At 52.3% G+C, this 59,100-nt stretch overlaps 1 protein-coding gene and 1 long non-coding RNA gene across 10 annotated transcripts; both read right to left on the reverse strand.

Annotated features, from left to right (window-relative positions):
- Window positions 1–3,827: 3,827 nt before the first annotated feature.
- LOC140848257 (uncharacterized) lies at window positions 3,828–4,529 on the reverse strand. Its single transcript, XR_012128828.1, has 2 exons — window positions 4,399–4,529; window positions 3,828–4,237 (listed from the first exon to the last, which is right to left on the reverse strand). It is a non-coding gene; the product is annotated as an uncharacterized lncRNA (long non-coding RNA).
- Window positions 4,530–26,630: 22,101 nt separating this feature from the next.
- Window positions 26,631–57,600, reverse strand: FAM167A (family with sequence similarity 167 member A). Of its 9 annotated transcripts, none has more exons than XM_036998977.2 (7): window positions 56,891–57,598; window positions 51,332–51,424; window positions 38,912–39,532; window positions 38,751–38,827; window positions 29,498–29,745; window positions 29,204–29,312; window positions 26,631–29,040 (listed from the first exon to the last, which is right to left on the reverse strand). In XM_036998977.2, the coding sequence occupies exons 3-7, from the start codon at window positions 39,108–39,110 to the stop codon at window positions 28,810–28,812; spliced, it is 864 nt and encodes a 287-aa protein (XP_036854872.2). In that variant the 5' UTR covers window positions 39,111–39,532; window positions 51,332–51,424; window positions 56,891–57,598; the 3' UTR covers window positions 26,631–28,809. The 9 variants fall into 9 exon arrangements, with proteins under 9 accessions (XP_036854872.2, XP_073088883.1, XP_073088882.1 ...); XM_073232782.1 differs by having other exon boundaries at window positions 26,631–26,892; window positions 28,828–29,040; window positions 38,751–39,532; window positions 56,891–57,597; XM_073232781.1 differs by adding an exon at window positions 54,024–56,084 and having other exon boundaries at window positions 38,751–39,532; window positions 56,891–57,594.
- Between the last annotated feature and the right edge of the window lie 1,500 nt (window positions 57,601–59,100).

Genomic DNA, 59,100 nt, shown 5'->3' on the forward strand with positions numbered 1-59,100 from the left:
GTAAAAAGGCAATTATAATACACTGTGTTAGACGCTAAAAAAAAAGTTAACATGATTTATTGGAAGGAACACATGGTGCTGTGGTGAGGCAGGGTCCAGGGGGATTCAGTCAGAAGCATTTCCCTAAGGAGGTGAAACCTAAGCCCGGATTCTCTCTCCTCCAGGCTTGTACATCCAGCTGGGTTTTTAACATCTCTAATTGGATGAACTAATGGCATCTCAAACTTGGCTTGTTCACCATAGGTCTCTTGCTACTGTCAGGAAAATTTGTGAAAGAACTTAAATAAGCAAAAAGATTATTAACACTCTTCTGTGTTCTCTGTGCCTTTCATTATTTTTTAATTATTAAATTAACTCTGTACATTATCTGCAAGTAATGCCAACAACTTGTCCATAGCAATGCAAATGGATTTTAGTTATTGTAGGTACAATTGATCCCCTTCACCAAGAAGCCAGTTTTGCATCTATTAACAAATTCATTTTGGCACTCTTCATTGCATATGTTTGTGTGAGCATGTGCGTGTGTATGTGTGTGTGATGAATCCTTCTTTGAGTCAACTGTAACATCTTACTGGTTCCCTCATTCATTAATGAGTTAAATACAATATTTGTTTATTTTATATTTTTATGAGAGTGTGATTTAATCTTTCCCATGAGTTGGAGCTCACCTTCTGAGATGTCCAATGGATCACCTGACAGAGTAAGGTAAGCTGTGTCGCCAGGGAAGGGCACCTTTCTTCCAATATAATTCTAGGCATACTTTTTCTAGGTTTCCAGGGGAAATTCAAGCAGCAATAGAAATTTAACTTTACTGGTTCTATGTTTCTCTAGTTTTATTTTTCCCTCTTTACTGATCCCATGTTGTGTTTTTATTTCTGGTTCCCACATGGCCTCTAAGCAATTTCCCCAGGGTAGCAACAATGAAGGAGTTTTGGTTTTATGGGTTTTAAAATGTATTCTCTGTGGAGTGAAAGATAATAAAGAATCTGGGTTGTTCATCTTTTGTTTGTTTTTTGATTTGTCTCTTTTTAGCTGAAATCAATTAATCCTGTGACCATTAGGACAAATAGATCTGTAATACCTTGTACAAGGTTAACTCACGGCTCCTGTGTTTCTGCAGTTGTTCTTGACCTATAGCAGAAATTGTGGAAAACAAACAGAAAAATTAGAGCTTTCTATATGTCTGTTGTTGCATTAGTGTGAAATGTTTGTTTATCTTTGAAGGTATTAATACACTAAATTATAGTGTTCCTTAATAGAGCTCTCTTCTTATTGGCTTTAGAGATAAATTAATGCTTATATAAACTGAATATTTCTACAACCCCAGAAAAGAAGTAAATTGAACATCTAATACCAATTCAGAAACATTTTAGAATTCAAATTTGTATAATTAAAATTAATCTTTGGCAAATGAGACTAGTTTAATCATGTTTTAAAAAATACCATGTCACTTCTCTTATCTATCAGTATATAGCACAAACGTATATTTTATTTTACTTGCTTTATGTTTCCAAAATGTACACAGGCTTACTGATGAAATAAACTAATAGTGTTTTATAACCCTCAGGATTATTAAATAGATAAATTTGTGTTCGACTAAATTCAATCATTATTCTGAAACACTTTTTCTTTCAACTGCAGTTATGTTTTTGTAGCTGGAAGATGACTTCCCAAATTTTAAGATAATCTAAAACCTTGGACTGAAACTGTTAGATTAGTTAATGGATAATCACTGGCTACCTAGATGATGTCTAAACACTATAGAATACCCCAACAATGATTACCATAATTTTAGCTTTATATGTAATTGTTTCTTATTTTTATGCTGTAGAGAGGCTGTATCTTGGGGTCATTTTAATAAGTAGGATGATTTTTGCCACTTTAAGAAGATACAAAAGGGGTGTGTGTGGCTATAAAATGTTGTTATGTGTGGTCATGAGCTTTGCTATTCTCTTAAAATGTCTGTGTAAAAAACAGTTCCCTCTCATCTGCTAACCCCCCTTTTCTCTGTGAAGTGGAAGTTAGTTTGATTAAAGTTATAAAATTAATACGATTGTTGGGGCTATCCCAAGGGGAAATAGTGACAGAGAAATACCACTATGTTTGGGCTTCCATTTTTTCAAGGAAAGAACGTTCTTTCCCCTAAAGTAGTGATTCTCAGAGTTCTTGGAGGGTCTTCAGACCGCAAAGCAGAAGCGTCAGTCTTCCTCAAAGGCACTTTCCCCAATTGCGTCTCTTACACACCTAATCCCATCCCGGCATGAGATGCTCAGAGGGCACAGACCCGCATGGGCCCTGCTTCCCAAGAGCGCTGTGTCGCCCTTGCCCTCACATCTGCCTCCCATCTCCTCCTGTCCCACATCTGTCCCCACATCACAGGGAATTGTGAGCTTTCTGATGGCCGAGTGAGCTCAGCCCCGCCCAAAACACGTTTATCCATAACTGAACGGGGTGCCAGGAAAACTATGAAAATTGTGTAGAAAGGGTTTGTTTCAGAGGCTTGCTGTGAGGAAGAATTGAAGCAGGGCTGTGGAAGCACAGCGCCCGGAACAGAGCGGACGCACATGAGTTCTTCTGAAGCTTGGATGCTCACCAGCCTCCCAGTGAAGCCAGTAAAATTCTGGCAGCAGGTCCAGAAGTGGCATTTCATTTTTGCCTCTCAAAGAAACCGATTCAGCTGGGATGCAAAGGACACGTTCAGAGCTGGGGAGGGCCAGCCCCGCCCAGGCCAGATGCCCTCGGGATGCATTTCTCTCTGCACGACTTGGCGACAAGTTGCCAGCTCCTTCCCTCCTGTGCAGCTCTCTACCCCCTGAGAAATAGCTGATCCAGTTACCAGCTCACCGAGGGCTCTCCTCCTGCCCTGTGCTAATACTCTGTCCTCCTCCACTGCTTGGGAACGGCTGACTTGTACTTAATGCTGCAGGAATCAAGGTCCCAGGATCCCTTTAAAAGGGTGGGCAAACCCACTCCCGCCCCGGAGCATTCAGCATGGCGCAGAGCCTGGGCTGCAGATGCTGCCAGGGGAACCACTTAGGAAGGGGGTCTGAGGAGTGTCTACGCCTCAGTCTAGGAAGTCTGCACTGGAGACAGCCCCGGGGCAGGTGGTGGGGCAGGAGATGAAGGGCTGGAGCCTGGAGCACTGGGAAGGGAGGAGGACCCCCCTCCATGCAGGCCTACAGGTCTGTCCCCAGATCTGGAACCTGTGCAAAGGTTCCAGCGTCGGGGGAGGGCTTCAAGCAATAGCCTGATACATGGCGTAAGGCGAGCAACGCGGAGGAGCTGGGGGCCACGCAGGAGGAGGGAAGCCTGAGCGCACGGGCGAGTCCGAGGAGCCGGGGAGGGGGAGGCAGCCCTGGAGCTCAACCCCAACAACCTGCCAGGGTCCCTAACACTCGTCAGGGACGGGGGCCCCCAGGGACTGAGCCCTAGGAGACCAGATGCCCTGGGTGGGGCAGGGATAGCGAGGAATGTCTGCCTGCAAGAAACAACCCTCCAACAGGGGAGAACATTGTTTCCTCTGCTCTCAACACGTCGGACACCGGCGGAGCGGGTTTTCCCTGCGGAGCGGGTTTTCCCTCCGGAGCGCTGCTGTGCTCCTCCGCGGACACCAGCTGGCCGTGCGGCGACTCAGTCCGGTTCTGACGCTGACTCCCCAGAGCGAGCACAGAGCCCTTGCGTTAAGCTCACACTCCCGCAGCGCCGACCCCAATGCAGACCCCAGGGGCAGGTCCAGACCTCCTGTCCTGACCGACGGGCTTTGTAAGTTAGGGCTTCTCACGACCCTGCCCCTGGCTTTGGTAATTTACTAGAACTTCTTGCAAAACTCAGGAGAATGCTTTACTTATTATCATTGGTTTATGACAATGGATACAAGGGGAAGGGATGCACAGGGCACGGGATGCGGTGGAGAAGGGGCACGGAGCTTCCATGCGGTCTCCGGGCCAGCCGTCCTCCCGGCGCCCCCACGTGCGCACCGACTAGACGCTCTCGGAGCCCTTCCGTTAGGGTTTTTGTAGAGGTTTCATTATACAGGCACGATTGATTAAATCATTGGCCATCGGTGATTAGTTCAACCTCTAATGACAGCGTTGGTTTCCTTAGCAACCGGCCCCCATCCCGCGGGGCTTCTGAAAGCCATCTCTTGAACGTGAACTCAAATTGGGCTGAAAGGGGCTAGCTATGAATAACAGAAGATGCTCCTTTTATCTTCATCAGCTTGCAGTTGTCTCAGGAGCTGGGAACAAAGATCAAATATTATTAGCAACAACAGCAAAAAATGTTTCTATCACTCTTATCACTTAGGAATTATAAGGGCCTTAGGAGCTCTAGGCAGGAGCTGGGGATAAAGACCAAAACACATTTTTCTCATTATATTACAATACCACATTGCCTTACCCTGGGCCCAAGAAATACCCTCTGTAATGCCTGGCACAGGGTCCTAGTTCTTCTTTATGCAGACGGCTCCTGCATAAACCAGGTCAGTCACAGGGTGTAGGCAAAAATGGAAGTTCCGTGGTATCCTCACCTGATACCACTGTGTAGGTGCGACGAGGTAATTAGCCTGCTGTGCATGTGCGCGCTCGCATACCTGTTGGCTGTGAGCCGTTACTGCAGGTATTGCTATAGTAAGAGTTCCCCTGATGCTAAGAATAGAGCCTAGAGAAGGGAGAGAGGGTGGAGCCCAGGCGGAGCCTGAGACAGGCTGGCTGCATGCAGAGGCAGACGTGATCCTAGCGCTTGGCCTGCCACAGGGAGAATGAAGCTTGGTATGAGCCCCTTTTTACCCACAATGTTCCATTGTCATTATCCGGTCTCACCAAATCCGCAGTGAACTTGCCCAGGGCTCAGACCCTCAGGTGAGACGCAGGGCCTTGCTTTCAGGAACCATTCATGGAAGACTTGCTTGATGTTGATCGACAGGGCTTGGAGGCATCCAAGGATGGGGTCTCCCATCCCCACATGCAGCTCTAAAGGCCGGACAGGCTGTGTTCAGGGACATGAGCTTCCACTTGCCATCTTCAGAGCCTCTCAGAAGCTTGAAATTCAGACTTAAGAGGCTCATTAAGTGGTCTGTCCAGCCCAGCATTTGTCTCTGAAGCTCTGATGGTAGGTGATCGATGATTGTATATTGGAGTGAATTGAACAGGAGTAAGAAGGGATATTCTTTGAAAGCCTAAAGATTTAATTTGCAAGTTCCCTGAAGTAAAGGGGTTAGAGATATTCCTAAAATATCACATTACGGCCTAAACGTTCAGCAGCCAGAAGACTGGATTCCAGCACATGACTGAGCAAGCCCTTTAAGCAGCCTGGGCCACCACTTTCCACCCTCTGTCAACACTCCTGGTCCCTGGCATCATGGTTGGCACTTAATAAATGCTAATTGAAGCATTTATTATATAAAATAATATATCATCATTTACTATGTGAAATATATATCCAGTATTACACAAATGTCAGCATTGTGTAAGAATTAATAAGACATGCAGCAGAAGTAGAAATCTGCAGACCAGAGAAAGATTTGCTAATCAGAAATCAGGTTGACACAAGTAACCCAAAGTCACAGAGAAGCTCTCCAAATGACTGCGGTTACTCAACTCAGACAGCATTGCAGTGTCTGGACGGGTTTTTCCAGCCCTGCTTTTGCAACCATCAGCAATCATGGCATATCCATTAGCTCTATCTTGGATTCTTTGGAGGATGAAGTCAGTCGGAGTGCCCTGAAGTGTAGATGGTGGCTCACAGTAACAGTTTCCGGGGATCAAGTTTAGATACAGAATGAATTCACAAAATAAAAGGAATTCCTCTTCCAGCACAGTGTGCAGGACTTGGCTTTGAACTCAGAGCAAACACAGTGACCCTGAGACACAGTGGTGAGGCCATCCACCCATGTCCTGGAAACTCTCTGCTTTTGTCTCCCGGTGTGGACACTCCTAACCACAACAGAAAGTCATTTAGGCACTTTCTCAGTCCATGGCCCTATTAGTTATCTACTGCTATGTAATCAACTGAGTGGCTTAAAACAATGCACATTAATTATCTCACAGCTTCAAGTAGAGATCCTAAGGGCATCATGCTGGGTTCTCACCTGGAAGCTTGACTGGAGGAAAATATGCTTCTAAATTCACTCAGGTCACTGGCAGAAATAATTTCCTTGTGGTTATATCACTGAGGGCCCTGGAGGTTGCACTCACCTCCTAGCAGCCACTCCCAGATCCTAAAGGTTTCTGGGGCTTTCTTGCCACATGGGCTTTCCCAACATGGCCACTTATTTCATTCAGCCAGCAAGGAGAGTGTCTAGGGCGAGTCTGTTAGCAAGAGGGAGCTCTCTGTAACACGACCTAAGAAGTGTAGTGACGCTCCATTACCCTTTGCCATATTCTGTTGGTTAGAGGCGAGGTCTTGCTTATACCCAAGGGAAGGACTGAGTTCAAAGCAAAGAAATGCACAGCTGGAGGCAGGAATTGTGGGGGCCACCTTAGAGTCTCGGTCACAGTGGTGAAGTCTGATAGTTGTCCAGCACCCTGAAGGCCTCATGCAGAATTCATCATGAGGTGTTAAAATGCTTAAGACCCAAAAAGGGAAGGAGATGAGGAGATACTTAATTGTTACTCCCAAGGCCTTTCATGGATTATGTACTTGGTCTCCTGCAGGATTCTTCCCCGGCCAGGTAATCAGACCAGGGCCATCTGAAAATGCCGAGCTAACTCCTAACCCCACCATTTGGGGATCTGGCAGCCTGTCCTTACTCCACAGCCATCTCTGAGAGGTAGAGCTTCCCATTGTTAAAAACAAACAACAGGCCCCAAACGAGACTTAATACCTAACTGAGCAGCAGCTTCCGTTGCTCTCAGGAGTGGAGCTTAGAACCAGTCTGGAATTTCCCACTCGGCCCTAGTGACGTCGTCTGCATGGTAAGACCGCAGTCCCCTCCTCCTAACGGAAGGTGACCTTGCCTGAAGCAATCCGTTTTTTCTTTTGATAATAATTTCCTTCTCCCATTCTGTTTCTGCCTATGAAAGCCTCCTAGCTTAGACAGCTTTTTGGAGCCCGCTTGGATTTGTTAGAAGGGATGCTGCCCCATTTACCAGTCAGTGAAGACAGCCAATTCGATCTCTAAATATACTCGGCTGGACTTTTGGTCTTTAACAGCGACTTCCCCTTCACCTCAGCAAACACTGTTTGCTTCTCTCCTTGCAGGGCCCAGAGGCCTTTTGCCCACCTCTGGCTTTCCTCCTGTGGTCCTGTCTGTGCACCAGCCAGGGCTCAGAGGATCTGAAGCCAGGCTCTCAGTGGCAACTTGGTGCCACCTGCTCAGGGCCGAGATGCTGCATGTCAGCAGAGTCCCAAAACGTTGCCCTCTACTCCGGAAGTTAAAGAGCCCCAGTGTTAGGGGCCCCGCCCCTGCATGTTTGGAAGAAAACGTGGACGGCTCTCCGTGGGGGCATGGGCTGGCCATCTTCTTCCGTCTTCTGCCAGGCCCAGGCCTGAGCTCGGCAATCCTCCGTAGCCCCAGCTGCCATGGGCCAGAGAAAAGCAGGCAGGTTGTCTGTACCTGGAGCAGTTTCCAGGCCCCACTTAGCTTATCAGCTGCTCTGCCCTTACCTTGACACTGAGGCCTTGTGAGCTGATAGCATCTTCCCCTCCTGCCAGAGTCAACACTTCGAGGGTGTGGGGGCTGCTGTGAAGCTGGGGCAGCTCCTGTGCGGGCAGGGCGCCACGTCGTTCCCAAGGCTACAGGTGCTCAGCCTTCACCATGACAGCTCGAGGCCTACGGTGCCCATTGGGGGACAGTGGGTCCCAGAGGGAAGCCATCTCTTCCCTGCCTGCGGCTCTCTGGGCTCTGTTTCAGTAAAGTCCACCGTTCTTCAAATCTTGGCCCCACGGACATGTGCTCTTACAGGCAGGAGCCCTGTGCTTCTAGAAACCGGAGCCCCTGTAGGAATACAATGTCAGCACGCGGCAGGAGCTTTGAACCTCTGCCGGCAAACCCCGGAGCTGCCAGGGTGGCCTCCGAGGTGGCGAGGCCATCGGCTGAGCACCTGCGGGCTCAAGAATTCTGTGTGGTGGCAGGGCACAGAGCCACACGCCAAGGATCCCACGCCAGGTTTCCTAGCAGGAGCCACCAGAAGAAACAAGCAAGTTCTGGCTAGAAAGGCATCTGACAAGAAGCGCAGACTCGGCACTCTGGGAAGCATTCAGGCCCCAGGGGCCCGTCATCCCCAGAGTGATTTATGGCAAATTAGAGCGACTTAGGTCCCCAGAGGACCCCGGCTTCTCATTCCCTGTGAGACTCATTTCATGAGGAGAGAAGGAGGCCCTGCTGGCTGTGCTGGGAGGTGACACCGCAGAACCAGTCTGAGTGGCCTGGGCAGGTGCGCGGGTGGGGCTCGGCCACGGCATGCAAGGTCCCCAGTGGTGTCAGCAGGCCCTCCCTCCGGTCAGGCACCAGTCTGCGGGCTTTTGATGGTGGCTGTGCCGGCAAACGTGCCGTGGGCAGAATGACCAAGCGGGGACCAAGCCCCTAGGGCGGGCGGGCCCTGGTCCGGTGGGCAGCAGGGTGGCGGCTCTCCGGGGCTGCGAGGCAGGAACCTCTGCGCATGCCGTGTGGCATCACCGCAGGCTGCATTGCTGCAGAGAACGCTCTCCTGGGCCCCAGGTCGGGGTGCGAGAAGGGGCCGGGCGAGGAACGATTCTGGCCGGGGCAGAGAGAGCGAGACAGAGAGAGCTCACCATTCCCGACAGAGGCCGCAGCCCTGGGCGGGGACAAGTGCGGGCGCGGCACCCCTCAGTGACACCGGGTGGGCTTGTGTCTGCAGACCGACTCAGAACTCAGGCCGACCCCCGGGTCACCTTGAATCCGCTCCAGGGACACTTGACTGTAGTGCCCAGGCCGTTCTGACGTGTGACCTCGCCACAAGGACAGACAGCATCGGTATGATGTTTCCTGGAGGGGAGGGTGAGAGTCTCCATCCAGGGCCTTGCACCTGGGGTGCTCTGAATGCAACACAAGTGTGCAGAGACACCGATGCCCTTGGAGGCCCTCGGGGACCCTGGGGCCAGCCTGTTGTCTTAGTCGCAGCAGCTCTCTCCTGTGCTCCAGCCTGTGGCTCGGGCATCATCTTCTCTGTGTGCCACAGGTGAGAGAGGAGAGGAGACACTGATGCCAGGCTGGGCCGGGGGGCCGCTCCCCAAAAGGAGCTTCACAGAAGCGCCCCATTGGAACCCTTAGGAGAAGGACCATTAGCTGGAGAAAGCCTGGGTGTGACAAGTAAATACTGCGTTTGCTCTAGTTCTCTGGCCTCTAGGGAGAGAATCCGCATTAAAAACCACAAACACCTTCGCAAAGGGCTGCCGGTATTCTTCTCAGAGGAAGAGGTAATATGAGGAAGAACAGTTTATTCCCCAGGAAGCCAAAGGTCAGGGACTTGGCCGTCCTTCAGGTACCACGCATCTGGGGTGTGGCCTTCTGGGAAGGCAGAGAGCTGGGAGGAGAGGTGGCAGGGTGGCGTCAGCCAGGTGGCCCGAGATGAGAGCTCCCCCCTGGCCCCCTGTTAGCTCCTTGGCTCTGCGGAGAAGTTTCCAAGGTCTCCAGTCCTCATGTGAAGTGGGCAGAGAGCTGGGCTTTATGTCTCACTGACACCGGCCAACTGAGGCGGCTTGTGAGAGGCCCTCCGGGCTGAGGCCCACCTGCTAAGGGGCGTCATCTGCTTTCCTTGTCCTTATGTCTTAGCCTGCTCCGGCTGCGGTCACAGAGCACCACGCACTGGGGGGCTTCAGCAGCAGCCATTCAGTCCTCACAGTTCTGGAGGCTGGGAGTCCACGATCTGGTGTCTGGTGAGAGCTGGGTTCCTGGTGCATAGAGGGCTGCTGGCTCACATATCCTCACCTGGCAGAGGGGCGAGGGGGCTCTCTGGGGCCCCTTTATAAGGGCACTAATCCTGTTCATGAGGCCTCCACCCTCAGGACCTAATCACCTCCCAGAGGCACCACCTCCTAATCCCACCACATTGTGGGGTAAATTTTCAGCCTGTAAATTTGGGGGGCGACATCAGTCTATAGCACTGGTAATTAAACCAGCACTTATTCAGCACCCCGTGTTTCCTTCTAGAGATGTGTTCTTTGCTTTTTTTGGTTTGAATCTGTAACACAGCATACACTTGGAAAAGTGCATAAAACCAAAATGTAGTTTAACAAAGAATGATAACGCCTAGTCCTGTGGAGCCACCCACTAGCTCAGGAAACGTGGCAGCACCCAGAAGCAAGTGTGGGGGCGAGGACCCCCTTGCAGCAGAATGGTCCACACACGTGTCACTTTGTGTCCCCATTTTACATAGGAGGAAGCAAGACTGGGGCAGAGTACCCCCCTTCCCCAGGGCACGCAGCCCAGCAGCAGCCGGGCCAGAACTCAGGCCCATGTGTGCAGGCTGGTGGGGACTGCAGGGCTGCTGACAGCAGGACTAGAGGGCTGGGGCCCAGAGGAGGCGGGCAGGCGGCCATGGGCTCGGGGGGCTGCAGATTCACTGTCCCGAGCAGGGAAGGGTGGGAGGGGAGGTAAAGGGCCGTTACTTTCGGGTGAAGAGGGAGCGTTCCCCCAAGGCGTCGGCTCCCCAGCATTTCTCCCGGTTCCTCCCTGACAGCTCCGGGGCAGCCCACCCTCCTCCGCCTTGAGAGAGGGCACTCGGGAATCTTCCTGTCGGGCACAGGGCAGCAGGTCTGGGAACTGAGCACAGTAGGGCCTCCAGATGAAGGAATGTCGTGGACACCAGAGGAAGCCGTGCAGGAAGATGGAGCCCAGGGAGGAAGGCTCCCCGCTGAGCCAGCTCAGCACCCCTGGGCCCATTGTTCCCCAGGGGGACGGACTGCCCGCAGAGGAGAATGCTCTGCCAGGCTGGCCCGAGGGCTCCACTGGGTTTCATGTCAGTTAAGGCAGAAAGCACAGGCCGGTGGCAGGTCAAGGTAACCCTGCCAGAAAGTGTTATCATTTTGTGGCCTTTCACAGGGCCATTATGCAACGTTTCTGCTTTTCCATAAGCAGCTGGGGATTTCTGAGACCTGTTTATATAGAATTAGACCTTCTTTAAAAAGGCACTCTGACAAGAATCATGTCCACCTTGCCCTCCACCTGCCCCATTCCCACACCCCACTAGGTAAGCTTTATTTTTTTGTTTCTTATGCATTTCTCCAGAGCTTTAAAAATGCAGAGCCAAGCAAATCAAATCTAGATTCTTATTCCTCCAACCCCACCCTCCTTTTTAAAAAGAAAAGTGACCTATGGTACATAGTAGGTTTATACCTTGCTTTTTTCCCCCAATGATAAAAAATTTTGGTAAAATACATATAAGACAAAGTTTATCATCTTAACTGTGTCAACTTTAAAAATAAAATAGCCAGTTATTTTACCAGCAGAAGAATAGCTTTGGGAAAACCAAGCTGTGGTGAACCATAGGCGAGTCCACAGAGACAAAAAGGAGGTCAACTTTGATTAGGTTTCAGGAGGAAACCGGGAAGGGTTGTTTTAAACAGAAGTTCATGGAGAAGAACAAGAGTTTAAGGTTGCGGCAGTTTCTCTTTGGCTGCAAGTACATTGCTACTGGGGCAGGGGGGAATCTTCCCTACATTTTTTTTAAACCAGGAGATGAAATCCCCCTGTGAAAAATGTCCTCATTTGTCAAGCTAATCCTTATCTTCCTTCCTCCTGCAGGTCCTGCAGGCTGCAAGGAGCCATAGGTGTGTAAGCGCCCCCCCTGCAGGGCTTCCCCACTCCATTTCAAATGAGGGTTCCATTATTGTCACAGCTGTTTTTTGAAGGGTGCATTTCAGGCGTCCTAGGTACATTCATACTGTTGTGCGTCCATCACCGGCATCCATTTCCTGGCTCTTTTCATCTCAAAAAACTGAAGCTCTCTCCACTACATACTAACCCCATTCCTCCTTCCCCCAGCCCCTGGGAACCCCCATTCTACTTTCTGTCTCTCTGAGCCTGACGGCTCCAGGAACCTCATAGAAGTGAAATCCTATGGCATTTGTCCTTTTGTGACTGGCTTTTGTCACTTAGCATGAAGTCCTCTAGGCTCATCCACGTTGCAGAAGGTGTCAGAATGTCTTTCCTTTTAAGTCTGAAGATACTCATTGGTGTGGATGCGCCACGAGGTGGTTATCCCTGCATCTGTCAGTGGACCTTGGGTTGCTTCCACCTTCTGGCTCTTGTGACTAAAGCTGCCAAGAATGTAGGTGGACAAAGATCTGTTTTGAATCACTGCTTTCAATTCTTTCGGGTTTAAACATAGAAGTGGAGTAGCTGAATTTTTATTTTTAACGTTTTTCTATTTTTAATTTTTTGAGGAACTGCCATACTGTTTTCCACAGCAGTTGCACCATGTTCCATTCTCACCAGCAGTGCATGAGTTCCAGTTTCTCCACATCCTCTCCAACACTTGTTATTCTCTGTTTGTTTGTTTTTTTAGTAATTTTCATCCTAATGGGTGTGAAGTGGTATCTCCTTGGGGTTTTGATTTGCATTTCCCTAATGATTAGCGATGTTGAGCATTTTTTTATTGGCCATTTCTATATATTCTATGGAGAAAAGTCTATTCAAGTCCTTTGGTTATTTTTTTAATTGGGTTGCTGTTGTTGAGTTTTAGGAGCTCTTTATATATTTTGGATATTAACCCCTTATCAGATATGTAATTTGCAAATATTTTCTCCCATTCTGCTTGCCTTTTTAATCTGTTAACGGTGCCCTTGGATGCACAAAAGTTTTTAATTTTCACAAACCCTTGTTCATATATTTTGCTTTTGTTGTATGTGCTTTTGGTGTCATAGCCACGAAATAATGGCCAGATGCAAAATCATAAACCTTCTTAAAAATTCAAAATGAATCCTAAAAAAAATCCACGTGAACAAACCATCAAGATCTAACTGAGACAGGTCTGATGTGCACGTGTGTGACTCACCTTGCTCACTTCACAGCCCTACCCAATCCTGTCTTTACTTAAAATGTTGGTATTTCATTCATCTTAGGTTTTGAGGGGCATTCATTTTGATCTTTTAAAATATTGCATTAAAATGCTGGCCATCTTGGTTACAGGGTTTTTTTGAAGCCCCTAAGGTTTTGCATCTGAGGCAGGTTCCTTGTCTCACCCTGGTACCCACCCCACTCCACAGAGAGCAGTTTGCCAAGGCTCCTCGGATGGACAGTTATCATCACACTGGGCCAATTGTCCTTTAGGACCAGGTGGGGTAAGCGGGAAACCTACCTACGTAGAGAAGTCCTTTCCTTTCTTCTACAGTGGTTAAATGGACAGTGTCCACCGCGTGTCTCATCAAGGTCTTTCCTGGGGCTGTGCTGGCAAATGCTCAATGACTGGCTCTTGGTGGAAGCTGTGGGGGGTGATGTGGGTAGGACAGGCCTGGTTCGCAGTGTTTGCAGATTTCCATGGGTAAATGCTCCCTCCACTGGCGATTCCAAACCACAAATATGATGTTGCTGAAGGCAGAGTTGGAAAGAGCTGGCAAAGGGCAGACCTGAGCTGTAGGGGGCATTGCAGGGAGAACCCGAGGCCAGTGGGGGAGGGGGGCAGAGCCAACTCTTGGGATGTTATTATTTGCCTTTGAAATTGCAGCCCATCGGCCAGAGATTAACCAGGACAACATAGAGTAAAGGAGGTTTAATGCAGGGAATTGGGCATCCAGGTGGTGGGAGCTCAGAACCCAATAGAAAGAGCAGGATGGGGAGCAGCAGAAAGGCCTCCCTCCCTAGGCTGAGAGACAGGTAGGAGGCGGTAGCGGTTACCAGAGCCAGGCGCTGGGGTCCCCTGGCAGCACCTGAGCCACAGCAGGACTGAAACCACCGATGAGATGCAAACCCTGCTGGAGCTGCTGCGGGAGGCAGAGAGGGAGGGAAAGAAATGCTCTGGATTTTCTTCTCCTCCAGCTATCGCCCTCGGTGGCTCCCACTGGGACGAACTCAGCTGACAGCTGAGAAGGGGTCTTGCAGGCTGCAGGCTGCCCCCTTAATATGCAGCAGATCACGGAAAGGGTGGGGAACAGATCTAGGACTGGACTGACGCGGGCCCAGCACCGACACATCTCGGCACCAGGTACCAGCCCTGGTGCTCTGTCATGGTGTCTATAGCAAGGGCAATGGGCACAAGCAGCCTGGCACCATGTGTCTGAGTATTGCTTGATGACTAGGTCATGTACAGAGAAAAAGTGCTTTCAGGCTCAAGTGGTTGAGGACTTTAGATCTAAATGTGGAATTTATGCAATTCCTATAGAGCAGAAAACATTTCCCTTGCAGGGACCTACAGATAATATGCTCAGATTTCCTAACAATATAAGTAGAGGGGATAAATGTTTAATAACCTTAAATGATAACCTGAATTGCCAGTGTTGCAAAGAAGGTTGCCAGTCACATCAAGACTTACATGTAGTCACCTATATAAAAACTATGAAATAGGAATGGTTAGATGTTTGGAAATTTTTTTTAAGTTAGAGATTTGGCTTAAGTAAAATATTCTAGCAGACTTCAAAAACTGTGTTAGCTTCACAAGGAAGATGTATTATTTCAGTTATTAAAGCTGATAGAACATTTTGATGAATGATAAAATCATTAACTTATAAATCTCAACACAGAAAATAAGAAAGAGAAGCAGAAGCTACTAAGAAATGAGAAAATGATGAAGAAAGATAATTTTAAAATAAAATATCAATTATAAGAGAAAGCTGTTGATTTTTAAAATAATGATATATAAATGCATTTGTTTGATGAAGAAAGTAAAGATATACTGGATTTTAAGTTCTTTCAATGTGGCTGGTTGATGCTCACAAAGCTCCATGGATTGCAGATGAACAGAAGTTGATAAATGTAAACTAATTCTTTAATGCGACATTTCAATAACCATTTTTATGTCTTAGTTGATAATAGAAATACTGAATAGGTAGGAATATCAAACAATATTATAAAGGCTAAGAAATTCTTCAGTGAAACATACTAGCTCAGTTGAAGCCAAGTGAAGATTCAGCACCAAAAATGCCCTGTTGATGCCAAGAGAAATGTACTTATTCAGACAAAAAGTCACCTACCAAATATCACCCTAATGGGGCAACTGTTGAAAGAGTTTGATTTGATCTCAAACTATAACTTAGGTGAGGGTAATCTTAAGCAGGTGAGCTAGTATACAAGAAAAAAAAACCTGTAAAAACTTCTAAAACTCAATACAGGATTTGGACACTATATGGGATTTGATTATTTATTTTCATAACAACTTGTATGTCTTGATAAACCACTGTACTGTCTGCATAATTCAGCTTATTTATATATGAAATAAAATATACATTTTCTGATTTTATTTGCGTATGATTTATATTACCATTCCTGCTGTTAAATATTTTGAGGTGACAATTATACAGGGAGCTCATGTCCCAGAGGAGAGACTGGGGCTCACGGAGGAGAGTTTCAATTGAAAAGTTAGGAGAGGAGCTTCAGCTACACATTGCACCTGAACATGAGCAAAGAGGCTGTAACTCTGGGGGGAAATCTGTCTCCCAGCCTGGGGCAAACAACCTTTGAAACCAAAATCAGTGAAAGGGAGAGATAAAGTGGGAGAAATCCGTTTATTGCTTACAAGCAGTCGTCCACCTCTGCTCACCCATGTCTCTTGCAACCTGGCTGCAAAAAGGGACCCCACCCAACCTCTCTGGTTCAGATATGCCCCCTCTCGCCCTTGTAATCACCTATTAATTTGGAGATCAGCTACTTCTCTCCACCCCTTGGAAACACCTACTGATATGGAGATGCACTAAGACCAGGCTCTAGGGATTCTGGAAATACTGCAGTTTTACCATGCAGCCGGGTCATTCGACAGCCAGCTGTGGGCAGGGAGAGCTACTCCTTGTTCTAGTCATTCAGTCAAGAAATATTTATAGGACATCTACTGTTCACCAGGTACTATTTTAACTGCTAGGGAGAGTACCAGGAGCTAAAAAGATAAAGATCCAATCTTTCATGGACCTTACATTGTGGGGAACAGCATAACCAGGTAGAGAATGATTTTTAAAAATTCAACAATTTTGATTTTGATAGTTATACAAACCTCTGCCACCAGGGGGCACCCAGTACTGACCAGGTAATCAAGGAAAGAAAGCATCATGTGGGTTGGTGTTTGCCGAACTTGGTTGTAAGGCAGCAGGCAAAGGGTATCCTGTGTGCCATTTCTGCTTACTTGACTTGCCAGATTTGGCAGTTATATAAGGCAACCCAAACCTCTAAAGTAGCATCACCAATTTCCAAGTAGCTTGGAGGTGTCAAGCTTGAGGCTTACAGCCTTGTACAGAACAGTACTGGGTTCGGAATCCTGTGAGCTAGGTCTGGTTTAAATTACTCTTTCTTATTGCAGCCACCAGTCCCCTTGAACTTGTCCCATCCCACCTCCATTTGGCTCTGGAAAACAACACTGAAATTCTTAGAAAATGGAAAATGCAGATATGGTGCCCCTGCCTTGTTCCCATCCTGTGGGTCCCTGAGAGCCCTCCGATAGGATTTCTGCAGGAAGTCACGGCTGGTGTCAGCACTACTCAGAGGGGAAAGCAGTCCTGAATGGAAACGAGGGTTAGACTCGCTTTTGAGTCCCTAGAAGGCAAGGATGCTGCCTTATTCACTCTGAATGCCCAGCTCCTGACAACGCCTCACCCCAGAGTACTTGTTGAGTTGAAATACTAAGCATGTAAAGCGCAAACACAACAAGCAGAGTTACAGTCACTCTTATCATTTGAGCAACACGTGGCATGGCTGATCAAGAAAACGAATGTGGCATCGTGTTCCTTCTTAGATCTGCTACCCTTGTGTGACTGACTGCTCACGGTGGTTCTAATTAATTACATAATTACTGAGTCGCTTTTCCTGGGCACAAGAGGATAAAGGAGGTGAGATTGTCTGGAGAATTCCTTGGAACTTGGACTTGAATCCCAGGTCTGTCATTTGCTGGGAAATCTTGGAAAAAATCACTAATTTCTCTGAGCCTCAATCTTCTTTTCCTTAGGAAGGGAGACAACAGTAGTATCTAAATCAAGAGCAGATGTAAGATTGAATAAGGAACGTATGTGAAGATGTCTGGCCACCGACCATAAACTCTAAAGCCAACAGGAAAGACTCCCTGTGGCTGTGATTGTAACTGTATGTGGGCATGGCTGGCAGCTGATACAGAGAAAAAGTCAACAGAACCTACAGGGGACAGGATCCTGCTCGTCGTACCTGTAGGTGTGACTGAAGCCAAGAGAAGGCATTGCACAGAATCTCACCTGCTTGCTGGCCTCTCATGTCTTCTGGGTCCATCTCTTGGACTCCATAAGGTCATGATTTTCCTTTCCATCTGTTACCTGTGTTTTCTAAGACTTACTTTTTTCCAGAGAGCAGAGGCTAGTTTTAATCAACTTTATTGACATATCATGCAACCCAAACCCACTTTGATGAACTTTGACAAATGTATACATTCATACAAACACATTCAAGATACGGGATGTTTCTATTACCCCTGAACTCCCCAGCCTATCCCCTGCCCCAGGGAACCAATGATCTGGTAAATTAGGTTTGTCTTTTGTAAAGCTTTGTGTAAATGGAATTATACATCATGTATTCTTTGTTTCACTATTTTTCACTCCATATAATGCTATGGTATTGGTAATTTGTTCCTTTTGATTGCTGAGTGGTATTCTAGTGTATAAATGTGACATATTTTTTAATCTGTTCACCTACTAAGGGAAATTTTAGGTTATTTCCAGTTTTTGACTATTATGAGTAGAGCTGCTTTGAACATTCATGTATGAGTCTTTGTGGAGACATTTGTCTTCATTTCTCTTGGCTAATACTTAGGACTGGAATTGCTGGGTCATATGTAAGTGTATGTTCGGCCGTGTAAAAAATTCCCAAGGTGCCTCCCAAAGTAGCTGTACCATTTACAATTCCACCAGCAAGGCAGGAGTGCCGGCTCCACGTCATCAACATGGGTATTGCTGGTCTTCTGGATTTAGTCAGTCTCACGGGTATGAAGTATATTCCCTTGTGGTTTTAGTTTTTTTCATTTCCCTGATGGCTGATGACATTGAGCATCTCTTCGTGTGCTTAGTGGTCATTTGTATTTCTTTTTCTGTGAAGGGTTGTATTCAGTTTTTGGCCCACGAAGAAAAATTAGGTTGTTTGTCACCTTATTATTGAATTGTAAGAGGTCTTTATGTTTTCTGGATACAAGTTCTTTATCAGACATATATTCCTTTCTCATATAAATATTTAAAGCAAATTTCCCTCTGATTATTGCACTAACTGGAATGCCATGAGTTTTGATATGTCTTGTATCTGCTTCAATTAGCTTAAAGTATTTTCTAATTTCCTTTCTGATTTCTTCTTTGTACATTACATGGGTTGTTTACTGGCATGCTGTTTAATTCCCAGTGACCTGGGGGTCTAGGGAAGGGAAGGGGGCATAGGCCCACTTGATTTCCCTCTCCCGCCTTCTGAGTCCTCTCTGGGATGTGGTATGCTCAGGCCTTTTTTTTTCATCTGCTGCCTCTAATGTTTCCTAAGCCTGATTTTTTCTGAGATCCAGGTGTGATATCTTCATACCAACGACACTTTGAAGTTGGCCATACCTGTAAAGGTGATGATTTTTAGGTAATTTGCCCCTTTCGTGGACAATTGGAAGGAGCACCGGCAGAGGGAGCTAGAGACTCAGGCCATGGACGCGGGGTCCAGCTGTAGAGCGCCATCTTCTGGCTCAGCCTGATTATAACCACGGAACAGCTCCTCCCCAGGCTCCAGACTTACTCCCTTGAGGGAGATGAGAGTCTTAAAATAACTCCGAGGCTATTCGTTTTCCTCCCGTTTACTGAGTGCCCTGATTATTCTGGCATTGAGTTATGTATAAGGAGCTTAAGGAGGAAATTATAGTCTAATTGTGGAGTCAGGATAAACACCGGAACAGAGGACCAGATACTCAAGGGGGCAGAGACACAATGCTATGTTTACACACACATGCATGTATTTCAATCTGATGTAGTGGGCCAGAAATAGTCTGATGTTATGGGTTGTTGTGTAGTTTAGATGCTTCATATGTTCACACTTAACATTAACATTTGGTGGCAAATCTCAAGTTGGAGTTTGGGCTGGGCCAGAAAGGGAGACGCATACATCCTCTCCTGCGAGTAGACAGGTTGCCTGGGTGGCTTTGGTTGTTTATTCCTTCTTTTCAGTTATTTTTCCATTCAGGTTTTAAGAAAAAAATCATAGATGTAAGCTGCATGATTTCTTGAACTCAAGTTAATATTAAGCTCAAGAAAGCTTCCCTTACATTTTCTTTTTTTAAAAAAACAAGCTCTGTTAGGAATGTGCCACACGGACTTGGCTGTGGTGCTAATTTGCATCTGGGTGTGCTGGCTAGGGTCTCTCTAAGGCCACGGCTCCGCTAACATCTAATGTAATTTAATTCCCAGCCCCATCATCACGCCAGGCTGTCTGCCTCCTCTCCCTTCTTCCCTGAGCTCATCACTCCCTGAGGCTGCTCCTTGCCCTCTGCTTTGCCTCTTGAAGTGGAGGCTGTCACCCCTTCTAGGGCCCCGGCTCCCAGGGTCGCAGCCCCTGTGATGCGGCTCATGGGTCTCCTGCAGCCGCGCAGATCTGAGATGGCTCCGGCCTTGCCCTGGAGGAGCCCAGCGTTCAGGCATTCGAGGTGCTTCAAAGATGCTTCGATAGAGGTGAATCTTAGAAGGAGTTGGGAGCTCCTTCCCTGGAGGCCTCCTGGGCCCAGACACAACTGTCCGCCCCTCCTTTGCCATCGTGTGGGGTGGGGGGGGGACAGGCGAACCCCGGCTCACGCTCCTCCTAAGTAGGGCTGGCTCACCCGCCTCTCGCCTGCTTCTCTGAAAGGGACGCTGAGGCGGCTTTTCTCAGGGAGACTCACCGTCTCTTCTGCTAGAAATAGAAGTGGCTGGAAACTTTTAACAGAAACTTGGTTTTACAAAATCCAGTTCTGCCTCCCGGGACGCCCTGCACCGTTTTTCTAATGGTACATGCAGTCTTCTCCTCCTTCTGAGAGGGAGAGAGGGCAGAGCCCAGAGGCACTGCAGGCTGGGGAGGCAGAGGGAGCAGGGGACGCAGGGGATGACACTTGGTGTCCCTTTTCTCCTGCAGAAAGAGGCACTGGGGCCCCTCACTCCCTGTGTCCAGCCCCCAGCCTCTCCGGAGTTCCCAGGGCCTAGTCCCCTGGCAGGGTCCCCAAGCTGGGCAGGAGGGAGCCACTAAAGGCAGCCGGCTGAGCGGCGCTCAGCTCAGCGCTCTGCTCCAGCTGGGGTGCCCACTCTGACTGCTGTGGGGTGACTGGCAGGTCTGGGACTGCTGGCTGCCCGACTCTCAGACTCAGAAACTGATTTCTGGGCCTTCTTCTCAGAACCCAGCACTCTGTGAACAGGGTCAGGAGCCAGCGCAGGACAGGACTCTTCTGCGCTGCCGATTTGGTGCTGACTCCCCATTTAAAACTCCTCCCTGCATCTTCTTTTTCCTGCATTTCTTACTTTCTTATTCTCCTTTTCCTTTTCTGTCTCCCTTCCCCTGCCTCCTTCCTCTCTCTCCCTCTCCTGCCTTCTGTCTTCTGCTCCGTGGTCAAGGGGAGCACAGCCCAGAGCAGACGGGCAGGAATGCTGTGCCTCCTACCAGATGACTAAGTGCCGCGACCGTGGTCACAGAAGGACAGTGGGACATTTGCAATAGGTCGTGCCATTGTGGCCTCAGGAGAAAGAACCACCCATCTCTGGGTCCGTCCAGCAGTCTGGGGTGAAATCCAGTGCGTGTCTCTGCAGGCAAAGGCCACACCAAGCACTTGTTTGATGTTGCACGCCTGCCGCCACCCCTGAGCTCCATCAATGAGGAGGTTTGCACGCCTGCCCCCAGCAGATTTACACCTCACATAATATATTGCTCTACCAAGCATATTAAAAGTAGAAAGGAACAGATAAGACCGATGAACAGAAGCTCTCATCTGTCCTTCTCAGCCCTACTGCATCGTCTTGTGTACTCCACGTGCTGACACCACAGCCCGGAGCCTGCTGGACAAGGTGTCCCTACGGCCGGGGCCGGTAAGCTTTGGCAGGTCACCCTGGGTGGGGGCAGAATGGCGGGGTGGTCATTAAATCCATAAGCATTCCGGTTCTCCTCTGCACGTGGGCGCGTGGTAAGCTCGCTCTGGGAGGTTTGGTTTAGCCACGTGATTTGTTTTGGCCAAAGAAATGTGCGAACTGACACAGATCACTTCCAGGTGGATGCTTCCAGGGCCAGGGTGGAGGAAGAGAGAAATAAAGAGGAAAAGCAGGTGTCTTAGTTTGCTCAAAATGCTCTACGAAGTCCCGCAGGCCGAGTGGCTTCAGTAACAGATGTGTATTTGTTCACAGCTCTGGAGCCCAGACGTCTGAGATGGGGGCCTCGGCAGGCCGGTTTGCCCTGAGGCCTCCCTCCTCTGCCTGCAGACGCCGTCTTCTCCCCAGGTCCTCACGCGGCCTGTGTGCGTCTGTGTCCTGATCTCTTCTTACAAGGACCTGTTGGATCAGGCTCACCCACGTGAGCTCACTGGACCTTACTCACCTCTGTAAAGGCCCTGTCTCTAAATATAGTCACATGCTGAGGGACGGGGGGAGGGCTGAGACAGTGGGACTTTGAAGGGACACAGTTCAGCTGATGACAGCATGTGAAGCCGTTACTTCCCGGTGGTGGCAGCAGGTAGAGGTGCGAACGGACGGCTTCCTGGGAGTCAGCTACTTAGGTGCTGCCCGGAGGCCCCGGGGCACCTGCCGGGCTTGCTCACCACCAGCGCAGTGTGGGAACCTCTGTGGGGACCTGTCTGGCAGCCGCTGCCTGGACCCTCCGGTGTTTCTGGGGCCCCCAGTTCCCTGGATGAGCTCCTCCCCTTCCGGATTCTGAGCGCCACTTAGCTTTCCAGCAGGTACAGGTGCGGACGCAGAGCCGTCTGCTCCACCCCCAGCCCGGAGCCACCCGCCGCGTGGCACCCTCCCGGCGAGGCTCATGCCCTGAGCACCCTCCCTCCCGGCCTGGCACCTCCGCCGGGGAGGTGAGCCTCCTGCAGGCACACGGGCGGCCGGCTGCCGCTCTCTGACAACGATTTCCCTCCGACGATGGATGTTCTCTGCTGAACTGTCCTTTGTTTTGTGTTTTGTGGGTTTTTTTCAGTATTAATTTATTTTTAATAGTATATAGTTTTCATTTCCTTCTCAGAATTTAATTTGTACTTTTTAAAGTGAGGAACATACACTAAAATGGGCAAATGTGGGAATGGCTGCCTGAGTTCTGACGTGTGTGTGACTCATGCAACCATCACCTAGATGAAGATATCAAATGCCCACTAATTTTTTCCCCTCCCCCTAGCTCAGCCCCGCCCCCACTATCCCCTCCCCATGGCAACCACCAGTCTGGGGCAGCTTCCCTTTCTTAGAGCTTCAATGGAGAAGCAGTAGGAGCAAAGCCGACGAGGGCCCCTCCGACAAAATGGCTCAGGAAGCACGTGCAGCCGCAGGGCGCAGACCCCCGCTTTGCCGCGTGATCTCCCGGCGTGTCCACCCCCTCCTCCGCCTGGCCCGCGGCTGGGACGTCCCCGTGACCTTCTCTCCCTGCGGCGAGGGGTGCAGGACTGCTTTCCAGGGCCCTGGAGCCCCCGCGGTGTCTTTTCCGGAATCAGCTTCCTGCGGAGACCGCCCCGCTGCCTCCATCGCTGTCTGCTCTGGGCCTGCGGACAGGCGGTTCCGAAGCAGCCAGGCCCGCAGCCTGCAGGGGGCCCGGGCGGGTCCCCGCCGAGGGGCCCGAGTGTGCCGGCGGGGCCGCCCTTGCTCCGCCGCCAGCCCCGTGACCGCAGGCTTCGGGCTTCGGCTGGAGAATCGGGAAGGGGCGACGCTTCTGTTCTGGCCGAGAAGCCGCAGGGAATGCCGTCGGCGGAGCCCAGAGCCCCCTTTCGGATGAGCCGGGTCAGATCTGCAGGAGGCCGGCGCTCGGACTCGGCCACCAGCCCCCTGGGTGCGCGCCTCGTGGGGCCCCGGGAGGCGAGCACGGCGCCGCCCTCCTCACGCTCGGACCGCGACACCCCTCCTGCTCCGGTACCTCCCGCCCCGCGATTTCCAGACGGGTGGGACCCCCAGGCCACTGCTCCTGTGCCCGCGCCCGCGCGCCCCCATGTCCCCTCTTCCCTCTTGGCCTGACCTCCAGGGCCCAGGACTGTGACCACTCCTGTGCGGGACGCTGTACCGCCTTCCGTGGCCCCCAGCGTCCCCGCCTGGCGCGCCCACTTGCCACTCTGCGCTGGCTCTGTGCCTGCGCCCGGTCAGCTAACCTTGGCTGGAGAGAAGAACCCTCAGGCTCATTCACTGGATCTGCTCGCCTGCAGGACCACACGCCTCCCGTGGGCAGCCAGCCCCCCGGGGACAGCCACCCGCACACCATAAATGAACCTGTCTGTTCTCCCGGATGACAGCTCCAAAGCAGCCTTCTCCTCAACCGTCCGGCATCCACCAGCCACAGGTCACCCTTCCGGGCACCGCCTGCCCCCTGCCGGCTGCCCGGCCTGGACCGCACTGCTTCAAGCCCCCTGCCCCTGTGCCCATCCTCGCCCCTTCCTGAGGGGCTATTTCCACTGGAATGTCTTAGATGCCAAAGCCTCTTTGGCACATTTTTATATCATACGCTAACATATGACCCTGCTTTATTATACAGTGGTGTTACTGCACGTTGTTACCAGGAACCCAGAGCTCATTTCCTTGACTTGAGGTTTTCACCCGGCCGCTTCCTCTGCTCCCTTAACCGCACGCTCACTGGGAAGAGCAGTCTCTTCGCTGCCTCCATTTCTTCATCTCCCCTTTCTCCTCAACCCACAGAACCGGAATCTGTCTTGATCCTGGACTGAAAGGGCTAGCACCCGGCCCTAATGACCAGGGGGTCTCCATTCTAGTGGGACCATTGTCCCTCTCTCTGGCCCCTTCTCCATCAATTTCTCCGCAGCGTGTGCTGGGGACGACGCTCTCCTCAAGACATACCCTCCTCTGGCCCCCAGGCCCCCCACCTGGCTTTCCTTGGGTTTTAGTAACTGTTTTGAGTCTCTTCGGATGGGTCCCCCTTCTCTCTGACCTCTCGGTGTTGGAGTCCCCAGGATATGGGGCTGGGCCCCCCTTTATGCCTACAGTCTCTTCCTGGAGGGGTTTATCCAGGTACAGTGATTTCAGTGTCACCCAAACACCCCGATCCAGACCCCCAGTGTGTGTTCCAGCACTGGCCTCCCCCTGAAGCCCAGGTCTTCTTGTCCAAGCAACCCTTTCCCCCCATTAGGATGCCCAATACACATTGAAACACAATGGGCTGCAACACACCCTCATGCCGCCCTGCACCCCCGTCACACTCCCCTCCAACCGTCTCCACCTCAGGAAATAGCTGCCGCCGGAGGGCCCTGCTCGGGCCCTCCGTATCCTCTACACATCTGAGCTGTCGTGTGTCATGCTGGCTTTACCTCAAAGTCTGTCCCAAATCAGACCATTTGCCGCCCCCTCCACAGCTGCCATCCTCTTCCAAGCCACCCTTGTGTCTCCTGCCATCACCCCCTAACTCCTCCTGTGGCCTCCACTTCTGCCCCACTCCCTCCACCTTTCAACAGGGGCCTTGCTGGTGTTCATATCAGATCAGCAGCCTCACTCCAGACGGGACCCAGACCCCGTCCTCTGACCCACGAGGTCCGCACTGTTGGCCACCCCAGTCGCGCTGCCTGCTGCCCACCCAGACCTGCGTCCTTGTTTCTCTACCCAGAACATTCTTTCTCCCGACGTTTGAGCAGCTGCAGTTTCAGCTAAAACGGCACCTTCTCGGAGAGGCCTCCCAGCCACGTGAAGCAGCCCCCTCTCACACCAGGATGCATTGTCATGTGTATCTTCACTGTGGAACTTCACATGATTTAATTCATTTGGACACCACATTAGAGTGTTGCCCTTCGGACTGAAAGCATCTGTCTGGGCCCATCTGCAGAGATGGAAAGGCCTGGTGGTTCTGTAGGTGCCTGTGGAGCTACATGCCGACGTTGATCGGGGCTTCCTGAGTGCCCCGTCCAGCCCTCTCCTTGTGGTCCAGACGCCACGCAGCCTATTTACGCTGTGCACCCTGTGTGGGAAACAGACCCGGTCCCTCACCCTCTTGGGATACACAGACTACACTATATACCCCAAGGAACTGCCACAGAGCTGTTCAGCTGTTCTTTCTGCAAAATGGGGTTCCAGTAGTCCCCCTTTATCCCAGGTTCCACTTTTGTGGGGTTTCAGTTACCTGAGGTTAATGGTGTTCCAGAAGCAGAAGAGGATGACCCTCCTTCTGACATATCGTATGGTCAGAAGGTCGGCAGTAGCCTGATGCTACGTCACACCTGTTTCATCACCTCACTGCTTCACGCATGTGTTTTATCATCCCACAGCATCACAAGAAGAACGGTGGGTACCGAACAATAGGATATTTTGAGAGAGAGAGAGAGAGACCACATTCACATAAACTATATAATTATAATTGTTCTATTTTATTATTAGTTATTGTTGTTAATCTCTTGCTGTGCCTAATGTATAGATTAAACTTTATTATAGGTGTGTATGCGTAGAAGAAAACATGGTATATATAAGGTCTGGCACTTGCCACAGTTTAACTCGCTCTCTGGGGGTGACGGGATGTGTCCTGTGCAGATAAGGGGGGACCATGGTACTAACAGTTGCTTTGGTTCGCTGCATGGGCCTCTCCTGAGAACACCAGGAGAGGAGTGATTCAGAACAACGCCTGCCTCTCCACTTTGTCCTTTTGAGGGTTTCTCCGAGTGTCTCTAGACCAGCTTTGTCATTCTCTAGGTGTTTATTAGAAACAGATTCCTAGGCCCCATGCCAGGGCTACACTCAGAATTCCTCGGGGGGAGTCCAGGAACTTGGCCAGGAATATGCATTTGCAACAGGCATCCCGGGGGGTTCTCCTGCAAGCTCAATGTTGAGGACTGCTGCCTTCAGAGGCTGAGAAAGTTGAGGCACAAGTTGTCTGCAGCGTGAGGTAATGCTGAGCAATGCATGTCCACAGTGGACCTGTGGCCGGAGTCCACGTCCTGCGGGTCCACTGTCCAGACATCGCTCTGACTTGGACCCAATATTCTAACTCCAATCAGAGGCCCCTTTAGAAAGGGCTACTGTAGGAGAGAATGGGTTTATCCTGGCTCTGGCCTCAGTTAAATTCAGGAGCTATAGCTGCATCTCCTACCCCCACATCTTGAGCTCACTTAGCCCGCCCTGGGGGCCTCTGATGGTGACAGCCGCCCAGAAGCCCTCCTTGGGGGATTCCTAGTACAGAGAGCAGAGTGACCAGGGTCAGCCTCTCTCCCTCAGCACTCCTGCTGCACGGTGCTCGCTTGAGCCGCTGGCCTTCCGCTCCTGCCTGCCTGCCTGCCTGCCTCCCTCCCTCCCTCCCCTCCCCTCCCCTCCCCTCCCCTCCCTTCCGTCCTTCCTCCTTCACCTTCTTTCTGTGTGAGCTACAACAGGAACAAGGGGAAAGGAAGCAAATTTCTCCTCTTTATATAGTTAGCTTCTTTTGAAATATTTTTATTTCACTTTTTCTAACAGCAATATAGAAACAAATAATCATAAAAAATAAAATTAGAAATTGTCCGTCGGTTAAGTAATAGCACTTGGAATTGCTACAGGGAGGAGGCCTGGGCTGGGTCAGGCCATCTCACGCCTGCCCACAGCCTCCAGGCTTCCGGTGTTGCTGCCAAGCCCGTGAGGGCATCGGATGTTACCGGTGCCTGGCGGTGTTGCTGGAGCCTTTGTGTTTTACACCAGGGGTCCCTGGGGAGGACCGAGAGACTGCAGACAGCGTGTACACGTGGGAAGCCAGGAAGTTGCAGCCAGGCTAGGTTTTGCCGACTCAGGTACATGTCTTGGGCCCCACATGGCAGGGACTTCATGAACTAACTTGGCTTGTTGCGTTCACAGTGGGCATAAGGGAGCTAACAGCAGTGGCTGATGCCTAGGAAGATACCCATCCTTCCCTGCCCACTTCTCATCTTAGATGTGCTCTACTTTGTTCTCCTTCCTCATCTCAAAATAAAATTTTCTTGAGATGACTGAGCGAAGTAGAGGAGACTTCCAGCCTATCAAGAGTGTGCCTTGATCCCAGTTTCCTCTCAGAGAACAGAAAGCAAGAAGCCAGTAAGTTAACTGAGCAACTAAATCACCCAGTTGACCCCAACTTAACTGGGTTCACAAAATTCAACCAAATCTCTCAGCTTCAGTGGAATCCAACTTTTTCACTTTCTGTAATGACTGATTTCCAGAAAGAAAAAAAATCCATTTTGTATTTTCTTTTCAGAATGTGGAATGGGCTTTCCTGTGTGGGCTGAAGCATGTGCACATGCGTGTCTCTCTGGGGTGAGTAGTGAGTGTGTTTGGCCAGACTGATACCCCACAACCTCTAGGACTTATCTCGGGGAAGCCTGGCAGCAACGCTCTGTAGGACTTGGCAGGGTTTGTCTATCATCCCGACGGGGGACAGCTCTGGGTGGAGAAAATCTCCCTCCTGAGGGGGCCTGGCACTCCACTGAGGTGGAGGGGTCCCCTGGGCCTCAGACTTCCATCACCCTCAGAATCAGGCAGAAAACAAGTCTTGGCTACACTGTCATGGCTTCTTTGAAGGAAGCGCAATGCTTTGGATCTCAGAAATGACAACGGAGAGATCGAGTTTTTTTCTGTCTAATGCGGGACCCCTGCATTCTCCGCCCCCACACAAAACAGAACCTTTCCCCATTGTGGGCCATGGTGAGTGAGTGAGTGTGTGTGTGTGTGTGTGTGTGTGTGTGTGTGTGTGAAGTGTGCATGCGCCCCAGTGAGATCATACAGGAAGACAGAACAGGAGACACCACAGCGGGACACCTTACTGTGACTATGGATTTGCAGTTGGTAATACGCGTTTGTGGGTCCGGCATCCAGGCACTGCTCTGGGTTTGGCCCAAATATTCTGCACCGCAAAGTGAGAGGTGCATGGGGCTGAACGAGGGGGACAGAAGTGGGGTTGGCAGTCTGTGGGGTTGGCAAAGCAGGGGGACCATCTCTGGGTTTCAAGGTCAATGATACAGGATCTTTCCAGGCATTATTTAACACCCATATTCTGTGGCCACTAAAGAGCTGTGTAGCCTGAGGGGAGTCATTCTCCCCTGGCCTCACTTTCCTCCTTTATGAACAGAGGGCTCAGCTGGGTGACGTCGAAGGCCAGGCTCCCAGCTGATAGTGGGCATGGCGTTCTGCCCATTTAACTGTAACCTGTTGAGGTCTCAGTCCTCACCCTGCTGGTCCTTGTGCTTGTCTTTAGGGAGAACATTTTAAAATCAAATCCTGAACCTCTGGACTTGACCTACCCACTGGCTCTGCCACTGGGACAAGGATCAAACAATTAACAAATTAGCAACAGATTAGTAACAGTCTGATTGAGTTAAAATGAGTTAAATCAGGTGCTGAATCTCAGAGGGGCTCTTGGGCTCCCCTGAGTCTTTCTGGGGAAGGCAAGAAGGGACGTAGGTGACACTATCGGACTCCGCCGGGAGGCTCTGCTGCCCCACCCCCTACTCCCAATTCAGTTTTGGGCAATCCGCTGACAGCCCTGCCTGGCCCAGTCACAGGCGTCTCCTAGGGACTCCCGGGGTTGCAGGGTGGCAGTGGGGCTCTTTGGAGACCGGGATCAGTCTGTGTGGCCAGAGCGGGCAGCAGGGGCTATCTGTGCTTGCTCACCCAAGCTAGGCTGCTGTGTCCCACGCGGACTGGAAACAGCTTCCAGCACACCTGCAGGGCCAAGGGGGTGCCTGGGGGCAGTCTGGACCACCCGCTCGCGGGCACTGGCTGCCCGCGGTGGAGCCCATAGCCCCAAGCTCTGCTGTGTCCTTTTTGCTCTCCCTTCCTGGTGGGTCCCTTCCGGGTGGGTCTCTGTCGAGGTGGCTGAGTCACCTATTGAGGGTAAATCGGAAGCAGTCCTTGGGGGTCAGCCACAGGGAGATGGCACCGCTGACATAATTAGCCACCCCCCACTGGGAGCTCCGTGCCCTCGGGGAAGCTTTCTGCAAGAATCACAGCTTGGGGAGCCTCCCTCTGAGATCCCAGTCCATAGCACCAGTGGTTCCAGGGAACAGGAACGTGGATCCAGGAGGCGAGGACCGAGACCTGTGGCGCTGGGAACCAGGCCTCGGTGGGCGTGGACGGCGCGGCCCTTCCGCAGGATTCTTGGGATTGTAAGGAGACAGTCACGGCGGTGCCGGGCTCGGGGGCCGGGGTCCCCAGGGCGCGCGGCCGGCAGGCCCTGCCTCTGGGAAGACGCGCTCAGGGGCCCCTGGCCGCAGCCCCCTCCCCCGCGCCGCCCTCTGCTGGGGCCGGTCCGCCCCCTCGGGCGTCTCAGCAGAGAGAGAACCTCCGGGAGTTGATGTTCATCTTGGTGACGCCAATGAGCCTGAGCGGCGCGGAGAGGCTGAAGGAGGCGGCGAGGGGCGCGTCGCAGAAGAGGTCGGCCTGCTCGTCGCGCTCCTCCAGCTCGTAGGTGGCGTCGTTGAGCATCCTCCGGTGCAGGTCGCAGGTCTGCTCGATCTTCAGCTTGTGGATGTCGCCGCGCAGGCGCATGAGCTGCCTGGCCAGCTGTTGGTCCTGCAGCCGCATCTCCATCTGGCAGGGAGAAAGGGGAGGCGTCAGCCACGAGCTGGGGCGGGGGCTGCGGCGCCACAGTTCCGGACAAGCGCAGACCCGTTAACAGGAGGCCTAGCTAATGGCTTCATCCCCGAGGAGTCCACCTGGAGACATTAGCCCGCTCTTGCTCAGGGAAGTGTGAAGACATACACAGCACAGGTAGCAGGACATGCTTGCTGTACAATACTTCACGCTAGGCTGGACGCTATGCCTTAAGTCCTCCTGGGAGAGGCGCAGGCTGCCCTGGCTTAAAGGTATTTCCAGGTATTCTCATTGTCTACGGATACATACAGATGGAGTAAGAGCATGAAGAAACGCATGAGAATGACAAATACCAAATTCAGGAGCATGGCTACGTCCGGGTGGGCGGAGGGAATGTGAGCCGGGACGCTATACTTACCCGCACGGGTCATGACTGATCTCTGTGTTGGGTGGTGGGTACCTGTTGTATTATTCTCTAAACACTTAGAATGCCTGTAATATTTCTTGATAAAGTTTCACAAGAGTCCAACATAAATACATGCTCATGAACCAGGCACTGCTCCAAGCTCTCTCAGCATGTATCAGTCCGCGCAGGCTGCCGTGCAGAATACCATAGCCTGGGAGGCTTCGGCAACAGACGTTTATTGCTCACGGTTCCGCAAGGCGAGAAGTCCAAGCTCACGGTGTAGGCTGACTTGGTTCCTGGTGAGGACCCCCCTCCTGGCTTGCAGACGGTTGCCTTCTCGTGTGTCCTCCCATGTGGAGAGAGGAAAGCTCCGCTCCCTCTTCCTCTCGGGACATTAATCTCATCGTGAGGGCCTTGCCCTCATGACCTCAGAATCTATAATCATGGCCCAAGGGTCCCATCTTCAAATACCATCACAGTGGGAATTAGGGATACAACGTACTAATTTGGGGGAGGGGAGGACACAAAGATTCAGTCCATAACAGGGTATCTTAACACACCACAGTCAACCTTCGCAACAGCTCTGTGAGGTGACAGCACCATCCTCATTCACAATTTATAGGCACAGAGACAGAAGCTCAGCAGAGTCAGACACCGTGTCAAATCACAAGGCTCCTTCCTAAATGGCAGCTGGGGTTAGGGACCCAGACACTCAGACTCCAGAACCTGAACTACCGGGCGCTAAGTTTTGCCTTTCCAGGTAGAGCTGGAGGGTTGGGCTTAGTTCCGTGTTCATTGACCCAGGAGAAGATATTTTTGGTGCCTCAGAGTGTTTTTCCTCTATTGAGGACGGGATGTGATAGTAACTCCTCACCTTGTCTAACATGCATAGTTTCAATTCACCTACACGTTAGATACCCCGAGGTGTCAGCGGGGCAGACCGGCAGAGTATTTTACAGGCCAAGAAAGCCTGCGGTGGTGCGTTCAGCCGTGGCAGGGAGGTGCTCACTGGATCTCTTCAGGCTTTTTGTGCATTAATGACACATTTTCAATAAGACGGGTCACCGGCGGCGCCTCCTTGACATGAGATCTGGTTCCTTCTCACTGTTTATTCTGACACATGGTTACTGTTTTAGTATTTTTCATGCTCAGTTATGTCATTCACCTGATTCTTAGAGCCAAACTGATCTACGAAAAAACAACCATGAGACCCTGGCAGGATCCTTCACGTTGTCATGCAAGTGAACACCCCCATTCCCACATTTCCCCTATTGGGTTGGGATTCCAGCGCATCACAGGGGAGAAAAACAAGAGTTTTATTGTTTTATTTCTCCTGTTTCATTTTTTAATGTACTTCTACATTACGGATCTCTTTTCTCCCAATTTCATAGATGAGAAAAATCAGGATAGAGAGTTTTGCTTGGACATTAGCAAAGTATTTAATGACAAAATTGGAATTAAAGTTCACTAGTTTCCTTCTCAGTTCTTGGACATAACAACCCAAAATTCTTGCCAGTCAGAATACTATTGGTCTAGAATAGCACCAAATTAATGACAGGATACTTGGTCATTCATTCATTTATGTGGAGTCCCTGCCATGCCTGGAGCTGGGCTAGATGCTGCCTAGCACCCTCTGAGGAAGATGGTGGTCAGACCTGTCTGAGGACAGTGCCAGCTCATACCCACGGCTTCATTTAAAATGGTCTCCTGCGAATGTTGCTCAAACCACCTCTCTGTGGTATTCTGTAATTTGAAGACAGGTCTTTTTGAAAGCTAAGGACTCTATGGTTTCAATTTGAACTTTGGCTTAAGGAATTGGCTCTTCAGTCTGAAAAGATCCTTTAAAGTTAGGACATCTCAGGTTTGAGTAGGTGTCTGGGAACATCTGTGAGATGCAGCCTGCAGGGGTAACTGGTGTGGGGGAAAGGGACTATTTTCCTATAGCTGATAAATCCCATCAAAGGTCAGAGAGTAATTTAGGGTTTAAGACCCATCAGAGTTGGCTGGAAAGAGGGGTGAGAGTAAGGCACACGTCCAGTTTCCTTTGACTGGACAAAGGCCACATTAGTGGAGCAACCTCACACACCCACTCAACTGGGATGTATTAATTCTGCAAAATGGAAAGAAGAAAACAGAATCCCTCCTCTAGCAGGGCTGCTGGCCCTGGCTGTTTTACTGGTTTGTGCCCCAAGGGAACAGAGGAGGGGCTAAGGAGCCACGGTTTCCTCATCAGGCCTTGGTTATGAGGGTATCTCAGTGGGAGCCTCCCGACCTAGGAGTTGCTCAGTATATATGTTTTGTTATTACCCCTCAATGTAAATCAACAACCGCTCTGGATACTCAAAGAAACAGTGTTTGTTCCAGCACTCCAAGAAAAACTCGAGGTGTTGGCCTGGCTTCACCTCCTCCATGGGCCCTCTGGGATTTTCTGAGGATGATTTTGTGCCTTAAGTACTAACCTGAGGCCCCACTGAAGAAGAAACTCAGCAATCAAACCAAATCCATTCAAAAACAAGTTCCCAGAGCCTCCAAAGAAACCTGGGCAAAATGTGCAGGACTAAGAGGCTTTTCCTTTACAGAATCTTTTTTCACTGTGATAAAAGACACATAACAAAAATTTACCATCTTAACCATTGTATGTTTCCAATTCAGGGGCATTAAGTCCATTCACGCTGCCCAGCCATCACCCCATCCATCTCCACACCTTCATCTTCCCAAACTGACACTGTGTCCCCATGAAACATGGACTCCCCACCCCACCTGCCCCAGCCCCTGGAGACCCCCATTCTACTTGCTCTCTGAGTCTCGCTAGTCTCGGGACCTCGTGTCAGTGGACTCATCCAGTGTTTGTCCTTCTGTGATTGGCTTGTCGTTCAGCATCATGTCCTCAAGGTTCTTATAGCTAAGAGGTTTTTATAAATTAAACACTTCCAGCAATTTTATGTCTTTGCTGGTCCTGTTTAGAGCTAGTCAGAAGAATGGCAGCCCTGAGAAGGTGCAGAGGGCTGTGAAGGGGCTGCGGGGAGCAGGGTCTGGGCTGGGCTGGGGTCGCCCTCCTATTTCTCTCTCCTCTGCCAGAGACACACCAGGAGGCAGTAACAACTGGTCCCCGTCTCCTGCAATGCAGACGGTCCCATGCATTTGCATGTGTGTTCACTGCATCTCCCCACAACTCTAGATGACAGGCATTTTGATCTGTTTTATGGAAGAGAAGCCAGAGGTGGGAACCTGTCCAGGGTCAGCAGCCAGGATCACATGGGTGCCCATCGAAGTGAGCTGGGGGCCTCTCCCTGCCTCCTGCCCACGTGGTGGTGGGTGGGGCCCAGAGACAGTGACAGTGACACACCCACGGCTCTGGGGCAAAATCTGGATCCAAGCTGAGCCCCATGCTCCTCACTAGCTGGCGGCTTTGGGCAAGTCACTGACACTCCTTGAACTTCTGTCTCTTCACCTACAGGAAAGGGATAATGTCTATCCCAAGGACTGTGAGAAGCAAATTGTATAAAGTACATTGGCTGAGCTGAACAGTGTCAGTTAAATGAGTATAAAAGTTTCACTATTTAAGTCCTTTCTCTCCAGGCCAAGATGAGCATGTGGAAACCAGCCAGAGCCTCCTGGCTTAGGACTTCATTGAAAAGACTGAGATGCTGGCCCTAAAACCCTGGCCCTCAGTGGGTTTAATGGGCTCCTGGTGGAGGTTCAGCTGCAGGGTTTTCCATTCCCCTCCCAGGGGGCCTGCTGCCCCGTGGGATAAAAACACGGTCTGGATTCTCAGAGCGGTGGCCTGGACTCCCGCCCTCCTGCAGTTAGGCGCAGCACTTGGTGAAAGGGGAAGACATGCCCCGTGCCCAGCTGCCAGCACCCTGTGGTGCAGGGGTGGGTTTCTGCCAGGCAGGAAAGCCCACGGAGCCATGGTGGACGGTCAGGTCAGTGGCCTCAATAGCTGTGCTAGTGGCTGATGCTTGGCTGTTGCCAACACGTGTTTGAGATCAGGAATGTCTAATGTGCGTGGTTTGCTGTAGGTCTTTTCAGCCACGTGTTGTGGGTCACGTGTGGCGGGGCACTAGAATTTCCTGGGGAATTAGGGCTGTTTCCTGCCTCTGAGTGGGATGATGGGGGACAGTGGATAAAAACTAAGCCTGCAGTAAAGTGACTGGAAAACAGGATGGCGGTTCCTCAAAAAACTAAGCATAAAATTGCCACAGGATCTGGCAATCCCACTTCTGGGAATATACTCACACGAATGGTTAGCAGGGTCTCACACAGATATGGGCACCTGTGTTCACAGCAGCCCAGAGGCGGGAGCGCCCCAGTGTCTGTGGACGGTGAATGGATAAGCAGAAAGGTCTACGTGTGCAAATGAGTGTTATTCCACCTTAAGAAGAAAGGAAATTCTGACACGTGGTACAACATTCATGAACCCAGAGGACATTGTACAAGTGAAATAAGCCCGCCTCAAAAGGACCAATACTGTATGATTCCACATGAGGTCCCCGGAGCTGTCAGATTCGCAGCGCCCGGCGGTCCCGGGCTCTCCTGAAAGCTGCTGGCCTGGGTGTGACGGGCGGGAGGACACCGTGGCTTCATCCCCTGGCCAGGACATGACTCCTCTGCCTGGCCAGGCCCCTCTGAGAGGCTGTGCTGGGCGGGAAGGTCGGAGCAGAGCCCCACAGCCAGGGCACAGAGCAGGGTGCGTTCAGCTCTGCCAGGGACTCGCCATTCTTGCGGCATGAGTCAAGCCCTGCGTGTATGATAAGGTTTTTGATGTTCGAACTTGGAACATCCTGGGCCAACCTGCTGTCTTCCCAGGTGAGGCTGGCCTTTGGGTAGCATGGGGAGAGGCATGAAGGTCCCCAGGTCTGTCCCCAGAGGCTCTGGATCCCAGCCTGCTTTGGGCTGAATGTTTGTACCCCGCCTGTGCATGCGTTGAAGCCCTCATGCCCGGGGGTTAGGAGGTGGGCCTGTGGGAGGGGCTGCGGTCTTGAGGGTGCAGCCCCACAAGTGGGATCAGTGCCCTTACAAAGGACGCCCAGAGAGCTCCCTCGCCCCCTCCACCAGGTGAGGTCAGGCAAGAAGCCTGTGACCCAGAAGACGGCCCTCCCCTGACCCTGCGGGCACCCTGGCCCTAGACAAGCAGCCACCATCCCTGAGAAATAACCACCTGTTGTTCACAAGCCTCCGCCCGCATAGCAGCCCAAATGGACAGGGTCGGGATCAGCCCCCAGTGGGCTGAGCGGCTCTGGGCAGGTGATGTGACGTCTTTGTGGTCTGAACACGTCAAGCATGTGCTTGCCAGGCAGGCAGCACAGGAAAGAGGGTTAATCCAGGAGTGGTTCAAACCGAGCTGCTGGCCGCAGAGGGGCCGGCAGAGTCCTGGTCTGGTCTATAGCCCACTCCATGGCCAGCCATGTATTTGTTAAAAACTGCCAGGTTCCTTTTCTCTTTTTCTAACAAGCATAAACGCCTTGTGGGGGCCCTGTCTACAGGGATCAAACACCTGCATGAAACTAAAAGGAAAGTATCTGTTGAGGCCCAGGAATTCTCATCACAAAGACAGCCCCTTAGGAAGCTGGGAATGTTTTCTTTTGTTTTTAGTTTTGGCACCACACAGGCCAAGCAGAAGATTTCTCCCTGTTCTTTATCCCTCAGGTTGGCAAGGAAAACATTTTAGCAGGACTGAAGAGAGAAGACAGAGGGGGTTCCCTTTTCCCTTGTGTTCAAGCCCTGGGGCCAAGCATAGGAAGAGGCTTGGGAAATGTTCTGGATTCCAGACTCAGCCGAGGGCTGAGAGCCCCTCTGCCAGGGTTGTGTCCTTGCTGGTTTACCCCTTCCTGGAGCACCGCTCACTGCCGGGGCCCCTCAGCCACCTGGGGAGGGGGGCTGCCCTGAAGGGGGGAAGCTGGAGGCTGTGAGCTGGTAACAGAAGAAGCAGGTTGCACCAGGGTCACTTCGTAGGGCTGTGGGTCAGTCTCCTGCAAACAGTGAGGCCAGGCCTCATCCTGGAGGAGTCAGGTGGCCGGAAGCTGCCCGGTGCAGACATGGCAGCGCTGCTGGCCAGAGCCAGATGGGGACACATGTTCTGAATACTCAGAGGCCGAGGCCAGGCCTTCTTCTTCTCTGGGAGGAGCAGCGCCAGTGGGGTCTGAGCATCTCCACCTCCCTGTGTCACCCAGCAGAGGAGCCTGTGTGCAGGTCCTGGGGGTGTGAGTAGCTGTCATTTTCCCTGCGGTGAGAGCTGAGGCAGTGGCAGGAGCCGGAGCTGGCCACGGGGTCCTTTCTTGCCTTGAAAATAAGACAAGATTCAGGCAGTCCCTAATCCCTGAGTTCAAGTCTCTGCTTTTGAACTGGCCTCGCAGGAGGCAGGTGATGGACCAGATTCCAGACCCAGCACCACCTGTTTCTGAAAGAGCCAGCATCGACTGTAATGCCTTGCTAGTTTTAGCCAGTGCTTCTGGGAGAGCCGGCAACCGTCAGGGAGCTCAACTGGGCAGGGCCTGCCCTCTACTGGGCACAGACCCACAACCGAGCCCAGACTTCCGTCAACTTGGGCATTTGGCATCATATCTTGTGGGTAAAACAGCCACATGGCTGACAGAATTACAGATTTTTATTCTGTTTCTGTGGCCACATCAGGAGAAAAGACAAATTTGCACATGAACCTAACAAACCGGCAGAGAGGCCTGCCCAGGTAGTGACAAGACTTGATTTTGGGCTTAAAACAAAACAAAGATTATTTGAAACCACTTTTATTGGGTTAAAAAAAATAGGTTGGGTTTTAATGACCCCTTCAGAGAGTTAACAGATGATGAATTAGGAAAACAATGAAGGAAATTTAATGTTCTGACTAAGACTTCAAAATGGGAGAACAGGTTGCTCAAGGTTGAACCCTCTGCTTTCCACTGCATCAGAGGATTTTGCAGGTTGCTCTGGTACTGATTAACCTCTGCGCGGGCAGAACCGCACATTCACGGTGGCCTGCCCGCCGGCCAGACTGCTGTGGGCTGCTGCTGACCTCAGACACTGTTCGGAGTGAATTTGGTTCTTGGAAACTCAGTGTGGGGTGCTGTGACTTTATTCTCGGGAGCCCAAGCCCTAAGGGCAGTCATGGCAGAGACAGGGGTCATGGGGCAGGCTTGGGGATCCCTGGGGCTCCCCTCCAGGGTTCTCTTTTGGTCCCCTGGCCCCAGTCTTGCCTATCTTTCAGGCCTTGACTCTCAAATCTTGGTCTGTGGACCAGCAGTAGATAGAACAGGAGCTTGGAGAGTGCTGGAAATTTGGAATCAAGGACCCCCTCCCAGACCTATAGAATCAGAATCTTCATTTAACAAGAGAGCCCGGTGATCTGTATGCACATTAGGGTTTAAGTCATTGCTTTACGAGATTTGTCCCCCTGCCGCTGGAGGGATTTCTGGGGCATAACTCTGCCCCTGCTGTTGCTCACTCAGCGTGGCCCAGGGCCCTGTGCCGGAGGGCCCCTGTCTTGCCCCGACTCCTGCCTGTCTCCCCAGTGCTGTCTGCTCTCAAGGGTGAAGGCTGAGTTCAGGCTCTGGCTTTGCCTCTTATTGGCCTTACAACCCTAGGCAGGTTGTTTGACTTCTCTGAGCCTCGGTTTACTCATCTGTAAGATGAGTAACAGCAATCCTGGAAGAGCCCTTCAATCTCGTTTCTCCCTCCACCCAACCCCCACTCATTCTGTTCACTGCTGGCATCTGTCAGTTTACATTTCTAGAAATCACAAAATCAATTGCCTTAGGAAGATACTATATAGTTGGCAGCTAAGGAGAGAGTGAGATATGCAGCCAGATGGGCCACTGTTCACCTTTCCCCCTCTCATGCATTCCTCTCTGAGGCTCAGCTTCCTCATCTGTAGAATGGGGTTAACAGGAAGGTGAGGGGACAATCAGAAGAGGTAGTAACACATGAGAAGCATCTGGCACCATTAGCCAATTCCTGACACCTCTCAGTATTGTTATTGCTACTATCATTACCCACCCCAGTAGCATAGAGAAGTGACAGGGAGGTTGGAAAATATGCAAATAGAAAGCATTAGTCATAATGCAGATGTGCCCTTAACGAAGACAGCCTTCGGCAGCCAAGGTAGTCCTGACAATCAGGGCTCTCCTCTGCCTATGGGGCATTCTCTAGGCACTGCCCACGGTTGTCCTGGCCCTGGCCCACCTCCCCCCCCCTCGCCCCCCGCAGCACCCTGTGGCCAGGCACTTGTGCTGCTGGCTTGCAACGGCTTGGCGAGGAAAACGAGAGTGGCCCATAGGTGTGTGGCGATGGCTCTCGGCCTCGGCTGCACTTTGGGAGCCCCTGGGAGCTTTAAGAACTCCTGGTGCCTGGGTCCAAGCACAGCTCAGTTCTCATGGGCAACACCTGCTTCCTCGGCAGGTACCTGCAATCGGGGGCTGACTGAAACATGGATCCCGGGTAACCACACAGTAATGAGGTCTGTCCTTGATTTAATGCGAAAATGATGGATGTGCAGTTGGGAGGGTAGGGGGAAGAGACAGATGAGAGAGGTGGAGGCAGAGAGAGACGGAGAGAGAGGATGGCACCTTTCCCGGGAATTCTTGTAGGGATAGCCACTTACCAGTTCCTTCCTGAGCCAGGCTAGAGCTTCATCGATACTTTCAAAGCCTTCCAGCTTGCCAGTGGCCTGGGGTCCATCTGCCAGGAGGGCACTCCCATTAGGTGGGCGGTGCTGCTTGGGCTCACGCTGGGGGCGCAGGGACTCCTCCTCCCCATGCCCACCCTGCTCGGCAGCTGGCCTGGGGAAGGACCACGTCTGCTCCTCCAGCCTGGCCTGCCATTCCAGGTAGGAGGGCCTGCGGGTTTCCAGCCTCAGTTTCTCCGTGAGGGCCTTCAAGCTCCGGAGGTGGTCGTCAGGTGGGGGGGCTGCTCCTTCTTCTCCACCCCCCACTTCTTCTACTTGGATCTGGGGCACAGACATTCTAGAGTTTTCCCGGGCAGCCAGACATGGGAGGTGGCAGGGGGTTGCGCGAGTCTTGGCAGGCGGGAAGGTTGGGTCCCACGCTGCCCGGGGCTCATCCAGCTGGGGCCGGGGCTCCTGGGGACATCGCCGGGGACGTGAGCAGCTCCAGGAACTGAGGGACGGTGCACAAGCCTCACGGAGTGCCCTCTGGAGCCGCTGTGGATATCAGGGTTGAAGATTCTTCCCGGAGTCCTGCAGGTACCACGCTTCGCAAAAGGCAGGAACAGACAAGTGTTAGCAGGAATCTTTGGGGGCAGCTTTGCCAAGACGATCTATCAGTCCTGGAGGTGTAGGCAGATGAAAAACCGGAGGGGAAGCAGGACGGAGCTCCCCCCTCGCAGGGAAGGGCGGGCAGTGAGGGCTGCTGGCTGGCGCTCGCCCTGCGGGAAGGATGCGAATGATGTCAGCACGAAGGCCTCCCCTTGCACAAGGGCTCCCGAGCTCCCCAGAAGGAGAAACTGAGGCTCAGAGAGATTTGGTGGCAGGGCTGCTAAACGCTTGTTCAGGACTAACAGTGAGGCAATTTCAACACCTTAACTTGAAGCAGACAAGTTAATAATAATTCAATACTTCATACAGCGTTTTACCATTTATGAAATGAGTCCACCTCTATTATCTCACTGCAAGTCTGTAGTTTTGTTCCCATTGTACATGCAAGGAACCTGACTCTCCAAGGGTTTGAATGACTCAGCCAAGAATTCCCAGCGATTGGCAAGGACCAGCCCATGCCAATTCTGGAGGCTCAGGTCTCCCCCCCGTGAGCAGCAGCTGCCTGGAGGTCCCTGCAGGTGCAGATGTGTGGCTGGGTCGAGACGCCTTGGGAGTCCATCCCGCCCTGGCCATCGGAACCCCCTCCTCAGGCCCTGGCTCTTCAGGGTCTGACCGCACACCCTCAGCTTCTCCAAGAACAACACCTTACCTCATCTCTTCAGAGGAGGAAGCAGATAAACCCACGGCAGCCCAGGGAAGAGCCACCCTCACCGAGGTGAATTGTTAACCATAAGAGAGGCTTATGACTCACTGTTCTGGAAAGATGGGTCTCGCATTCAGCTAAATGCCTGCATAGCCATGCCTCCCAGGTGAGGGCTGCAGCTCTCACCTGCTTTGGCCTCCCACCTCTAGGGAGCAGGTTGGAACTGCTCTGGTCCCATAATGTCAGAGCGCAGAGTAAAGAAGTCCTTTTCTGAGTTAGAATCAGGCCCCAGCCACCTGGCCTCCAAGCCTTCTTGTTCTTGTACCCACAGGGCCCTGGCAAGTGGCCGTGGGCACTTCAGAGTGGGACACATCTGACTTGGATCAGGGAGAGAAGGCCTTGGTTTTCGGGGTGAGTTTTAAAAATCTATGCTGAGGGCATGCAGCAGTGAGAAAGAATAAACTGATATGGAGTGATGTCCAGATAAAACTTACAGGAAAAAAAAACCTGAGACGTTCGCAGTCTGGAGAGTACAGCACCCTTGGTGTGAAAAGGAAGGGAAGGGAGAGATTTTTATTGACTTGAATTGCCTAAAAGATCTCTGCAAGGGAAAATCTGAAACCAACAGCTGTGGTTGCTTGTCTGGGGTGATGGGAGCAGGGCACAGGGTGTTGGTGGGTAGGCATCAGAGGTAGCAGAGAATTGGGAGGGGGCCAAAATCAAAACACAGGCTGGGCCACCCAGAGAGGCAATGAGGTTCTCTGTCCACCCTTTCTTCACTCAAGGAGAGCAGAGGTTGCTGTCTTTCTGGACAGTCGCTATAAGCCCTGCCTGTAAGAGGACCTGACCAGAGGAAGTCTAGCTGCTTTCCCCCTGCTCTGAGCCTGGTGCCTGCTTGGGGGCATCCCTGAGGAATGAGAAGGAATTGATGGCATAGAAACCTAGTCGTCATCTCCAGCCATGCAGACGAGAATCCCCTGAGGAATTTCTGCAAACATGGATTCCCAGGCCCCACTCCCAGGGTTTAATCTGGGAGGGACTCAGGCATTAGCTTATTTTTAAGCTCCCCAAGCAATCTGAGTGAGCATCCAGTGTTGAGAAACACTGATCTTGAGATAGAAACACTAGACTTGGAATCAGGTGACCTAGCTGGAGGTGCTGTCAGCCTTGCTGAACTTCAGTTTCCTTGCCTGTGAAAAAGGGGCGATCACACGGCCTCCTGGGTTTTGGGGATTGACAGAGCTAACGTTCGTATGCGTTCTCTGCAGGCTTCACATGCTCTGCAAATGTGGGTCATTCTCATGGGGGGGTCTTTGTGGGCAGTCTCACAGTCACACAAAATTCTTTAGAATGTTTCCAAATCTAAAGAACTATTAGCCACTTTCTAGAGCCCTTTCCAGGTGCCCTCACCTCTGCTGAGCTGCCAGAATCTGCTTTGAGTGTGCCTTGTGGGGGGCTTTACCCTACAGAACTCCTTTCCACCAACAGGGTCACTTTGATTATTTCCAGAGAAGCTTTTTGAAGAGCATCAGACAAACCATGAGCAGAGCCCTCTCTACGTAGTTCTGTGAGCAGATGAAACTGATGGGAAGTCCATCTGCCCTCCTTTCCCCCAGCTGCTCACCCTCTGCAGAGGGCAGGACCATTTATGGCTGGAGGGAGACCCTGTTAGAGAAGGGTCTTAACTTTGGAGGTGGGAAATGTCTATGACTTGATGACTTTAAGTGTCTGCCTCCATGGCTAGGGGGAGTTTCTTTTTTTCTCATATGTGTTTGTGAGTGTGTGTGTGTGTCTATTAGCAAATATGTGTGTGTATGTACATTAGTGTGTATAAATTAGCAGTGTTATATTAGCAAACCAAATTAAAAAATATATTAAAAGGATCATTCACTATGGCCAGGTAGATTTATTCCAGGAATGCAAGAATTGTTCAATATCCACAAAACAGTCAACATGATACCCTATATTAACTAAAATAAGGATAAAAACCATATGATCATCTCAAAAGATGCAGAAAAAGCGTTTGACAAAATTCAACATCAATTCATGATAACAACTCTCAACGAAGTGTATGTAGAAGGAACATACCTCAACATAATAAAAGCCATATAAGACAGACCCATAGCTAATATCACACTCAATAGTGAAAAGTGAAAGCTTTTCAGGAAAAAGACAAGGATGCTCCCTCTCACTGCTTTTATCCAACAGGATACTGAAAGTCCTAGCCATGGCAATTAGACAAGAAAAAGAAATAAAAGGCATCCAAATTGGTAGCAAAGAAGTAAAACTATCACTATTTGCAGATGACATGATGCTATATATAGAAAACCCTAAAGATTCCAACAAAAAGCTGTTAGAATTAATAAATGAATTCAGTAAAGATGCAGGATACAAAATCAACATACAAAAATGTGTTGCCCTCCTACATACTAATACTGAACTAGTAGAAAGAGAAATTAAGAAAACAATCCCACTTATGATTGCATCAAAAGGAATAAAATAAATTTAGAATAAATTTAACCAAGGAAATGGAAGACCTATATGCTGAATGCTGTAAGGTTTTGATGAAAGAAATTGAAGATGACACAAATAAATGGAAAGATATACCATGTTCATGGATTGGAATATTTAATACTATTAAAATGTCCACACTATCTCAAACAATCTACAGATTCAATGCAATCTCTATCAAAATACCAATGGCATTTTTCACAGAACTATAACAAGTAATCCTAAAATTTGTATGGAACCACAAAAGATCCCAATTGCCAAAGCAATCTTGAGAAAGAAGCATAAAGCTGGAGTTATCGTGCACCCTGATTTCAAGCTATCCGACAAAGCTACAGTGATCAAAACAATATGGTGTTGGCACAAAAACAGACACACAGCTTAACGGAACAGAATAGAGAGGCACAGAAACAAACTAACACTTATGTGGACAATTAATACATGACAAGGGAAAGTCTATTTTAATTTGCAGTTTCTAAATCATTTCAGAGAAGGCCTGTGAATATGTGGAAGCATGAACAGGAGCGCCAGCGCATGATGAGTCAGATATTGATGCTCCTTTGACCTGCTGAGCTTTAGGGGGGTGCATGAAAGCGCTGATGTGATTATTGTGTCACTGGAGCCTCAGAGTAGCCCTGAGGAGCAGGCAGGATAACCCCGTTTCACAAATAAGATAATTGAGGCTGAGAGGGGTGAAGGGAGCCATCCATGGCCACAGGCAGGTGTTGGCAGTGGGATTTGGGCAGAGCCTTCTGATTCTTGCAGGCCTCCTTTTTCTACTCCAGAAGCAGTGGGCTGTGCGGTCAGACCCCCAGGGACATCCCGATCTGTTGTATTGGGCATGTCTTCCACTCTGCACTTCCGCATCCTCTTCTAGGAAGTGGGGATAACCAGGAACGGCTACATAAGTTGCTGGGCTTGGTGCAAAATGAAAATGCAGGGCTCTTCATTCAAAAGCACTAAGAATTTCAAGATGGCAACATCAGAGCATTAACCCTAGCACGGGGCTGTCTAGGACTGCCCGGGTCCCTCACTCACAAAGCCGGCCCTGGGGGTAATGACACTATTTCACAGGCCGTTGTCAGGATCAGATAAGGAAACAAATATCCAGCCCTTAACATGGTGCCTGCTATTCTTATACGTTGTCCAGACAGTCATACTTCAAAAAATATTCTTAAGATGATGAGACCTACCAGTGCTACATCGGTCATGCCACAAGGAAGATTCCCGGCACCGAGCAGCCATCCTGTTGGTCCCTAACCAGCTGAGGGGCCTGAGCTGATCTCTGCACCCTTACATCCTTTCCTGGAAGCCACCTGAGATGAAGCCACTTGACTACATCTCTCCCCAAATTTTCAGGTCTTACCTGCATTTTCCTCAGTCCCTGACCAGCAGGTCTACCATAGGAAGGGGACAGAAGGCCAGCATATGAGAACATCACTCTATACCCCACCCGCTTCCCTCCCTACTCATGTTTTAAGCACTGCTGCCCACAGTTTGGGGCCCCAGGGATGAACCAGGTTTGACGGTGTGTTATCTACACGGTGAGAGTGAGGGCCAGGCCCAATGCCCAGTTTCAGCCCCCATCTGCTACCAACAAGCTGAGTGCCAGGGCTCAGCCCACTCCTTCTGGCCTCAGTTTCCTAATCTGAGGAATGGTACTTCCCACCTCATCTTCCTCCCCAAAGAGGCTGTGAAGACCAGCTGGACTCTTATACATGAAAACTGTCTGCCAACTGTAAAGAGCTTTACCCACCTGAGGGTAATCTAAGTTACCAAGGCATGTGCGGGGCATGGAGAGGCCTGGGTCAGGGACCAGCTACTTTGGGAAGCATGGTCACATGCAGCAGGCAGGGCTGGCACCTGAGATTGCCCCCAGAGCACCTGGTTGGTGAAGATCTGCTGAAACAGGATCTGTTCCCCCACATCAGTGTTCCAGGGAGTGCTGCCTGTCTGGATGCTCTGGTGCCCAAGAGCACCCTCCCCCAACCCCCCGTGGGGTTCTCCCCTCCCCTCCAGCTGGGCCTGGGAGCTGAGCTGGAAGGTTACACATGCAGGTCACTCCAGGGATGCTCACTTAGTGGGCAGTGAGCTGGACCCAGCCTGAGCTGGCAGAGAGGGGCCAGCTGGGTGCAGGGCAGCACGGGCCAGCATTGAACAGTCTCCTGGGCTGGAAGGGCAGCAGGGACACAGCAGGGACATCAGGGTGCAGGTCCTGGGAGGAAGAGCCCTCCTCCACCTGGGCAAACAGGTGTTCTTTACATCCAATCCTAACTCCTGCTGCCAGGGAGCACATTTCCTCTTTGGGCTTTGCAAAGGCAGAGAGGCTGAAGAGGGAAGCCAAAGGCTGCTGACAGGCCTGGGACACAGGGCAACCAGAAAAACAAAGCCAGAGAATAATCCCACCAGGCCCAGGCGTGCCCTGCCAGGCAGGCCACCGCGCGGCAGGGCAACACAAAATTCCTGCAGCAGAGGGCAAAGCCCAGGGGCGCGTCAGCCCTTTGCAGTAGGTACGAGCCAGTTCCCTGTGGAACCGCTGCACACGGGGACTGCTGTTCAAACACGCTCCCGGCTGGCTGCGGCCCATGGCGGCTGACGTAAAGAAGCTGTGCAGCCATGAGCTAATTCCTCTGGCTGCGGGGAGCCAGGTGGGTGCAGCTCAGTCTTTCAGCCAATACCTTGTGGCATTATGACCTAATCTGTTTGCTTGGATAGCTTTCAAACCCACTTCCTAGATGGGCTCTGAAGGCGGGAAGGATGCAGGCAGCTGCTGACCCGTGCTCACCCTCTCTCCCTTCTCTCTCACAGGGGTTCAGGTCCTATGAGGCCATTCCCCGGCAGCATGTCTCCCTCCCTATCGCCCTCCTTCTCCTAAGGATCTCAAAAGCCATCCTCCCCCTCTGGATTCACAGGCCCATGCCTGTAGCTTCTAGCCCAGGGTTCTTTACTAGAACCACTTCATTCCTTTTCCAGAATACACAATCTTTCCAACACTCTCCACCCACTGAAACCACACTCTCTCCTGCCCTGGTGACTTTGCACAAGATGATCCCTTAGCCTGGCTCCCTCCCTTCTACGCCTCAGTTCCCAGGGATTTTCTCCTTCAGGAAGTTTTCCTTTACTTGCCCAAGCTGTGTGTGTCCGGTATGCAACCAGAGTCCATGGGGAAAACAATTATGTCATTGCAAGAATGTTAACTAATGCTGACTCAGGGCACCCAGGCCAGGCATTGTTCTAGGAGCTGTATAGGGACTAATACATTTAATCCTCATGACGGCCCTGCAAGGCAAGGAATGGCATTGCTCCATTACGCACAGAAGGAGACTGAGGCACACAGACGTTGAGTAGCTTGCCTGACGTCAAGGAACTAACAAAGGTGAAGCTGGGATGTGCACCCCTGCAGCCCAGTTCCAGGCTGGCTCATAGCCAGTGGGGTACTGGCCTCTCACGCCAGACCATTTTTACCAGACACTTCCTTGATGTTCTCTTTTATGCTCTGTGTGAGGCTGGGAACCGGGCTTTGGACCCTGGAACCCCCAACACTTAACACCATACTTCTGTTTTAAACATTTGTGGCATGAATGAGGGACCCCCCAGGCCCCGCTGCCCTCACCTCTAACCCCATCCAGCCTGTGTTTGCCCAAGTCTGAGCTGGTCACATAGGCTCAGAGATGAAGACAGGACCTGGGCTTCCTGCAACGGCAGCTTCCCCACCTGTCTTCAAGACACCTGCCCTGACTGTGGACTTGCAGACACAGGAGGCATGGGTCAGGCCCTGCAAAGACAGGAACAGTCTCACCCTGTACCAAGTGCCAGGACTGAGAGCTGGGGCACCCAGCACCACAGGGACAGCTTGGGGACCTCCTCTGTGCCCAGCATCATGAGGCAATTTCTCCCCGGCATCCCTTCCCTCTTCTGGAAAGAGCATTTCCCCATTCGGGTGCTTCATGTGGGGCTGACATTCCCTCTGTCACCTCAGGGTGGGCACATGACTCACGCTGGGCCAATCAGAGCCCTCCTAGGTTTCTGTGCTAGAACCACCCAGAAGCCGGCCAGGTTCCATGATGGCCTGGCACTGCTGGGGGCCAACTGGCTCGCCAAGGGAGAGGGTCACCCAGCAAACAAAGCCAAGTAGAGAAGATGGTTTGAGGTCCTCGTCAGGCCCTGTTGGAAGCCACCCCACCTGACCTTGATTATCTAGCTTATATTTTCTCTTTTTATGCTTAAGCTACTTTGAACTGAGTTTCTGACATTTGTAACCAACATAAACATGTGTTGGACAAAGAATATAAAATAACATGGTGGATAGTTGTTGATACTTGTTTGCCATTTCCTGCTTTCAGGGGGCTCCCCGTTCGGTGGGGGACAGCAGGCAGGCGGGCCACCTCTCTGAACCTGGGGGGTCACTCCTCTCCTTCCTGGCCCACCCTGGCAACCAGCTGTGAGCGCGTGACTTGTTGGCCGCCAGTCAGATGCGCGCGCCCTGCCTCTGAATCTGCGGTGTGTGAGGCCTGGATGGAGGGAGGTCAGGATTCACTTGTGGCCACATCGAGGCCTGAGGGCAGATGTGAAGGGCAGGGGAGGTGGCATCATCTTAGCCAAACATTATACTGTTAGAGAACAAGAAATATATATTTGGTCTCTGTCCCCAGTTGCTGACACAGGGCTCCTAAAACCCTGTGATTTCCTAAGTGATCAGAGCAGAAGGACTATTTCTTATAATATCTGGTTTTTGTCCCCAGTTCTTGAAATAGCTCAAGAGCATAAAGGCGAAAGGAGTATCTTTTGTTAATCATAACAAAACCAGGGCCTTTCAGCCCACCTGAGTTTATGTTAATGAGGTGACTTTGGAAAGCCCCTCCGGATGGGGACTGGCTGCGGGCAGAACCAGCCACGTGACTGGAGGGTCGGAACTTTCAGCCCCACCCCAGACCTCAGGGAAGGAGAGAAGGGCTGAGATTGAGTTCATGACCCACAGCCAATGCTTTAATCAATCAGGCCTATGTCATGAGGCGTCCATAAAAACCGTAACGGAAGGGGTTCAGTGAGCTTCCAGGTCGGTGACATGTGAAGGGGCCGGGGGACCTGGGGCTCACAGCAGGCGTCTGATGGGGGGCTGTCTATGCGACTGAAGCCTTCACCTGTGGGATCTGATGCTCACTTCAGGTCGATAGCATCAAACTGGAGTTAAATCGCTGCACACCCAGTTAGTGTCTGCGGAGAACTGGAGAATTGTTTGGTGTGGAAAACTCACTATCTGGTGCCAGAAGCGTCTGGGGGTGCTGTGTGGGTGAGAGTCTAGCACCCGTTGAGCTACGCTCCCACAAACCATTTAACTTACGGGCTCCTGCTCTGTGCTCTTTGTCCTGCCCTGGGTCTGCCTGTTCCCTTCCCCGGGTCCTGCCAGCTCTGCAAACGCTCCCCCGTACCGTGGTTGTCTGTTGCTTATACCGAGAGCCCTGGCTGAAATGTGAGGGAACAAACGATTCCACGGGGGAGGCCAACTATGTAACTGGGGCCAAGCAGTGTCATAATATAGCATGAGAACCAAAAAAGTCTCCCCTCGAGGGTGGTTGACCACTGTCCTCTAAAGCTTTTAAAGCATCAGTCTGCATTCAGAGTTGCTATGTTCCCTAATTTACAATCTACTACAGTGCTTGATGAGGACATAAAACAGGTTCCTCATGTGTGATTTACACTTACTGCCCCTCCCAACAGCAGTGCCACCTGTGGGTCCTTGGGCATAAACTGACATGCTCTGGTTTTAGGACCCAGAGGGGCCACAGGCTCCTTGCACATGTGACTGGGGCCCTGCGCACCCTCCAGGCCAGCCTTGGCCTCAGCAGCAAAGCAACAGGCACTGACAGCACACGGGACGTGAATGCAGGAATGGCCCCTTAAGACCCCATCCCATCCCCCCAGACCTGCTTTCTGATGGAGTTCAGATCCTTCAGGGGCCACAGCACAGCCAATCACTGCATAATGTACCCCCGCAGGACCTAGACCAAGCAGCAGGCCTCTCCTGGGCTGCATGCCTCTGGCCTGTGTCTGCTGCTGCCCCTGCCCACCCACCTTACCGTCTGTGAGCTGTCACACTCCTGAGACAGGATGGGGTGGGATGGGGTCCCTCCTCGAACGGGAGCACCTCTGTTCAGCATGCTGTGTGTATCACCGGGGCTAAAACCCCCGTGAGAGCATCACTCCCTAGGCTCAGGGGCCGCTGGGCTGCGGCTTCCTACTCCCCAGACAATGCCTGCGGGGGTCGGGGGCTGCAGGAAAGGGAACTGAAGCACCCACCCTGACTTCTGGGTGAGGCCCACCTCCTGCCTCTCAGCAGCCCCTCTCCTGAAAATGGGGTTATAGCTGCGTGCGCCCTGCAGAACCCCAGCAACAATGAAGCAAGGTGTGGGGGGAAACGGCCAGCTTTTTAGTTTATAAACTTAAAAAAATTCAGGATGGCACAGGCCACAGCTCACACCTGAATCCCTTCCTTTCCTTTTCTAAAGTAGCTGAGCCCTTTTTCCTTCCCAGGTGGGTGAGAGGTCTGCAGGTCTGGGGCCTGGAGGCAGAGCAGAGACTGGGTTTTATCATAAAACCCCCATGTTTATCTTAAATGCAGAGCCCGGGCCCAGACTTGGGACCAACCTCTGGCCGTGCAGGGAGATCAGGAAATTCCAGTGGGTGCCCTGCCGGCTTGCAGGAGTGCCAACAACAAGGATGGGAGGCCAGGGGACATGGCCCTGCGCCCCACAGAGCTGCCCCCAGAGGCCAGGGAGCTTCACGGAGCTGCCAGAAAGCCTGCTTTCTCTCCCAGTCAGAGGTTGCCATGGTGATCAAAGCAGGCGGGGACACCCGCTGGTCTGGCCCTGCACAGATCATCTTTCCAGGCTCATCTTTATGCGGGGGTACTGACCTGAGCTGGTGTTGGGAGTGCCTGGGATGGGGGAATGACATCTTGCAGAGACCAGACCCTTGGCACCAATTCTGTGTGCATGGTGGGGTGGATTGTGTGGGGCATTGTGTGCATGTGAGCATGTGTGTGCGTGTGTGTGTTATTGTTGCATGTGTGCTCTGGGGGTGTAGTGGGGGATGCTGATGAGGGGAGTTGGGTGATATCAGGGTTGTGGTGTTTTCTGCAAATGCACCCACATCTACACCTCGAGGACAGCATACCCACAGCGGCTGCGTGCTGCCATCAGGAGAACCCGCCGTTTCCACTTCCTGGAAGCCCTCAGTTTGCTACCTGCACCATCCCTCAGCAGCAGAGCCTTGTGGAAAGTCAGCCATTCTTCCCAAGAGTCTGAAGTCGTGCTCCCTGCCCTCAGCCCTCGCACACCCACTTCCCTCACATCTGCTCGGATGTCACCTCCACAGAGACCAGCTCGGACTACCCTCTCAAGACTCTCTCACTTGAGCTAATTTAAGCTGGGGTCCCTGGCCATCAAAAGGTGCCCGAGTCACCTGCCCACGTAGCCTGTGAGATCTTGGAGAGCACCGTCTGTCTCTGTCTTCCCCATACTTCTCAAAATCTACTGGCTTGGCATAACCAATTAATTTAAACGCATATTTTCTGTACAAGTGAAAGAAATATGTAAGTGCCACTTTTTCTCTATCTGAATACAGAAATTCTAGGGATCAAGAGGAAGAGTGGGAGAGAACCATTTCCCAGTGGCCACTGTGTGCCAGGCCCTGGGCCAATGTCTGGTAACGCCCTTGAAATGACGCCGAGGCAGGACCAGTATTTCCCCTACTTAAAGGTCATATGCAGGTCGGTGACGGAGGAACCTCTTCGGCCTGCCTTCCAGCTCCGCTGTGACCACGTCCCCAAATGGCTTCATATGTAGAAGAGCGACAGGGAAATGCGCTTTACAGCATGTCAGTGTTTTAAAGCCCAGTGTTCTGGAATCCCAGGGCAAGTCCTAACATTTAAATATTCTCATGGCAAGGTCGGTTTTCCTTTGGAATGATCTGGGCGGGTGAGGATGAAGAGACACAGCACCCAGACTGAAGTCCGTCCTTCGCAATGCTGGGGAGCGAGGCTCCTGCCGCGTGTGGGTCTCTGTCCCAGGCTAGGGCCCTCCCTCGTCCCAGGGCAGCACCTGGCCTCCAGGAGACCTGAGCCGAAGGACAGTTCTGCCATTCGGGACTGTGAAACTCCCCCAGACAAATTATGTGACTTCCTGGAACTTGAATGAAGCATCTGGCACAGGACAGAGCGCAACTCACTCGCCCCTGGTGTTTCTGCTGGGGAACGTGGTGGCCCCGGGCCAGTCCCAGAGGCAGCTGCCATGCATGGGCCTGAGACAGCCGGCACTGGGGGACAGGCAGATGGGTGTGAGGCCCCATCCCGGAGTTCAGAATGTGCAGGGAGTCCCAGCGGGCTGTGCTCCCGGCTCCCCTTGGCTTTCCTGCTCCAGGAAGCCCCAGGCCGACTCCCACCCAGGGGGCTGGCCCTGCCGCTGGGAGATGGAAATGAGACAACCATTTGGGACAGATGGAGTGGGAAGACAAAGAGCCCCTAGCCTGGGAGTCAGTGCAGGGTCCCCGTCCCACCTTCAGTGACTGTGGCGACTCACTTCCCCTTTCAGAGCTTCGGCTTCTCCCCCTGCAAAATGTGTGATTTGGTGCAATGGCCTCTACACTTCCTTCCCCACAAACACACGCAGTGTCCAGACCGCAGCAGCTGGTCGGTGGAGTTGTCACTGTGTCACAGAGGTCCACCCACGGGCGCGAGGGGCGGAGGAACCCACTTACTCACGTTCCCCTGGTGTGTCTCCCGTGAGGCCTGGTTTGGATGTCCGGGGCTAATGGCTGCACCTCAACTTGTTATTCAAAGCTTCTGTTTCCACACCTGGAACAAGAGTGGTCACAGACATTTTGAACTCATACTGCAGGTTATGAAGTTTTCCCCATACACTATGGCTGGGGCAGGAGAGGCTTCCTGAAGAGTTACGCCATAGAGAAACAGCAACCCAGAGCCGTCACCAGGCTTGTCTGGGGTCACACAGCTCCATCAGTGTGGCCGGCTGGGCTTGGATTTGTCCTTTGACTCCAAGTGGAGCTTCTTTTGAATAGAATACAGGGAAATCTTGCTTTGTCTCACTTGCTGTTGTGAGGCAAGGATCTGTGAAAACACTTAAGACCTCTGCACTTTCAAAGTGCTGGGTCGATGCTGAATAATTAATGGATTCTGCCCCTGGCTGCTTCAAGCAGACACGGGCCTCCAGCCACAAGGCTGGAATGTGGAAACCTTTCCCATCATTTTGTCCAGTGAAAGGAGTTGCTGAGAAAATTGCCAAGAAAGAGTCTTGCTTCCCTGTTGGTGGAGGGAGAGGCCCTGGGTCCTAATTTATTGCCTCACTGAAAAGCGAGGAGAAAGTGCGGGGCTGCTGCAGGGAGGGGCTGCTGGGCCATCCAGCGTAGATGCCACAGTGTCCCTTCCAAGGCTGCGAGGCCCTGGGAAAAGGCTGCTCAGCAGTGACAGGCAGGGAGAAAGGTGCCTGAGAATCAAAGAGTCCCGTAGAGGACGGGAAGGGGAGTGTGCAAATTACCATGGGAAATGCAGTCTGAAGGAGAGGCTCTTCTCCATGGGCTGCTGGCAGACAGATGCCTGGGGAGGGGCTGAGACAGCCTGTTGCCACCCCAGTGACCACCGCATGCGACCACAGCACCGCATGGACCAAAGGCCGTGGCAATGGGGATTAGGGACAGAAAGTGGGCACAGAGTAGCCCTTAAAACGGTGTGCAGAGATAAAAGTAGAACACATTTTGAGCAAGTTTCCTTCTGGTTATAAGAACAGGGAACGTTTCACAGTCGAATGAAACTTCGGTGTACCTTTTCCAGCTAAGGAACACTACAGCATTCTCTGTGGGATGCGACCCACCACTGGGTCTCCTAACTGGGGTTTGTCTCAGTCCCCAGCAGGGCAGATCTAAATCTGCAGGATAATTGGCTTCAACGTCAAATAAGCAGAATCAACAAAGTCCAGCTGCAATGGGAATTTGCTCTGATAATTGGCTCTGCACTTTCTCTGTATTGCAAGTTCAAAGCCCAAAGGTTTAGAAATGACTTCCCTAAGGAGTTGCATGGTGTGCTCCATGCTTCACTGTCAGACTGTCTGGGCCTGCTGAGATCTCAGGGGTGGAAGGTCCCTGTGAGTCCACTGTGTTTGGGCAGGGCCTGTCCTAAGGACACAGGGTGCCTGGCTGCCTGGCTGGTGATGTCCTGTGCTGCCTGCAGAACCCGAGGCTCAGCTCTGTGTCCACACCAGGGCTTGGAGGGGACATTTGGCTCAGGCACCCCACTTGTGCTGGCTCCAGCTGAATGTGGCTGGGCTGCTGAGCTGTCTGACTCACAGCTCACAGAGGAAGGAACCTGGAGCAGGTCAGGGGTGGGGCAGGGCTGGGTGTTGGTGGACATGGGTTGATAGCCCAGCCTCAGCTCCTACTAATTCCATGGCCCTGGGTAATTGATTTAACCCACTAGGCCTCAGGTTCCTCATCCATGAAGTGGGGATCCTAATAGAATCTATCTCAAAGTCCTGGGAGGATCTGACAAGATAGCATATATGTGATTTCTCATTACACCTTTAACAGGACTGGCACCTCCTGCCCATGACAGCAGTGGCTTGGGCAGTGGCTCTCCTTGGCCTACCGAAAGGCAGATGGCTGCTAAGCCACGCAAGTTAACTCATGCAGATCTGTGTGCCCAGAATGTCTAGACCACCAGTGTGCCATCAGCCCAGTACTCAGATTGTCCATTTTTTTTATCTGCCATCCTGCCTGGACTCTGCACTCACTGAGGACAGAGCCATTGTCTTAGGCTCCCTTAATAGCATGTCTATCACTGATCTTTAAATGCTTCACAGATGCAGCCAGCGCCTGTGTGGGTCATTAGGCTAGCTGCAGCGAGCTGCATTCCACAGGGGGGCGCTCATTTTGGGCCTCCCCACTCCTGGCCAGCAGCCCCTGCAGAGCCCAGAGCGGCCAGGGCAGGTCCCTCTGCTGTCCCTCTCCTCAGTGCCGGGCGCTTGGTAACTAGCAGAGTAAATGTTAGGAATGCATTCTTCTTGGTAAAAAGAGGTATTCAAGATATGTGGGTTGGCCAAACTCATTTTGAGACACTCTTGACCCCTGAAAGGGTTGGGGAAAGAATCCAGTGAGATCCAGGGAAGGTGCGGTCAGGGCACCTGGAGAGACAGGTGTATGCAACTTCACTGCCCTCAAAACAGGCTGTGTGGCCTCTGCAGGGCCCATTTGCACATCAGTCATTGCTCAAGAAATGTCTGCACAGGTGGCAGATTTGCCCGAGGCTTGCTTCATTCACCCAGACAGGGAGGCTGGCCTTCACCTTCCTCTAAATATTCAGAGACAAATACAGAGACAGGCATCTCCAGGTCCCCAGGGTACAGCACATGTAAATAATCGCAGGACAAGGAAAATAGTGTCACCTTCAGTTTGAGGGTGGACTGGCTGGAGGTGGGGAAGGGCCCTAAGCGGCCTCCCAGTCACGGATCCTGATCTGGAACCTTCCTGGGTACACGTCACACTGAGCGTTCTCCAGCTGGCCTGCCGGGGCCCAGGTGCCCAGCCCACATGCAGAGGCTCTCCCAGCCTCCTGGAATGAGGAAATCCTGCTTGGCCCTCAAGAAGCCTGAAACCAGGGCCAGGGTGGAGACTGCTATCTGGGCCCCTAGTGTACCTGGAACCCTGCTCCGAGCTGGGCCTTCCCTTCAAGGTTCCAAGGGACAAGGCCTATGAGGAAGTTTTCGGGACCCATTCTCAGCTTCCACATTGAAGAACTACCTGAGGGAAATTTCTGGCCATACTGGAGAGATCATGTTTGAGAAGTAGGGGCTCAGTCAGCCCCCTGGGGGAAGCTGAACCCCCATGCCTTTCTGGGGCCTTGGTGGGAGGAGCCCTTCCTTGATGGGCACTGTGGGCAGGAGGCAGCCGCTGCCCTCCCAGAGCTCAAAGGGGACTTCTGGGGTGAGCTGCTTTCCCCTTGTCGTCCCTTTCTCTCCTACACACACCTCTCCAGAGAGAAGCTGGGGTGAGGTTCTGGGCAGGGCAGCGCTGGGCTGCTGGGCACCAGGGCAGCCCTCCTGACCATGAGAAGCTGACATCTGCCGTCTTCCAAACCCATGCTGGCAACCTCACCCTCTGCGGCAGCACAGACCCTACGGGCTGGTCCCAGCATTCCTTCTAAAGCCCTCCCCTACCTCTGGTCACCTCCTTTCTGCTCCCACCACCGCTGCTCCGCACCCCCTCACCCTTGGAGGGCTGCTGTGGAATTCACCTTCCTTCCTTCCAGTTCACCCAGTCTGAACCCCAGGGGCATTTGCACACCCAGAACCCTCCTGGTTAATCCTAACGGGTTTACAATGAGTGAGTGTCACCCGCCTCAGCCCTAGTCTGCGAATGAAGAAGCCAACTGCTCAGATGATGATTCACCCTCCACCTTGGCATGGAGCTGAACGCCCCAGTCAAGCACAGAGCTGGTGCTGGAGAAGCTCGGCTCCCAGAAGGTTCTGTGAATCCCAGGTGCCCCTGGAGGGCTCAGGGATTCTCCTCTAGGAAAATCTACCCAGAGGAAACTGAGGGAGCTTGTGAGGAGACTGACAAGCTCTAGGCAAGGCCTCCATAGTTAGAGGCTTCTTCCCCGTTGGCCTGGGGCTCTGTAGAAGTCTCAGCAAATGGTTTGGCAGGGCCTTACTTTCCAATTAGAGTCCCTCTTGGAGGGAGGCCAAACTGGTAGGTATGGAAGCAGGGCTGTTAATTTGGTGGAAATCCATGCGTGTAATTGGGAGGAAAAGACGGGAGCAAGTGCTTGAGAGGTTGGGGTTCTTCGGGAGGGCCAGGAGCAAAAGGGAGGTGAGAGAGGACCCGTCTCTCCACTTCAGACAAGCAGGGTTGAAGTGAGCCAGGCCTGGCTGCAGAGCCTTTCAAGCTTCTGATACAAGAAATGGCTTTCCTGGTTCCACAGGGTCCCTCGAGACAGCAAGGGACATTCTTAGGTCACAGGACTAGCCCCGCCACATTCTTTCATCATCTCTGGGTGTGACTGGCTTCGCCCCCCTCTGGGCCTCTCTCCTCGGATCACCTGAGGTGGCCTTCCTGTGACAGCACTGTCTCCGGAGCCAGGCACAGGAGGCTGAATTGCTCTGCTGTTTCACCAGCCACCAAGTTACTGAATCTTTTGGTGTCCCAGGGGCAAAACGGAGAACTAATGTCCCCTCGAAGGCTGACTGTGAGGACAGAATGGCCGCTGGACGTGAAGGATTTTCATGCAGCGCCTGATCAGCAAATGCACTCGGGAGAGAAAAGCTGTCGTCTTCATCTGCTCGGAGTACTGCTGGGCCGCTCTGCCGAGCCCCTTTAAAACACGCTCGCAGAAGCCAGCCGACTCGGTCAGGCTAGAGGCACCTGGGCTACTGTCCTCCCCCAGAGCTTCGCCTGGCATGCTCCTCTCTCCCTGGGGTGCCTGGTGGCGGCGGGACTGTCTCTGGTGCCTGGGAAGGGAGGCGGCGTCAGAGCCACGTCCCCCTGGGCACTTCGGGAATTGCCCTGTTGGTGCGGACTTGGTCTCACCACCGGGGATTCACCAAGAATGGCTGGGAGTTGTTGGAAACAATTTGGGAGAACAAGCCTGTGGGTTTAAGACAGCAGCTGTGGCCCACTAACCTAGAACCAGCCCGCCCCCAGATCTTCTCAGGAGGAACTACACACAACTGGGAATGAAAAGCAGAAAAAGGCAATAAGCGTTTTTTAAAAAAGCAGACCCTCCAACCTGACTTGGTGGAAAGAGACACCTGCCCCGCTGCTGGGCCCGCAGGCCTTCCTGCCTTCACGTACGGGCCTGGGGTGCCCAGCTCATGGCCGACCTGCTGGTGCCCTCGTGGGCGTGGTTCTCAGCCCTTCGGAACACCCGGGGGCCCAAGTGCCCTGGGTCCCTTCTCCCGAGCTCCGGGTGGCATCCTCGGGGCAGGAACTTCCATGTCACTGAGCCTCAAGTAGAGGGGACAGGGTGGGCTTGCAGATGACCAGGGTCTGGAGCAGACCTGGGAGACTGATGGGGGTCCTCAATCCACAGCCTGTGCACCCCAGTCCCCACCCAGATCTCCGCCCGGAAGGGGCTGGCAGGCGGTGGGAGCTGGGGCCCGGCAGTGCTGTCCCCCTGCCCCCTGGGGAAGGGAGCCCCGGGGCAGGTGAGGCAGGACCCTGCCCTGCCCTGCGGGGTGGCCGACCCGGGCGCTCCCCCAACCCCACCGCCTGCCCTGGGGACCGCGTGCCGAGCCCCTCCCCTGCCCGGACCCACCTTCGGGGGCTCGCGGAGGCCCTTCCAGGGGGGCCGCTGAGGTCCCCGCCTCCTCCCGACGCGGCCGGCCTCGGGCTTCTGCCTCCCGGCTCTCGCGCTCCCGCGAATTCTCAGCACTATTCTGTTTTAAGGGACTTCTTTTTTTTTTTTTTCGTTGCGTCAGGACGGTTGCCTGGCAACGACAGAGCCATTCCACAGTGAGCGCGCCGTCCGCGTCCCCCTGCCAGCCTCTCGTTCACGCCTCTCGGCGCGGCTGGGGACCCGGGACGCGCGGGGTGCGGGGCGCGCAGCCGGGTCCTAACGCCCTGCTCGCTGCTCGCCCGGCCGGACCAGAACCACTGCGGCCGCCGCCGCCGAGAGCAAACCTCGCGTGCTTGCCGAACCCCAGACGAAACCAAACCTAAGTAGCCATTAAAAAAAATTAAACCCCAAACCAAGGCAGATTTCCCCCGAGCAGGGCCACGTGGCTTTGCCGCGGTCAGCAGTTTGCCTGCGTGGAAGGGGCAGGAGAAGCGCCTTCCAGCCCAGCCGGCCCTCCACCCACCAGCAGCCCGAGTTCAAACTGCCAACTGAGCGCCCAGCGCGGGCCGCACGGGCACGGCAGGGCAGAGGGGCTTCTCCAGCCCACAGATGAGGAGACTGAGGCTCAGAGAGGCTAAGCAGAAACTAGAGGCTAAGTAGACACTGACTCTCCAGCCTGTCTCCAGGGCCAGCTGGGAGGTGTCCAGGGGGCCGTCCCGGAGCACATGCTCGCTCCGCAAACCACACGTGTCTCATGGCATGTGATGCTTGTACTGCGTCAACCACTAGAGATGTTACGCTGAAGACCCAATTCATGCGCTGGCGCCCGGCCTCCAGGCATCCAGGGACACATGGGGCAGCAGCAAGGGCTGTCCATCCTGGCCCTGAGGAGCATCCTAACTGCAGACAAGGGGCTCCAGCCCAGATCCAGGAGTGGGGTGTGCTCTGCCTCCTTCTGGGACTCTTGCCCCCACAGCTGATTACTGGAAGTTGGCCTCATTCTCTGGGCAGCCTAACACATGGCCAAGTTCCTTTCCTAGATGCTTGGGGTTGGCAGAGCCTTTCAAAGTTATCTTATCTGCCATCCTCCCAGCAGCACCCGGGTGCGGGGCAGACATTACTATCTCCAAGGACAGAGTCCACGCTGGCACCTGGGGCTGCCAAGTGACTTGCCTCAGGTGGCATGGGTAAGTGGCTGGCCTTGTTTATTGTGGTGACTCAGCCCCTGCAGATGTACGAGCCCCTTGTGCCACCTCCTGGTGCCTATATTTCCCAGATGTAACTCCTGGTCTGGACGGGGCCCCACTCCCCTCCCCACTGCACCAGGCTGTCTGCTAAGGAACTTGGCCTAAGCAGACACCTGCTAATATGAGCACCTCTGTGTACTAACGGGTAATGCGTATAAGCCAGCAAGTGCACATGAACAGGGATGTCTGGGAGAGTCACGGCATCAACCCAAATTCTTGATTCTAGTTCCTAAGTATGGATGCAGCTTTCCACTTCTTTCCCTCCCTCTGCCACCACCCCGCCCCAGCGCCAGCTACAGCCTCTTGCTGACCATCCTGCACCTGTTCTTGACCCTTCCATCACCTCCCCACGGGAGCCTCCTCTCCAGACAAAACAGACTCTTCAAAATGGAAATCTGTTCCTGGCTTCCTGCTCAGAGCCCTCCAGCAGCTCCCGTTCCCCAGGATTAAAACCCAGCCTGGCCCACCCACCCACACGTGCCCTGGCTCCTCCCCTCTTGAGCTCTGCCTTGCATTGACACTCTGCCGTCCACACAGACATCCTTCCAGGTCCTTCTGCACCCCTGCCCTTCACCCAGGCCACACTTGTGCCTCCTGAGGGATTCCTAGGTTACATGCCCTCATCACCCCACCAACTCTTCTTGGACCAGTTTTAATTTCACCTTTTTTTGGTGAGGTTATTTAATTAGTACCTGTGTCCCTCCAAGGCTGTAGGCTGGTGGGGGTTTGGACTCAGGCTTGCCATCCTCCCTGGCCAGCTGGCCCTGGGCTGCACACTGAGCGTTTGCCCCAATGTTCACCCACGTATTCTGACCCCAGCGGGTGAGAAGTGCCCCGACACCTTGGTGGAGCTGTCCCACCCCATCTGGGAACGCTTTCTGCCATCTTCGCCTGCCTAGCCCCTCATGTGGCCTGGGGCTCCTGTTTTTACTTTCTCCTGGG

This window comes from Manis javanica, chromosome 3 (genome assembly GCF_040802235.1).
Source record: "Manis javanica isolate MJ-LG chromosome 3, MJ_LKY, whole genome shotgun sequence".
Taxonomy (NCBI): domain Eukaryota; kingdom Metazoa; phylum Chordata; class Mammalia; order Pholidota; family Manidae; genus Manis; species Manis javanica.

Coding starts and splice junctions, on each gene's coding strand:
- FAM167A (XM_073232778.1), bottom strand. CDS start 39,110: ATGTCTGTGCCCCAGATCCAAGTAGAAGAAGTGGGGGGTGGAGAAGAA. Junction 29,313..29,497: donor ATGAACATCAACTCCCGGAG/GTTCTCTCTCTG, acceptor TACAATCCCAAG/AATCCTGCGGAAGGGCCGCG. Junction 29,041..29,203: donor CCTGTTCCCTGGAACCACTG/GTGCTATGGACT, acceptor TACCCTCAATAG/GTGACTCAGCCACCTCGACA.